We start from the raw sequence: 71,838 nt of genomic DNA, 5'->3' as shown, positions 1-71,838 counted from the left end.
GCCATTTGGTCATAAATGCCGGGAGTTACCTGTGAAGGATAGTGGTTAATTAGAACCCTGCTTTATCAGACAGAAATCAGAAGAGCGCTCGAGAGTTACATGGAAACACAGAATGTTGCCAAAAGCAAGAGAAAATCAGCCATAGATGCACTGTAGCTTGGTCTTTGAAAGGGAGTTAAAGTCAAGAAAGGGACCTTTGTGCTTCTATGGATTCCAGCTGTTGGGTGTGGGAGTTATGGAGATGTTCTAGCTAAACTCAAAATGCTGGGAAACATGGGGGTGTCACATTGGAACATACTCGTAGACAACAAGAGGGAAGATCTGCCCCCTCCCTTCATGACTGTTATACTGGATCAGGAAAAGCAGGCCAAGGTGTGTGCAGAGGTTTGTTGGGATGGGCTCTCTGGGTGACGTGGGCAACGGAGCAAACAGCGTCAACACAAAACCATGGCTCTCACCTCAGCAGGAATAAGGGATCACTTACTCGGGCGCCAAATATGCATGGCCACAGTCTTGAGAACACAGATTCAGATGAGTCAGATTCCATGGCGTGGTGTGGGTTTTTGTCATAAAGGAGCAATCGAAGTCATGAATCAAGCGTTTGATAGATACATGGGTGGAGGCGTTGGGTAAACAAAGAGGGAGCGAAGTCTCTGTTACAGCCTCAGCTACCACCCGCTCACAGTCTGAGCCTGTAGACTGGTGAAGGCAAGTGGCTTGCTAAGAAAACGTTGTAAAGTTTTGGGTTGTTTTTTTTTTTTCTAAATATTCGTAGTTTGTTGGGTCAGACAGAGACAACGCAGGCTGGAGAATAAATGGCTTGCCCTGGAGGCGGGGGATGGGGGAAATAACCCATGATAATTTGGCTTCTGGTCTGCAGAGGTTTAACTCTCCACAGTCATGAAGTACATCATTGGGCTTTGTAAAATCTCTAGTACAGGCATGATCTCATTTCACCCCCAGTGGGGACTTCAGTTCATGGAAAAATGCAGTGAGACTGAGGGAGGGCTGAGCTTGGCTCTTCAGCTGGTCAGAGTTAAGGCCAATGGTTTGGACCTTTCTGCCACCATATGACCCAGCCATTGGATATGACAGTTTGGGAGCCCTTTTGATTTGAATATAAAATATTCCCCGAGGGGACTTCTGTGACCCTTCGTAGGCAGCAGAGAGAGGAACCGTGGAAGACAGGGGTGCAGTTCAGTGCAGTGTGACTCAGTAGCTGGTATTGGTTCAAACTTCAGGAGTCTGATACCCGAGTTGTTTTAGGCATACTTAAACACAGCCCAGTCTGGTGACAGCTATTCTTTTGATGATTAACTCAATCCCATGTGCAGAACAAAGCTTACCTAAATCTCTTTGAGGAAGAAAGTAATTCAATTGCAGATCAGATGTGTCTACATCAAAGCTCTGTAAAGTACGTGTGACATTTCCATAAGGGTGGGTTCTATAGATAGACAGAAGAACAAGCTAACAGAAGGGTACAGAATAGGGTCAGGTGCCAGAAAGTCTCCAGCCACTCAGATTAAGCAAAGCACACTGAGGCAGAAAGCATATCTAGTCCAGCCTTCTGGGTGGGAAGCTAGCAATGCATTCTTTCCCTTGAAGGAATAACCCCGTGTACTTATTTCCAGGCTCCCCTAGTGCACAAAAGTGAGTACAAAGATCTCCATACCCCCTACCATTCCTCTACAACCTCGAATGGCTAAGTGTTGGGGGCTGACTTGTAGCAGAAAGCGGCTATCAGCTTTGCAGCCATCTTGAGCCATATACCCTGACATGAGACTTGGATTACAATAGCCTACAACAGCTGAGCACACTCCGATAATCTTGGTTTAGATACCTTGGGTGTGTGAGATTAAAGGTGTGTGAGATTAAAGGTGTGTGAGATTAAAGGTGTGTAACTTAGAAGTGTAGAGATCAGAGTTAGAGACAAGACCTAAGGGCATGATTATAGGTGTGACTTAGAGGCATGGCTTAGAAGTGAGACATATAAAAGGCAGAGACAGAACAGATCAGAATCAGACAGAGGAGACAGAGAAGCAGACACTTCAGAGAGTACAACTTGGAACTAGGAATTAGGTTAGAGAGAACAACTTGGAGTTAGTTATTAGACATTAGGCACTTGGCACTTGGAAGAAGAAACTTGGAACTTGGAGGCACTAGGAACTAGGGACTAGGAACTTAGGACTTGGGACTTGGAGAGAGGAAGCGAGACCGAAGAATAAACGGGATTGAAACACACTTTGTCTGGTCTCCATTCTTCGAGTCTGCCCTCACCCTCTCTCTTGCTGAACCCCGACCCTCGGACCGGAGCTGCAGCTTGGACCAGGGATACAGTGGCCGCCAAACACGGGGCAGCCCGGGCCTCAACATTTTGCTCGGGCTGAGACATTTTTGGCTACCTAAACATGGGGCTAGTGCAGTTCCCAACATTTTTTGGCCACCCAAAGTGGGCCAGCTTAGGCCCCAACATTTTTTGGTGCCCAACGTGGGGCTAGTGCAGCTCTCAACAGCTAAACGCTGGGTTCCCAGCCAAGGTCACTCTTTGGAAGGTTGTAGAGCCTTTAGGAGATGGAGCCTTGCTGAAGTAAAAGGAAGACTTCCCCCAACCCCTGCTCTATCTCCATCTCTCTGCTTCTTGCTCCTCCCATGTGAGGTAAGGAGTCTCAGTTGCAGGCTAAACTACCATGGAACCACCTGATGCCATGTCTTCCCCTCAAACCATGAGCCAAAATAAGCCCTTCCTCCCTTAAGATGATTCTAGTCAGGTATTTGGTTTCAGTGACAAGAGAAGTAGATGATACTGGGGTGACTTTCTGTAGCTAATGAGAGTTTGCAGGGACAGACTCTGCTAAGAGCCATTAGCAGCCAGCACTCCTGGGATCTAGGGCAATGGGCACGTGTTCGTTTTCATGGGAATCTGATAGCACATTACGTCACCCAGCACACCAATGTCAGGCTGTCCCCATGCCATCCTATCCTTGAAAATACAATTGATGTTTTTAAGTCTTTACCAGTTCTGTGGGTGGAAGGTGGAAGATCATTTAAATTTGTGAAGCCATCTTTTATTCAAGGGTTCATTTTCCCTGCCCCATATTTTGCAATATATTCACTCAAATTTCTTGTTCACTTTCCTAGTAACTTTTATATACATGTATGAAAATGTCATTGAAATCTTTTTATATATTGTAGAGTGAAAAATTATAAAGACCATTTTGTGAAAAATATGCAGGCTTTTTCTTTGCCCTTAGACTTGAGCAGAAAGAGTGCAAGTTCCAGAATGTGGAACTGAAAATAAGTCAGGCCTTCACTGCCCCGGGACACATTCCGGGTGGAGGACATTATCCCTGAATCAGAGGACACTTGCTGGATTACATTCCTCAAGCCTCAGGGAGTAGACCCACCTGTGGGTGGGAAAAGCCCAAAAGCAGGAAGACACATTTCTGACCACAAAAAAAGATACAAGTCATCTAGGTGGGGCTGTGACTGGAGAAAGTGAGAAATATTTAACCTGAAATAGTTGGTAATGACAGGGTAGGGCACAGTGACATGGTAAAACTACATTTTTGAGAAGAATGAGTGTGCAGAGTGATTTTCACATGACTCTAAATCATTTAGGGTGAGTTCCTCTGAAATGTTCCATTATTTTTATGCTATGTATCCTTGACAACCCCTCACCCCCCCCTTCCCACTCCCCTGGTTTGTGGTTTACTCCTTTAAAAACCCTCCTCAGACTGGCTGGCTCCGTCAAACTCTACTCCTGCGCGAGTGTGCAGTTTGGCCGCTGGCTGCGAGCTCTCTTCCCTAATAAACCTCTGCTGATTGCATCCAGGTATGGTGTCTTGGAGTTTGTGGGTGGTCGCAACTTCCCGAGACTTGAGTAAGGGTCTCCCGAGTTTGGGGGTCTTCAATATAATTAAACATATGCTAATAAAATATTTTAAAAGCATGACTTTGAATAATAACCTGCTATGATTTGAATGTTTGGTGAGTCTCCCAAATATATGCTGAAATTAAACTCCCTCTGTGAGCTACTCAAGGAGGAGACACTGACCTGACTGTAGCATTTAGACAAGGTGCTATTCCTGGGAAGACAGGAACAAACATATGCTGAAGACCCCCAAACTCAGGAGACGCTCACTCAAGTCTCGGGAAGTCACAGCCACTCAAAAACTCGCAAGACACCGTACCTAGATGCAATCAGCAGAGGCTTTATTAGGGAGAGTTGGCCGGCTAACGGTCAATCCGTTTGCCCACGCAGGAGCTGAATTGACAAAGACTGGCTGGACGAGGGGCTTTTTAAAGGGGAAAACCACAAACCAGGGGAGTGAGGAGGGGGTGAGAGGTTGCTAAGGAAATATAACATAAAAATAGCGGAGAATTCCAGAGGAACCCAACCTAAGTGAATCAGGGTCATGTGGAAAACACTCTGTATACTCATTCTTCTCAAAAAATGTGGTCTTGCCCTGTCACTTGCTCAACTATTTCTCAGTTGTTGCCCTGTCATCGTGGTTACTAGTTTCTCAGCCCCACCTAGATGACCTGCATTTTTCTTTGTGGTCAGGAATTTGTCTTCCTGCTTTGGGCCTTTCCCACCCACAGGTGGGTTCTCTTCCCTGAGGTCTAAGGAATGTTAATCTAGCAAGTGTCTTCTGACTCAGGGATAATGTACCCCTCCCAGAATGTGGAATGTATCCAGGGGCAGTGAAGGCCTGAAATCTTACATTTAGTTCCATTTTCTTGGAACTAGTGAACCTGCATTCTTTTGCTCAGGTCTAGGGGTCATAAAATTTTTCTATATTTTTTATGCCCTTTAAAGAAAAGCCTAAAGAAAAGCCTGTATATATTTTATTAAATGATCTTTATAATTTTTCACTCTACAATGCTTACCTCAGAAAACGAGAAACAATAACAGACCAAGGTATATATATGCCACCAAAGTCCAACTTGGTGAACTGACGGATGTATTGGGGTTACTTACAGAAGCATGGACCATTGAAGGTGATTGCATCACCAAGGCTCACCCCAGTACTGGCAAGAACTCATGAAAGCTGGAACCCAGGAGGTCTCCACATGACTTGCAGGCAGGCAGTCTGACAGGTCTGAGAATGTTCCCCTACCCCTCAGCCATCCTTACTGTTGAGGAAAGAAGAGCTATGTGCATCTGTTAAGTTTTAGGGACTTTTTGAGACTTTTGAGTTGTTTACTTCCAGAGTCTTAATGAGCTCCCTTTGAATTTCCTGGGTCTTTACTCTGATGGAATGCTTCCACTCAGAGAAAACTGTTACACAACAGCAGCATGGGGGTGGGGATGGATGTTCTGATTAGGGGAGGGTATCAGGACAGAGCCCGGTGATGAATAACTGATGATCTAAGAAGACAGAGAGACCATGGGAGATGTCCAGATACAAGTGCACTCCTGGTCTCTTGGATGTGCTGCCCAGAGTGACCTCAGGATGCTGCCAGCAACAAAGAAGCTACCATTAACTGTGACTCTTTGACTCTGGCTCAAAACTGTAAGGCAGAAGAAACCTTTCTTATTTTTAGTGCACCCAGACTGTGGTGCTGTGTTATCAGCCATAGACTTTGGACAAATGCATAATATACCTGAAAATACTTTCAGGTATATTATGAGCTGAAGGCTTGCCCTTCTCCCACACTTATAAACTTTTAAATGTGCCCTTAGAAACACGACAGTTTCCCATCTAAATTCATTCTTACCCTTCATCCTGACAAGTTTCATTTCACCGGAAACCTTTTGCATATCCAGGCCTATGAACGAAGTCACATCTTAGGATGGACGCCAGAGAACTAACTAGTCATCACGTTATTGATGTGTGGGACTCTTCTTGATGGTGGCATATACATCATATGCCAGTGTCGTGGAAGTGTTTGGAGGACAGCTATTGTTATGTATGGCAAGTCTGGAATCTTGAGTGTCGCCTCTCTGTACGTAGATAGTCAAGACAAGAGCAACAAAGCTTCTGGTTCTTGCCTCTGTCTAATTCCAACTTACAATGACTGTTAAGACATTCTCTGGCTGGGTGGCCTGTGCCCATATCTTCCTCAGCACACTCAAGAGTCTTCACGTTCTTACTCAGCCTGTGATTCTGGGCTCTTTACCAACCCCATGCACCATGTCCTTATGCAGTACACAGGAGCCTGGAACAGTCTAGATTATGACATCTGCCTTCCCCCCACTGTGTCAGCTTATGGGAGTGTGTCTGTCTTGCCCTCCTGAGCTATAGCTGTCACTCAAACCCCTTTCTTAATAGATTTCTCACTTGCTCCTCATAGCATATCCTACACCAACTAAACTTCCTGTAGTTGTGTGTGTGTGTGTGTGTATATGTATGTACAAGTGCACGAGTGGGTCAGAGGTCAATATTGAGGGGGTCTTCTTCACTCTATACCTTACTTTTTGAGACAGGGTCTATGGTGGCTTGAATATGCTTGGCCCAGGGCGTGGCGCTATTAGGAGGTGTGGCCTTGTTGGAGTAGGTGTGTCACTGTGGGTGTGAGCTTTAAGACCCTCATCCTAGCTGCCTGGAAGCCAGTATTCTGCTAGCAGCCTTCAGATGAAGATGTAGAACTCTCAGCTCCTCCTGCACCATGCCTGCCTAGATGCTGCCATGTTCCCGCCTTGATGATAATGGATTGAACCTCTGAATTTGTAAGCCAGCCCTAATTCAATGTTGTCCTTATAAGAGCTGCCTTGGTCATGGTGTCTGTTCACAGCAGTAAAACCCTAAGACAGGCTCTCTCTCACTGATTCCAACGTTCAGATATTGGGATAGATGGACCAGCCGGTGAGCATCAGGGATCCTCTGGTCTCCACCCACCCCTGACCCTCAAGGTTGGGGTTTCAAATACCTGCCACCACGTCCAGAGTTTACATGGGAACTGGGGATCTGAATCCAAGTCCTCATGTTCATGTGGCAAGGATTTTACCAACTGGGCTCTCTCTCACCATCCACCAGGCCACAGGGAATGACCTGTCATTCATATTAGGTGACATATCATAGATAGCATAAAAAGAGTCTATGAGTGCAGGAGACACTTTGTAGTCTACAAAATGTCTTCACAAAATAGGGTCCTGCACACAAAGTGTCTCCCCAGCTTCTGAGGGAAACAGAGATAGATCCAAACACCTGAACTAAATGCCTACGAAACTTAAATAAGTCGGGTTTGGGGCCAGAAGTAAAAGGTGTTCTACAACTTAAGGGTGAAATGAATGACAATCATTTGGCTTTCTGTGTGTTAGAAGTCCTGCAATAACTAAACATGCCACACAGGGGCAAGAGAGGCTCACTCTTACAAGGACTTAATATCCTGCATCTGGTAGAGATAAGGAAATAGCACCCTCACATTTGTTAAGTGCCTACTGTGTGCTAAGAAACGTATAGGGCAAGCATACAGTTTGTATGTTTTGAGTATGAAGTAACCCAACAGAGACACAGACACACACACACACACACAGAGCTCACAGTCATGTGTTTGAACCCTTGATCCTCAGGTGGTGGTAGTGTTTGGGGAAGTTACAGAAACTTTAGGAGATGGGACATATGTGGAGAAAGGTGACACAGAGGGTAAAATGTGTCACTGTGGGTAGAGAGGGTAGGCCTCATGGGCTGGAGCTTGGAGTGGCCCCAGCCTGCATGCTCTGCTTCCTGCTGCCAGTGCTAAGTGGCCAGCTACTCCCCGGCTGCTCCAGTCACAAGCTGCTCCTTTCACCAACTCTTCTCTACCATGCTGGGACTGTTTCCTCTCAGTCTGTGAACCAAACTAAATGCCCCTTCCTTAACCTGTTTCTGTCAGATATTTCATTGCAGAGATGAGACCGGTGAGTGACCGTGGGGGGAGGGGTGGGGAGCAGGGGGAGAGCCTGTCAGTCCTCTGCTGCAGCTGATCCCAGAACAGATTCTCGTCTTCTCCTTGAACCCAGGGTCTGATGCTTCCAAGGTCAGTTCTCAGGCACAGACGACGATGGAGCTGGGATTCACTAAAAACACCGAGGACATTTGTATGTTCTTGATTTCTCTTGCATTCCTTCCTTTTCCCACTTTTGAAACGACACAAATGAACCACCCATAGTCACCCCGGGCCCTACTAATCTCCCTTTTATGCAAATGATCATCTCTGTTTGTTGTGTCCCTTCCCTGGCTTGCTCATGCATTAGCAAGTGCTCAGACACTAATTTGAAGGCTGACTTCCCATTGGGTGATTGCTTCATTGCTTGGATCTCTCTATTGACTTAACACACGCCACTAAGTGACATATGACATTTGACACTGGCTGGAGCATAGGACGTGCTGAAAGAATGTATTCCTGTGTATAAGAAGAGATGAAACAAAGGAGACTTTGGATTCACCATTGAAACTAGATGAGGAATTTGCTACTCTACATTTGTCATGATGAAAATTTAGATTTTTAATAGGCTCCCAAGCCCCATTAGGAGGAGAATTTTTTGATAGAGTGTCAGTTCTCCTTTTACAACAACAACTAAACTTTGTAAGCGCTTTGAGTCCATCGGAAAGAGTTCACGTCATGAACTGCCAACCAACCTAAAATGTAAGGAAAGTCAGACACCTCCGAGAAGTGAGCACATAGCACCAGGTTCCAGTAGGACTAACTCAGCAGAGATGTGTAACAAATTGCAAATGGGACTATCCAGAGGATAGAACCATGGGGGTGTGAACCTGCTCAAACACTCTCCGATGGGTGGGTGCCTTTGACAGGGAACCAGGAGAGAGACATGGTGGCCACCAAGAGACCCCACCCAGATCCTTCCCTCTATGCAACTTGCAGAACACATGCCTGGAAACACTAGATAGGGGATTTGCCGTTCAGACACACTGGAAACCCATGCTAGCGGGGGAAGGGCTCAAAACAAAACAAAACACCCCTGTTGACACAGAAGGTGCAGAAGATCATTGTCCCTTAACCAGACAGGCTTACAGCTGTAGATGGCAGTGTCACCGAGAATCAGCCATCTCTGAGGGCAGGGATGTAGGCTAGCCCCACGTCAGACCTGGACACAGGGGGATGAGTCCATGAGAATGACCTGTGCCTTGCTCAGGTCTTGCGATTGCAAGCACCCTCGGCTTGGCTTGATATTCTGCTATAGCTACTTTGAAGTTTTTGAAAAATGTTTAAGTGAGGAGCCTTTTATTTCCACTTATGGTGTGAAAATTGAGTAGTGTGTCTTGACAATAGGAACAACCATGTTGTGTACAGAGGACAGTAGGTCTAGGTGGAAGAGAAACAAGATGAGCAATTTAATGGAAAAATTATAGTCTTTTCAAATAAACCAAATAACTGGATAGATAACACTAAACAAATAAACCAGCATTGAACCACACATCACATCACACACTATGAAAATAACTCAGATAGATCACAGGTTTGCTATGTTATATGTTTTTATAATATAAACCAATGATAGATATAAATATATTTATGTGATAAACTTACAATTTAAATTTTATAAATACATTTATATTTTAATATAAATATTAAGCTTATGATATATTTATATAATATAAACCAAAAATTCGTGGTAATATCAAAAAACAGACAGGATGAACTCCTTATGAGGTGCAGAAAGGGTGTGTGTATGTGTGTGTGTGTGTGTGTATGTGTGTGTATGTATGCATGTGTGTGTATGTTTGTGTGTATATGTATGTGTGTGTATGTGTGTGTATGTGTGTATGCATGTGTATGTGTGTGTATGTATGCGTGTGTGTGTTTGTGTGTATATGTATGTGTGTATGTATGTGTGTGTATGTGCATATGTGTGTATGTGTGTATGTATGCGTGTGTGTGTGTTTGTGTGTATATGTATGTGTGTATGTATGTGTGTGTATGTGCATATGTGTGTATGTGTGTGTATGTATGCGTGTGTGTGTGTTTGTGTGTATATGTATGTGTGTATGTATGTGTGTGTATGTGCATATGTGTGTATGTGTGTATGTATGCGTGTGTGTGTGTTTGTGTGTATATGTATGTGTGTATGTATGTGTGTGTATGTGCATATGTGTGTATGTGTGTGTATGTATGCGTGTGTGTGTTTGTGTGTATATGTATGTGTGTATGTATGTGTGTGTATGTGCATATGTGTGTATGTGTGTATGTATGCGTGTGTGTGTGTTTGTGTGTATATGTATGTGTGTATGTATGTGTGTGTATGTGCATATGTGTGTATGTGTGTGTATGTATGCGTGTGTGTGTGTTTGTGTGTATATGTATGTGTGTATGTATGTGTGTGTATGTGCATATGTGTGTATGTGTGTATGTATGCGTGTGTGTGTGTTTGTGTGTATATGTATGTGTGTATGTATGTGTGTGTATGTGCATATGTGTGTATGTGTGTGTATGTATGCGTGTGTGTGTGTATATGCGTGTGTGTGTATGTGCATATGTGTGTATGTGTGTGTGTGTGTGTGTGTGTGCACATGTGAAGGCCAGAGGACAACCTTGAGTGTCAGCTGTCATGCGGCAGGCACCATCCACCTTTCTTAGTTGAGACATGGTCTCTCACTGGCCTGAATCACACCAACAAGGCTAAGCTGGCTGGTCAGAAATTTCAAGCATCCATTTATTCCCACCATGTCCAGAATTTTTATGTGGGTACTAGGGATTGAACTTGGGTCCTCATGCTTGCAAGACAAGAACTTTACCATCTCCCTATTCTGGGCAAAGTCTTCTTAGATACAGTAGCAAAAAAAAAAAAAAACAAACACACACACATACACACACACAAACAAAAACAAAAAAAACCTAGCTTGTGGGGAAAAATATAAATCAGACCTTATTGCAGTAGGAACACAGGCTCTTTTAAAGACTAGGGGAAGTGTATTTGTGTCTCAAATGTCAGATAAAGAACTAATTTACAACATACAAAGAACCTTTAAAAAAAACATGAAAATAGGCCAAAGACTTCAGTTGACACTGTGTCAGTGAGGAGACATATATGTCAACTAGGCATTTCAAAAGGTAGTTGATGTCTTCCAGAATTAGGGAAAGGAAAATCTCAACCAAATTGAGAGTAAATGGCATAGCTGTTGAGCAACTTTTTTTAAGAAGCAAGCCCAACAACAGGAAGTTCAAGTGAGGATAAAAAGCCATGTGGTTCTCTTGCTGCTAGGAATACAGAACAACAAAGTCACACTACAGTTTGGTATTAATCATGTGCTTTCCATTAACGCAACGGAGATGATTCATCTCAACTTTCACCTTGAGGGGGTCTAGAACCACCTAAGCATGACTGTAGGGCGCTATCTTGGTTGTTGGAAATCTCCCACTGTGGGTGGCACCATTCCCTAGGCAAGGGTCTGAAGGACGGCACAAAACAGAGTAGTGGAGCACCAGCATTCATCTCTCTGCTTCTTGAAATGGACATAGTGTGACCAGCACCCTCCATCTCTTGGTGCTGCTATATTGTGACCTTGAACTATGATTGGATATAATCTTTTTCTCCCTTTAACTTGCATGCATCGGAGAATTTGTCACAGCAACAGGGAAAGAACTAAGACAATAATCATGCTCTATGATTTTAATCCAATACAATAAAACTCTATTCACATGAAAGCTGTGCATAGGTAATAGCATCAGGACATACGAAGTGAAGTCCTGTTTGTAAGTTCCCTCCCCATTTGTAGTAGACACATTGGAGATAAATAAATAAGGAAATGGAAATTGTGCCTAACTCGTGTGTGTCCCAGGATGGCTGTGAATGGGACTAATGTATTGTGTCAAATCACAGCATCAGAATGTTGAACCTTTCTCCAGCAAGGTGATTGTCACTGAAGAGGCCTCTGAGGAACACCCACCAGCCCAATGCAATGTGCACAGAGAGTTCTTCCGAGTAGACCACTATGTTAAAAGAGAAAACACCCCACCAGCCTAAAAGGACCTGCTCTCCAAAATATTTCCTCTGATCATAATGGGATAAAACTAAAAGTCAACAACAGACAGACTTTTATAAATATGTGGAAAGTAAATGATAATATTCCTAAATAATTGATGAATTGGTAAGAAATCACCAGAAAAGAGAACATGAAAACATAACAGTAAAATTCATTAAGTATATGGAAAGCTACATGGAGTAGGAATGGCAGCTCAAGAGTTTATATTCAAAAAAAGAGAGACAAGGGAGCCCTTGGCTCAGTGGGTAAAGAGCTTGCCCTGGAAGAATGAGGACATGAGTTCAAATCTTACACCAGAACCCACATTAAGATGAGTGTGACCACCTCCTTCCTCCTATGGTGAAGTGGAAGATGGAGACAGGGGAATCTCCAGAAGCTCACAGGCCAGTTGGCTTGGACTCTAGTTTCATATCATTTCTGTGATAAAATTCCCTGGCAAAAAAGAAATTTAGGAGGTAAAAGAACTTACTTCAGCTTACACTTCCAGGTTAAACAGCCTGTCCTTGTGGGAACGGTAAGAACGGTAAACAGCTAGCCACATCACATCCACAGTCAAGAGCAGAGAGAACTGAAGAACGCATGCTTATTTGTGTGAGTATATAAGTGTGTGAGTGTATGATAGTGTGTGACTGTGTGAGTGTGCGAGAAAGAGTATGTGTGTATTCTGTGTGAGAGAGAGTTGTGAGAGAGGAAATGTGTGTAATGTGTGTATGAGAAAGTTTGTATGTGTGTGTGAGAAAGAGTATGTATGTGTGTGAGATAGTGTGTGTATGTGTGTGATGGAGTGTGTGGTGTATGTGAGAGAGTGTATGTATGTATGTGTGTAAGAAAATATATGTGTGAGAGAGGAAGTGTGTGTATGTGGGGTGTGTGTGTGTGTGTGTGTGTGTGTGTGTGTGTGTGCACATGTGTGTCTAGAAATCAGAAAGGGCTGAAAGTCATGGTCTCCTACAGTTATTCCTCTTATTCCTACAGAATAAATGCCATATATTCTTGTTTGCTGGATGTCACACAGTCTTGACTCTGGGGAGGATTTACTATATCCACAGGGAATGAGGTCGAGAGAGCATGCTCACTGTGGATCTCTCAGTGGCCAGGTGCTTTGGTCATGGACCACGTGTCGTGTGGTGGATGTTGAACAAAGAGTGCCTCTGGTCATGCAGTGTAAGACTGGTCCGTCTGGGTGTTCTGGAACCAGACAACAGCTGTGGCCTGAGAACGCCCACATCTCTGTTCAAGCCAGGACTCCCTCTGAGCTCTAGAACTGCCCAAGTCTGCCTGCCAGACATCTCTGCTGGAATAGCCCACCTACACTTTAACTGCCACGGATTCAACTATTAACAACAACAACAGCAAGCCCAATAACTTGTTTACCAGATATGTTCTCTGTCTGTTCTTAGGCAGGAATGCTACATGAATCATCTCATGTGGTGTGTGTGTGTGTTTGTGTGTGTGTGTGCATGCGTGTGTGGGTGTTTTGAGGGTTGAACCCAGGCCTTAAGCATGTTAGCAAAGCATTCTACCACTGAGCTGCCTTCCCTGCCCCCTTTTCACTTTATTTTGTGATGGGATCTTGCTAAATTGCCTGGTCTGGCCTGGAATTTGCATCCTTCCTCAGTGCCCCAGGAAGCTGGGATTACAGATCCATACCACTGTGCTCAGCTGCCTCATTTAACTTTCACAATCACCCTGAGGTACAGCATCCTCATGACCTGCTTCATGAATGAGAAAAGCTGGGCTTGAACTCAGATCCTCACGCTTGCATGACAAGCGCTTTACTGGCTGAACTCTCCCTAGCTCTAAACAGCTTCTTGGTGAAAGATAAAAATTAACTCATCATAAATACAAGTGACTAAACCCTGCAACTTGCAACTAAAGGCCTGGCTAGGCAGTTGCTGGAGCTGAAAGGTGGGGCACATCCCTGCTCAGTCTTTCTGAACAATTCTCAGCAGCCAACGGAGCCACAAACCAATTAATTTCTCAGACACCTCCTCTGTCATGTCTGTTTTATCCACCAGACTTCTATGAGCAGATTGCAGCAAAGCTAAAAATAAAATGTCACAAAGACTGGCTGGAAAGACATAGTTTTCATCTCACAGATGAGATACCAAAAGATCCCCCAAATCCCTGGGCTGCCAGAGAAGCCTGTCGGTTTCAGTCGCCCAGAGCTGGGGGTGTAGCTCAGAAGCAGAGAGCTTGCCTAGTAGCATGAAGACCCACATTCCATAGATACCCAGCCCTATGAGAAAGAAGGGCCAGGTCAAAGGCTGCCTGGCCCCAGGCTCACTGCCAACGATGGCTAGAGCTTGTTTTATAAACATCAATTCCAAACAAACAAACAAAAAACCAAACAACCCCCCCCCCAAAAAAAAAAAAACAAAAACAAAAACCAAACAAAACCGTAAGATTTCCCCAGGTCAGAGAAAATATAGTTTAGACTTATGACATCTAATGTCTCTGAAGTCCTAAGCAAACCAAAAAGATGATGGATCTCTGATGGTCAACTTCCTTGGATCTGGCATCAACTAAGAGATGCCTCCCTGTCTTGCTCTGTGATGGCATTTCCAAGAAGAATTAACTGAGGGAAGTCTCCCCAGTGTGAGCTTTGTCTTCCCACAAGTGGCTCAGATACAGCAAATCCTGAGGAAAGAGCATTGGTGTTTGCCTGCTTGCCTCTGCTTCTTGCTGGTAAATGCATCTATCGGTACAGTTGCTACCACTCCCACCCTTCATAGAAATCAAACTCCAGCTTCTCTGGCCTTCCAATGTGGACTGAGGATCAGAAACTCTCCAAGGATCTTCAGAAGCCTTCAATACTGATTGAAATAGCTGGGACTTCCAGCTTCACACACTGAGGAAACACAAGTTTCTCAGTCCCTCTAGTGCAATGATTTGGTCCATCACCAAATTGTAAATGTACTTAAAATACAAAAAGTTTTTTTTTTTGGCATCTCAGTTGTGTGTTCTAGAGTATGAATTTTGTAGAAGTAGATGTCATGTCACAATTTCAAGAAGGTGGACACCTCTGGTAAGCTGTTTAGTGAATGTGCTTTTGTGATAGACACAGTCTATTGGTTCTGTTCCTCTGCCTAATATGACAATATAGAAAACAATGTTAGCACCAATTCAGTAAACAAGGCTTCCAAAACCAAAGCCAATCAGAATAATACAGCAGTTATTAACTGGAGCATACAGTCCTCTGATGCCCGTGGGTAAGTCCAATCCCCAGTGTGCGGGTGTTGGGAAATGGAGTCTTTCTATGTGAGTATGTTTCAGTGAGGTCACGGGGGCAGAGCTGAAAGATGGGATTCATGTCTCCCTGTAAGAGAAGACACCAGAAAATGGACTGTCTCTTTCAGCCATGTGGGAACACAGTGAGAAGATGGCCATCTGTAACCCACAGACTGAGCCCACAGCAGACCTCAGCCATACCTGGATCTTGAATTATGAGAAATTTCTAGTGTTTAAGTTCTCCATTCTGAGATGTTTGGTTATAGTAGAAACAGCAGCTTTGCCATGCAGAAACCTGGGAGACAGCTCCCGTGTAACCTAGTGATCAGCCCATCATTGATAATAGAATGGTCCAGCCCACAGGACCCTCATGTGACCGACTGGCTGAAGGGTGCCAGTAGCTCTGTGGACTCTGCTGTGGGAAGTGAATTCTCTGGCCCTGACGGCATGGAGCATCAGAGAAACTCTCTAAGAGACACGCTGGGAAGCAAAACTCCAGTGGAGAGGCAGGGGAGATAAGCCTAAGCCAGAGAACCATCGCAAACCTCAGAGCAATCAGAAATAAAGGTGATACTGAATCCCAAAAGGAGATTCTGAGCTACTGTGCAAATTACTTCCAGGACCTGGAGAGATGGCTTGGGAGTTAAGGGCTCTTGTGCACAGCCATGGATTTAAGATCCCAGCATCCGAGTGTTGAGCCTAGAATCCCATGAATGTCTGTGACCCTAGCCCCAAAGGGAGTGGAGGCAGCAGGCTTCCGGTCTAGTGGAGAAAGCGTGAGCTCCAGGCTCAGGGAGAAACCCAGCCTCAGAGGAATGGGCGGGAAGAGAAGGGGGTGGACGCCTGATGCCCTCTTCTGCCTCTGCGTGTACACACATACATGTACACCACACAGACACGTTCACACACACAAACAACTAAGTAAACAAATAACTCCCTTTAAAAGAAGTGAGGGACTGGGAGTGTAGATCCCAGTGGCAGATCTCTTGCTTAGCAGGAATGAGGTCCTAAGATTCAATTCTAAGCACTGAAAGAAAATGAAAGATGTTATAGAACCACTGGTGAAATTTGGATGATCCCTCTAGAACAGATAACAGTATTATATTAGCGTGAAGTTGGCTAACTCTGATAACTATACTCTAAGAAGGATAGTCTTATTCTTAAAAATATATGGTAAATTCAGTCCAGTGATGAAGTGATAAAGATTTCCATAGTTTGATACCTAACTGTTCTATATTTCTGTTGATGAACTACTTCAAGTATCTAGAGGAACAGAAGTTACAGAACAAATTCATTTACTAGAGTGACTTACAGGCTGTGGTCCAACTAATGCAACAATGGTTGTCCACCAATGGAAGGTCCAGAATCTCCCGGGAGCCTCCCGGCCCGGAGAGGGTAGTGGCAGGGGCGCAGAGTAGGACTCCGGTGATGGCTTTAAAGTCTGAGGGTCTCAGGGCTTTCTGGCTCTCTGACCTGTACTGAAATGCTAATGATAACCTCTAAAAAGTCCTAAAAACTTCTTCTGAGGATAAAAGACTGCAGGCTTAGGTGATTAACACCTGTAGCCTAACAGCAGAGGATTAGACAATGTGGCCTTTGTTCTGTCTCAACAGGAACCACTGGGCTCTAACTTATGCCTGCTGGTCTGAGGTCACAGGAAGAAGAAACACTAAGAGAAGTTATAGAGTTTATTACTAACTGTAAAAAGTCTCCTATGAAAGCTATCTAAGGGGAAAAGTGGAAAGGTCCTAAGTGGGGGAAAGGAAAAAAATTCTAATAAGGGAAAAAAATTCTAAGGGAAAAAATTCTAGGCAGGGGAAAAGGAAAGAAGGGGACAAACGACGACTCTCTCTGTGTCTTTGTCTTCGGTACTTATACATCTTTCAGAATACATGGTCACATGTTACAAAGTTCCTCACAAGTTCACACCAAAATTCAAATCATAAATTGAAATAGAAGTTTACAACAGAGAATGTTTACATGCATATCCATTAGGAGTAATTATCTGGCTAAACATCCATCACCTGTCTAGCTCCACAGGTTCACTGAAGGTTTAAAACTATAACTAAGTTATTAGTGAAGTTTTGTATAGATAAGCCCAGGCAATATTTTATCTTCTGTCCTAGCATCTATAATAAATCATTAGTTCCCTTTTATATCCTTTGGTTATTTGTTTTATAACCTCTTGGAATGTGTTCTGAGTAGAAGAAGGACTGGTTACTATCTAAGAGCAATTAACTGATGACACTTGGGAGACTGGCAGAGTTCTCATTGCAGTTTTGACTATCAGAAAAGGACCTAATAGCAGTCACACTATAAAACAGCTTAATAATCATTGATATAATTTTAGGAATTCTTATAGAATCATCATTAAGACTTAAGAAGTCATCTATTTGTCTATATAGCATCACCACAAGACAGTACATCTTCGTGGATCTGCAGAGATCTGCTCCAAAGGGGTGTGCTATTGCTTAGTGATTGTTACATATGTTTAATAATAATAATAGAAAAAGCATATTAAAAGCAGGAATCTTTCCTAAAATAAGTCCCTTGCAGCCTTGCTGAATAAAAGGACTCACTTGTCGCAGATTATATAATAATCCAAGGCAAGCCATTTCAGGATAATCACCTGCTAATTATTAGCTTGTCCCATTATGGCTCAGTGGTGGCACACACCTTTAATCCCAGCACTTGGGAGGCAGAGGCAGGTGGATTTCTGAGTTCGAGGCCAGCGTGGTCTACAGAGTGAGTTCCAAGACAGCCAGGGATACACAGAGAAACTGGACTCTTTTTTTCCATTTGTGTGTGTGTAGTACATATGTTTGTGGGCATGGAGTGTGTGTGTGTGTGTGTGTGTGTGTGTAGTTCATATGTGTGTGTGCATGGAGTGCATATGTGTGTGTTTATGTGTGTGTGTAGTACATGTGTATGTGGAATGCATATGTATGTGTATATAGTACATATGTGTATGTATGCATGGAGTGCATGTATGTGTGTGTGTTACATATGTGTGTGTGCATGGAGTGCATGTGTGTGTTTGTATATATGTGTAGTATATATGTGTGTGCATGCAGTGCATATGTGTGTGTGTTTGTGTGCCTATTTTCTCATGTGTGTGTGTAGTACATATGTGTGTGTGTTTGTGTGTAGTATATAAGTATGTGTTTGTGTGTGTGTGATACATATGTGTGTACGCATGGAAAGCATGTGTGTGTGTTTAGTATATGTGTGTGTAGTGTAGTACGTATGTGTGTGTGTAGTACATATGTGTGTGTGTGTGTGTGTGTGTGTGCCTGTTTTCTCATGTGCGGGGGCAGCTGTGGGAATGTGAATGCAGAGGCTCACATTGATGTCCAGGTTCATCTTTGATTTCTCCTTCGTGTTGTTCAGTGAGGCAGGACCTCTCAGTCAAACACTGGCTCACAAAGGATCTCACGTCTCTACCATCTGAGGAAGGAGTTATAGGCAGCCAGCCCCTGCCTACCCAGCACTTACATGGTATCTTAGGGTTTCTATTGCTGTGGTCCAAAGAAAGTTGGAGAGGAAAGGGTTTATTTGGCTTACACTTCCACAACTCATTTCATCACCAAAGGAAGTCAGGACAGGAACTCAAGACAGGAACCTGGAGGCAGGAGCTGATGCTGAGGCCACAGAAGAATGCTGCTTACTGGCTTGCTCTTCATAGCTTGCTTAGCCGGCTTACTTATAGAACCCAGGACCGCCACCCACAAGGGGCTGGGCCTTCTCCCATCAGTAACTAATTAAGAAAATACCCTACAAGTCTGCCTGCAGCCTGATCTCATGAAGGCATTTTCTTAATTGGGATCCTTCCTCTCAGACTTTCTTTAGTTTGTGTTGAATTGACATAAAACTACCCAATACTCAGGGGCTCTGGGAATATAAATTCCAGTCTTCACATTTGAATGATAGATGTTTTAAGTGCTAAGCCCCCTCTCTAGCCCCCCCCCCAACTTGACTTTTTTTTAAGATACACTTTTGTTTTATATGCATTGGTGTTTTGCCTGCCTGTATGACTGTGAAGCCAGATCCCCTGGAATTGGGGTTGCAGATAGTTGTGAATTGCCATGTGGGTGCTGGGAATTGAACCCTGGTCACTGGAATAGCAGCCAGTGCTCTTAACTGCTGAGCCATCTCTCCAGCTCTGTCAACTTGACTGTAAGTCAACACTCTTGTAGCTACAAATGGTGATTAAATGTGGTGTATTGGCTGACTCCACAGCTGGAAGCTTCAGGGCTCCAGAGTCCCAGGAGCTCAGGCTATCCACCTCATTGTCCTTGATTCTGAATTCTTCCTGCTTTTAGGCCCTTTCCTCCCATAGAAGCTAGATAAGCCCAACCATCCCAGATTTTATACCTATCAGGTCTGTGGTCTCAGGAGAAAGAGAGCCCCTCATTTTTCCTTGGCTTTGCAAAGACATTATCAGCTGACTCTCTCCTGGGAACGGTATGCATACCTTGGGATATAATCACTAGCAGCCCAGTTTGGGGTGATTACAGTTACAGTAACTCCTCAGCTGAGAAGTCGGGAGGTGGGGGGGTCTGTCTCTGGGGAAAACAGTTCTTAGAGCAGAAAAGATCAAGAAGGCGGTAGACTGGCATGTCAATCATACTGACCCTCTGATATTCCAACTTCCACATACCATGGTCTTCCCAGGTCCTCAAAAGTGTCTCTAGCCAACACAATGTACCTGCATGACACAGCCAGTGTCACCATCCTCTCGCCCACAAAACAGAGTCCACCGGAAATCAGACTCAAATCCAGATTCTATGCCAAGATAGATGGGCGGGTTTCACTCATCTCCGTTGAACCTGGAAGTTCTCTCCAGAGGACTAGTAACAAAGGCCCCAAATGTATAACAGCTGAGAGAGGCAGGGAGGGGACAGGGGCACTCCCCATGAGAAGAGGCAAGCAGCAGAACCTGTCTAGTCATAGCATCTAGTCTAGCTGTACATAGCAGCCGGGACCCCTGTGGAGCGGGTGAATGGTCTGGTTAGCACAGATGGTGGTTCCTCACTCTGCTGTCTACAAGCTCTCTCTGGCCCTATCTGTTGATGTCACTTCCAGGTCATAAAGCACCAGCCGTGGGTTCATTAGCTTCCAGTCACTTTCATAAATACCCGAGGGAGCTCAATTGACAAAAAGATATCTCCCAGGGCTCAGCATGTTGGAGTTTTTGGTTCAAGTCCAAGAGGCCTTGTTGCTTAGTGGTCTGTGGCAAGATGATAATACAACCAGAGGGGGGGTAGGAAAGAGGGAGCAGAAGAGGGAGAAATAGAAGAAAAGACAGAGAAATCCTAGAATCCCCTTTAAGGGCATATCTCCAAAGACCTAAACTTCCCAGTGCTGCAGTGCCAAGCTGGGGACCCAACCTTCAGTATGTTGACCCTGAGAACATTCTAGAACACACTATAACCATTCTTCAAAAACATGTGTCCTGAGCAATCTAATGCCATTGCATGACTGCCTTTGGCTCTGAGCTACTCACCTATCAGTTTCTAGGACTGGCTTTTCTCTAGCGATTAATAATACCTCAGGCTAGGGAGACAGCTTAGAAGGTAAAAGGCCTGCCATGCGAGTATGAGTTTGGATGGCCAGCCCATGTAAAAGCTAGGCACGTGGATCTGTCTGAGGCAGAGGGGAGTCAAGGGGAGACAGGCAGATCCTCAGAGTTTTCTGGGCAGCCAGGCTAGCCAAACAGAGAGCTCTAGGTTCAGTGAGAGACCCTGCCTCCAAAGAAAAGGCAGAAAGTAATAGTGCAAGACACTTCCATGTGCATGCACACGTGTGCAAGCAGTATGCAGAATCTGGTCCCAGCTACCACCTGGGAGACCCAGGGACCTTACTCTGTGACATGGTGGCCTGCAATTGCTAGACCAGTACCCACTCTAGGGAGATGTCTGCTCCTCTCTGAATGGTAACCGCCCTGCAGGGCTATTCTGGGGACTGAATAGGAGCCAATGAGGGGACCTGGGCCATGACACACTGGAAAACATCTTGGTCGCTGTCATTACCGTCATCATTTTTCCTGTGAGACAACAGGTCAGGGCCGCCCTGGGCTGGAGGAGAAGTATCTCCCTGAGTCACCATTGGCACCGCCCACCCACCCCAGCAGAACTCCAAGTTCCCCAGCATTTCCTCCGGGTGTAATTGGCACTTTAATTAAAATGACTTCATCAGACTGTTCAGAGGAGCAGCCAACAGAGAAAGGAGAAGAGACTCAGACTGGAGACTCAGGCATCTTCTGTGAAGATACGCAGGTGTAGGTGGCATGGCCAATCTAGCTGGGGAACTGGGGGAGGGGGAAGCACTTTCTGTGGGTGGAGATGATGACAGAAAGCAGCATGGGGTTTGGGGAGAGCAGACATTTCTCAGGATAACTGAGGATAAAGACCTTTGCCACAGCAGCAACCGAGGTTCCCAGTCAGCCTGAGATGGCTTCATTCCCCCCAGAGAGTGTGAACTGAGTGTTGCTGGGTTGGAATAGTTGAAGTTCTCAAAGGGGTTCTCTTGCCCAGACCCCTGCAGTCTTTCTGTATCCGCACCTGCATCTGGGACTGTTTGCTTTGAGCTGTTTGAGCCAAACATCTTCATTAGAAATGGAATTCCAAGGGACTGGGGAGACAGCTTTGTGGGCAAATTTCACCAGCACAAAGAGGTGAGTCTGACCCCCAGAACCCTGGAGAGCTACCCATGGTGGAACAAATTGTGATCCCAGCCCCAGGGAGTGGGGACAGGTGGATCCCTGGGGTTTGCAGACTGGACAGTATAGTCTTCTTGGCAAGTTCCAGTCCAGTGAGACATCTCTCTTGTAGGCAGATCTGAGTTCAAGGCCAGCCTGGTCTACAGAATGAGTTTCCGGACAGCCAAGGCTACAAAGAGAGATCCTGTCTTAGGGAAAAATAGACACTTCTCTCCAAAAGAAGGTTGGTAGCCCCTAAGGAATTGTGCCTGAGGTTGTCCTCTGACCTCCACATAAACCGTTCCCCACCACAAAGAAGTGACTTACAAAACACATAGATGGTTTAGAATGCTCCAGTGGCAACATTTAAAAAGTCAAAAGCAGCAGGTGAAATATTAACTGATTGATTGGTTTAAACTTTGTTGGGCCTTGGACGAGGTAACTCCATTTAACCTGTAACAAGTCTCTACCTCCAGAGATTTAAATATTAATGAATTATCAAAAGGCCAGGGGCGTAGCTAATTAAGTTATTCCCTCCCCTTTCTCCCTTCCCTATAAGACTGGTCTCCCCTGGCTTTTGGGGGGGGGAGCGTACCAGTTGCGCCCATTCACCATGCCATGAACAATAAAAGCTTTGGAAAACCGGCCTCCACGTGTCCATGGTCTCTCCACCTGATTCCCAGCTTTTGGAACCCTGGAACCTTGCGGATGAAGCCGTCGGCCCGCCCACCGACAGCTGCGTGAATGTGGGATCCTCCGCTGGCGGCGCGGGAAGCTCTGGTGCCAGACCGCCCTGAGACTCTGTCGCCGGACTCCCTCCCTTCCCCCCCGCCCGCGAGATTTCTGCCCCACAAAACTTAGCATACCTAAAGTATTGTCATCTCTACGTGCAGTGATTAAGAACATTAAATCATTGGACTTCATCTTTGGATTCCTGTCTGCACTTCCCACTTCCCATTTTGACTCAGGGCCATGGACAGCTGCCGTGAACTGTGAGCTCACGGTGGGCAGTGCCGTGCTTCCATGCATCACAGCACAGTCAGACTGTGGTCCTGGAGAGGGTCTTCCCTGACCAGGAGGACAGTGCCTGGTTCTAGCGAGGAGGTTCGTACTTATGTAGGGGTGAATGAATGAACCAATGAATGATGCAATGAGGGTCCCTCTGCTCCAGACTTACATAGTGGTGAATGAATGAATGTTGGGAGTGAGTGAGGGGTGAATGAATGAATGATGGGAGTGAGTGAGAGTCCCTCTATTCCATACTGAGGAGAGCTGTGTAATGTTTCTGATTCTCCAGGGACAGCAACGCCCAGGACCCCTGCTCCTTACTCACTCTGCTCTCCTGTATAAGTTTCTTCTCCGTTACTGTGATAAAACACTCTGACTTAAAGCATCTCAGGGAAGAAATGGTTTCTTTTTTTTTCTTACAGTTCAGAGAAACAGAGTCTGTTGTGGCAGGGAAGATGTGGTGAGGGCAGCCTGGTGCTCGGGAAGCAGAAGGAGGAGCAAGAAGTGTGGCTCAGCTATGAAACCTCAAAGCCCGCCCCTAATATCACACTTCCTCCAGCAAGGCCCCACCACCTAAAGCTTCCATAACCTCCCCAAACAGCGCCACTGACAGGGACCAAGTGTTCAAACGCACAGACCTGTGAGGGACATTTTACATTCAAACCATTGGATTCCCTGTGCTATGGGACCCTCTGCCTATAGAGTATAAAATAACTCACAGGTGAGCTGCACCTGATCATTCAGTCACCATTTATAAAAATCTGTCCTACTGTGTGTGCAGAAGCAAAGGACATAGGTAAGGCCATCCAGAGGGTTAGAGGGCGAGATTTCCCTTCCTGAAGTCTCCTAATTCTTTCATCCGTTCATTTATTCACTCATGAAACAAGCCAGAATCCTCTGTTTAAGCCAACTACCTACCAGCTAGGTCCTGGTGTGTTCTGTGGACTCAAGTTCTCAAATGGAGAAAAGCCATCCCTGTGTTGACAGATCTGCAGCAACAATGGGCAGAGGGGAACTTCATGACTATGGAGGGCTTAGAATGTGGGTCAGGGGCTGTATTACCTTGGGTTACTTTCAGTCCCCATAATAGACCATCATAGCCTACCTCTGTGTGTGACCTAACATCCTGTGACTATTAGGTACATCTTTTTTTGCAATGTAGAAACAGACCTCTTGCTTTGGGGGAGGGGAGGAAGAAAGGAAAGGTAACTATGCTGTCAGATAGCATCTGAAGCCAGAACACAGCTTGCCACCCTTATTGTAGCCCATCTTACCCAATGTGCGCTGATATATTCAGGAGATGTAGTGATTCATCGCTTGCTTGTGTTCTGTGACCATAAATCCATTATTATACGGCAGCTTCCATGCGGGAACAGGTCATTTAGGACAGCATGTGACCTTGTGTTCTCAGGGACACAGTCACTCGTTTGACCCAGCATAAAGGGCCCCTTACTACCTTTGAGGGGAGAGCTGTGTCTTGTGTCCTCAGTTTTGTGATTGGATTGAAGTACCCTGCCCTCAGCCTACAGCCTTTGCTGCCTTCCATCCAGCAGAGCATTGGTGAAAACCGGGAGAAAAACAGGTGAGTGACAAGAGTGACACACTCACTCTCCTCCAGTGCACCAGAGCAGCACTGGGGCAGCCAGCCCAGTCCTTTCACACTCAAGTATAAAATGCCATGGCCTGGAAAGGTTAAGTTGCTTCATGGTTCCCTCACTGGCAAGTGACAGAGCTCAGACACAATCCAGGTCAGCCCTTGCACTCCCTGGGTTGTTTGAATGAGAATGGCACCCATAGACTTACATATTGGAGTGCTTGGTCCCCAGTTGGTGGGACCTTTCGGAAGGATTGGGTCCTGTGGCCTTGGTGGAGGAGGTGTGTCATTGCGGGATAGGTTTTAAGGTTTCAAAAGCTCAACCTATTCCTAGTTAGTGTTCTTCTGTCTGTCTGTCTGTCTGTCTGTCTGTCTGTCTGTCTATCTGTCTGTCTCTCCCTCCCTTCTTTCCTCCCTCTCTTCTTCCCTCTCTTTCTCTCTCCCTCCCTCCCTTCCTCCCTCCCTCCCTTTCTCTCTCTCTCTCCTTCTCTCTTCCCCCTCTCCCTCTCTGTCCCCTACTCTCTCCTTCTCCCTCCCCCCCATCACGTATCTGTGGATCAGGTGTAAGCTCTCAGCTACTGCTCCAGTCTGCCACATTCCCTGCCGTGATCATCACGGACTCACTCTCTGGAACTGTAAGCACCAATAAACGCTTTTGTCTATACATTGCCTTGGCCATGGTTTCTCTTCACAGCAATAGAAATTCTCTAAGACACAGTCCCCAAGCTGGAAGCTTTAACCACATCTGAGACACTGTGAAGCTCGGGCCCCTCATGTTTTTGGGGGGGACGTAGTACTTGGAACATAGTAGTCAGAGAATCTGAACTGAGTGAATTTTGTTTTTTACTTTCTTCTCATCCCTCTCCTTCTCCTCTTCACACTGTGTGCACACTCACGTGTGTGTGTGTGCACATGTGTATGTACACATGTGTGTGTGTATGTATGTGTGTGTTCCCATGTGTGTGTGTACATATGCCATGGCATGCACGTAGAGGTCGGAGGGCAACTTTCACCCATCAGCTCTGTCCACCCACCAAGTGGATCCCAGGGATCAGACTCAAGTCATCAGCCTTGGCTGCAAGCACCCTTACCCGCTGAGCCGTCTCACTGCCCTGGTTCTTGCTGAACTAAGGAAACAGTGGCAGAGTGGGTCCCTTCCTCCACACCCGAGCATCATTGCAGTTTCCCCACTGTTTTGAATGAAATGTACCATTCTTTACAGGCAGGAGCCACTGAGGGAAGGCAAGGACTTTGGAGTCGTCTGCTGTGGGTTCCGGTTCCACCATTGCCCATGTGTGCTGAAACCTCAGCAAGGCTGACTGCTCAGTCTATTTCCCGTGTTTTCTATGCACTGATATACAATCTGTGCTTGGTAATTCCTGCCAAAGGAACCCAGACTGGGTCGCAGTTTTCCCCTGGGTGAAGTAGCCTTGAGAATCACCTGGGCAGGGCACCAGGCATTTTAACAAGGTCCCCTGCTGGCCCCATACTGGCAACCTAAATCTCTTTTTAAAAAGCACTGACAGTGTTTTAAACAAAGGTGTCTATCTGAGGGAAGGGAAGAAGGAGTGCTGGCACCGGACCTCCAAGCCAGCAAGGTTTTCTCCTTTTTGCCTCTACAATTACATGCTTTATTCTTGTCTGTTCTAAGGATAGGTCCTGGGTCATGACTCCCATGCCACCCTGTGTGCTTCCTGAATAATTTATCAAGTCACTTAGTGAGGCAATCATGATTTCTTAAAGTCTTTCAGTAGGGGGGGCTTTCAAAAGGACCAGGCAGCCCCTTGCCTCTGTCATCTGGATCCCACATGAGTGCCAGTGGTCAGGTCAGGACCCTACTTCTGGCTGGAGCCTCTTAAGGGACACACTGTTCCCTTTCTCTGCATCCCAAGTTCTTGGCACACATGAATTATGCGTGCAGGGCTTGGCTTGGCAGGAGCACACAATCTGAGCATCTCTCAGGAACTAGAGGCGTATCCCTTGCTCCGCCCCGAGCCAAGTGGCCAGAACCTGGAGCTTGTGGTGGCCTTTGGCCTCTTGTCCTTCTCAGCTCTGAGTGGAAAGGTGGAACACTGAACCATTGCTGGTCTAAGATAACAGGGACCAGTCCTCACCTGACCCTCAGAATCAAGCCAGAAGAAAAACCACCACCAGGCTGCCAGTAATGCCTTACACCATTCACAGGTTCCCAAGACACCAGCTAGTGCTGTCTTTTCTGAGTTCCTCATCATCTTCATGTCTCAAGTCTCAGAGGCAGAGGTGACACCAGGTCCATGACACAGGGTGGTGGACACAGTGGGCTGTGTTATAGAAGGGCAAGGCTGAGTCCCGAGGATTTACTTACCCTTCAGAAACAAAACAGGCCATCTCGTGTCCAGAAAGAAAGATGGCCTCACTCTGTCTAGACTCTACACTGAATCTCAACTCTGGGAAACAACCCAGGAAGGATCCTACCTGGGCCTTGTGTTATTGCCAGCTCAAGGGAGCACTCAGGATCACTCAAGGCGAGTGGTGTGCCACCTCTTCCAGCAGGTAAGCCTGTCTCAAAGTCAGAAATGCTATGGGACAAATAAAATGTAACAAAAATGTAATGCTACTGTGACAGACACAAGCCAGCGTGGTCCTGGGGGATCTCCAATTAGAGATAATTTTTAAGATTTTATTTTCAAGGTTTTAATTATGTATATGTGTGTGTCAGTGTGTGTGGGTACGGGGCTTGCACATAATCACAGGTGCCTACAGAGGCTAAAAGAGGACACTGAATTTCCTGGAGCTGGGGTCTCAAATGGTTGTGAGCCACCCACATGCAGGTATTGGGAATGGAACCTGGGTTCTCTGTGAGAACAGTGTGCACTCTTAACTGGGCCATCTTTTCTGCCATGAAGAAGTGGCTTTTGAAAGGAAACCTGAACTGCTCAGAGAAAGGTTCACAGCAAAAGGAACTGCAAAAAAAAAAAAAAAAAAATTGTCCCTGGTATTCTCCTGGGAGAGAAAGAAGGTCCCCGGGTGGCCCTCACCAAGATGTGGGCTGAGAATCTGGGTGAGGGAGAGAGGGTCTGGAGGCTGATGTCTGGTTCCCACACTAAATCTCCCCAAAATTATTTCTAGAGACTCAGCAAAAGACACTGCCAGGAGGGACAAAGGTCTCTGTGCTCACAGATAAATACTCACGGGACCAGGAATGCTAAACACACAGGGTTGTCCCGTCAATGGGAGGGATGCATAACCTGTTATCTTCCCAGAAGGCTGGGAGCAGATGTGATTAATAAATAGTCTAGTGACCTTGACGTTATCTATGTGGCTGAGACCACACAGGATCCTCCCCCAGGCCCTTACTGTGAGCTTGTCAACCTGAAGAACCCATCTTTATGGAAGATGTCACATGTACTTTACAAAGAGTTCCAATGTAGTCACGTCTTAAGCTTTGTGGTGTATATAAGACTGAGTTAATTCTCACCAGGGCAGTTTACATTAAATTGTGCGGTACTTAAATATATCTAAACTAAATTACTTGGGGTCAGACTCCCAAAGTTTGAACCAACACCAGCTATTTAGTCATGGTGGACTGAACTATTTTTTTTATCTCCCACAGATTGTTGATCTGCTGGTCATGGTGGTCACAGAGACCCCCTCTTCCTCTGGGCAGACACAACCCCTTACCCAGCCACAGAAGGGAAGGGTGGCTAAACCCTAAGTCCCTCTACCCTTGTGCAGTCTACATACACAGAGGACCTGGATAGCACCCTCTTCTGATTCGGACAGACCCAGATAGAAGTCAGAGCCCAGTGCTGGCCAGATCCGTGACTCAGGAGACACCACTAAGTGGACAGACAACAGAACTCAAGGTGACCTCCAAGGTTCATTTGACACGCCTGGTGAGCATCCCTTGCAGATCGGTTAGAGAGGAGAGTGAGTCTGTAATACTCCATCAAGAGATGGTTAAGGTGGGATCCAGAAGAGAGAGTTTAAGGAGAAATGTTGGCGGAGCTCCAGAGTGGGTGCCACCTTAAAGACTCCTTAGCACAACCTCTTGCTCTGGGTAATTTAATGGCAGCAGAGCGGTCTTTATAAGAAATGGCTCTGGGACAGCTGGATGTGGTTTTAGAAAAGAAAAACCCCAGCCTTTATTTCATATATCCTATAAAAATAAAAAGAGGTGACAGTTCGAAGCATAAAGAAGAGGAAAGGTGAGGTGTGCTTTTAGATGGGATTTTAAAAATTCATTAGATTTTATTAAAGCTAAAAATGCCCCAGGCTGAGAAAACATTTGCACATGTCTGATATAATACCTGTTTCGAGAATATATAAAGAACGTCAGCAACTCAATATCAAAATGGCAAATTACATTGGTATGTCAAGACTTCCTAACTTGATTATGTAAAATGAAGTCCATCCGAGTGACCAGAAATGCACCAAAGATTCACTTTCTGGGGACAACCATGGAGTTCTCAGGCATCATGGGAAATCACGTTTTCCTTCTACACTGTGTGATGAACCAGTGTTTACCACTGAGAGGTGACGAAGCACAGGAAGTGAACTCCATACTGACTGGCTACCCTCATCTTCTTTCAAAGGTGAAAGGCCCACAGCCCAGGGACAAGGAGGACAGATGAGCCTTGTCCAAAGACACAGGGCTAGAGTTAGGTACAGACCACAGGGTCCTCAAGGGGCTTGCAAAGTAGAACTAAAAGAGAGGGATTGCCTCCAGCCAGTCCCTCTCTTCCTCCAGAGCACAGTTGGGAGAAGTCTGAGTTTCTAGTGACCAAGGCCAGGCCTGCAGGATGAGGAACCATACAAGTCCCTAATCTACTGGACATATTATAGAAATGACACTGCTCCAGGACCACAGCCATGGAATGGGTGACAGACGTGTTGTGTATAGCAGCCATGAATGTGTATAGCAGGTGTTTTCATAAGCACCAAAGAACGGAAACGTCACAGACATCCTTTGACAGAGATGTGGTTAGATTAACTGTGGTACGTCACTAAAATAAAATACTGCTCAGCAGTAAAAAGTAACAAACTGTAGTGTCCATAACAACCTGGGTGAACCTCTAGGTAGCCGGGTGGATTGACACGGACTCCAGAGGGTTATTTGTCATGATTCCATTTATAGAGCTTTCTTGAAATGATAAAAGCAGAGATGGAGAGCAGACCAGTGGGGAACCGGGAACACTTAGATTGTGGGAGGCTGGGGCAGTGGGGCAAGCAATAAAGAGCTTTGAAGAGATGGCCTCAGGGTTTGAAGACCATTGCTTAGTCTTGTAGTTGTGAGCCTCTCATGGCCAGGCCATTTCTCCAGCTCCGTTTATTCTTTTTGTTAGACTGCAGGGGGGAGGCATTATTGTTTAAGTTGTACATCACGTGGGCTCTCTCTCTTTCTCTCTCTCTCTCTCACACACACACACACACACACATGCACACACATGCATACACACACATGCGTACACACAAATACACATGCACATACACTGGTGCTCGCATACACACACAAACTAATGCATGTGCACACGCATACACACATACACACATGAGAGAATACACACACACACACACACAAGCGCGCGCCCGCGCGCGCGTGCTCACGCGTGTGAACGTGCACACCTACAAACCCCTGCAGGTATGACTTCATGGTGAAAGTGCAGAGAAGCGGGGGGTGTGAAGATTCTGTGTAGGCTGACAAACTGCCAGGCCAGAGAGCAGTTGTTCTCAACCTCGGGGTCACGACCCCTTTGGGGTCAAATGACCCTTTCACAAGAATCGCATATCAGATATCCTGTATATCAGATGTTTACATTACGAATCATAACTAGTAAAATTATAGTCGTGAAGTAGCAACGAGAATAATTTTATGGTCAGAGGTTGCCACAGCATGAAGAACTGTATTGAAGGGTTGCAGCACTGGGAAGGTGGAGACCCGCTGCCGTCGAGGGGTGGGAACCAGTAGGGTTCTGGGCACTGAGACTGGAGGCCAGTGCTTGGCCCGGAAGGGTGCAGACGTGATGGATGCCAGATGTGGGGGAGTGAGGAAGAGCTGAGCCTGGATGGGTTAGAGACCCATGAGGCAAGGAGGACACAAACCGGAAGTGGAGGGCGGGAAGTGGGAAGGAGAAAAGGAAAGGCGGAGGGGAGAAAGAGGTTGGAGTGATGGACACCCCCACCCCTCCAGAGAGCAGCAGGCCCCTCTGGTACCTCTGTGGCTCCCTTCATTGCAGCGATGACCATGGCTTGGGCTACTTTTCTGGTAAGAGAACCATAAGCACTGTCTGCAGGCTGTGTATGCGATCCTGGAAGGCTATTCACGGTCTCTACTAAGGGACACTGGCCATGCTACAGATCACCCTGTGGTGTGACACATGCCACGTCTTACTTAATTCCTAAGTTCTGTTACTCCCGTTCTACAAACAAGCATACTCAGGTTTTAAACAAACATTGTTTTACCCAAACCACGCAATACAAAAACTGCTAGACTTTCTGCTTTGCTCTGCCCAGCTCAAGAGACAAGCACTCAGAAGCCTAGGAGCAGGGTTGCCACCGAAAGCCAGGCATATCTACTCAACTAACTCCCAGAAAGCACTGTTGGAGGATCCAGTAGGGCTGGAGTCAAGTGCCCGGGGAGGGCACCCATCTCCCTGGATTTGGGTTGGAGGCTGGCTCACCAACCCAGCTGGCCAGCCTTAGACCTCAGTTTACCCTTTTGGCCAGGGCAGAGAGAGGACTGCTAGAAATCAAGGGTCTGGCTTGGCCCGCCCTCGGGGGAGTGGCTGGGAATGGTCACGTGGAGGGGCGCCTCGCCCGGGGTCTCCCGCCCACTTGGAGGAGTCTGGAGCCTGAGCCTGGAGCCAACCAGGACGCTGTGAGGGCTTGGAGACTCGCCACCACGCCGGGGCTGCTGAGGTCACGGTCGCCGGGGCCCGAGGGCACCTGCTCGCGGTTCCGCCCGCTCTCTGATAATTGTGCGGGAGGCTGGACCCGCAGCGGCGACGGCGACGACAGCAGCAGCAGCAGCAGCAGCAGCAACAGCAGCGAGGACTGGAGCGCGGGCAGCAGCAGCAGCCACACCAGCCGCGACACCATGGATCTGTCTTTTATGGCCGCGCAGGTAACCTAAAGTCTTCCCCACGCGCCCTGGGAGCGCCAAGTTTGCAGGACCCCAGCCTCGCTGTCCTCCCGGATGCAGCGCTAGCATCCGTGGCCAGGTCCTTTGTCCCGAGCCAGGGAGCCCCACCTTGTGCGCGTACTCCGGAGCTTGAATGTCCTGGGTGGAGTGGCCCATGCCCTTTGCACTCCAAAGGATGTAGTAGGGCTATCTCCGTTGAGCACCCCCAGTGCTGAGCAAGACAGTACGGAGGAGCCTGGGCAGCTGAAGTCGCCCCTCCCAGCCCAACCCCCACCCGCCGTTTGCTCCGGAGCCCCTGGGCTGGCAGAAGAGAAGCTGCTCACCCTATTCTGGTTTTGCTTGGCGCTGGTACTCTGTCACTTGTTGGTGTCCGCGGGGCACCCCACCCCTCTTTCTCTCCACTGTGGGTGGGACTTAAGCTCCTAACGCTCAGGAAGGCAGTGTGACAAGGCTTTGTGAGAGAGATGGATGGTTAAAAGCATTTTTGCTTTGTGCCGGGTTTGAGCAGGGAAACACCATCCATCCCTCCACACAAAACAGGTTCCTCGTGGCAGGCAGACAAATGACCTCTTGGCGCTCTGCCTGGTCTCCGCTACAGGAGAATCCTCTGGAGTTGTCATCTTCGGTGTTCCCTTGAGCCAGAACAAAGACACACACCCTTTTCTGGGATTGTGTGTGGCCCCTGGGAAGACCCAGAGCTGACCACAGTGTAGCCACAGGGAAAGGCTACATTTGACTAGACACAAGTTCCAAACCAGACATTTCACCTTCTGCGGTTGTGTTGGTCCTGTTGTCTGCTGGGTGCTTGCCAAGGGCCCCAAACACTGCTGCTTGGTTTTGGGAGTGATGTTCGAAGGGACGCTTTCCTTTCTCCAAACTTTAACCGTGTGGTGGGAGTCTGTTTAAAATGTAACTTCAAAAGCCAGACTCGATATGGAGGGTTTGTTCTCAAATGGAAGCATCAAAAGAGCCAACGTCCCCAGGTTGGCTCTGGGGAATCAGGACCCCGCTTTGGGCTAGCTCTGAAGCAAGCAAGCTGTGAGCTCTACCAGCTTCTGTACCATGCTGTTCATTGCCGATGGCCTCGCTCATCATATTCTGCCTGTGTGTAAATACCACCATGTGGAAACCAGTCACTCATTACCACTCTAGATGGAGGTGGGGTTAGCTGAGCTCAAACTGAAGAGAAGAGAAAAGCTCACAGGATGTCTGTGGCTGCCGTCCTCTCTGCATCCCACAGAAGCTGGCGTTCCCATGGTTACAGGATAAATTGATCATTACTAACTAACCTTGGGGCTGCCTGGCTAGAGCATCCTCAGTTGCTATGGTGACTTGACAAAATAAACAGGGCTTTTTCAGCACCTGTGGGCAGAGCCTGCAGGAGTCTGGATTTTGTAGTGGTGGCTGCGTTTGTTTTTGTTTTTGTTTTTGTTTTTGTTTTTATAATTCCCATTTCAATTGGTCAGTTTGTTCCTGCCGACAGATGGCATTGATTATGTGCTTAGCACCATGCTAGCTGAAAAGGAGAAAAATGTGAATGGGCACACCAGCGGAAGACACACTAAGATTTGTTGAGGACCTACTATGTGTGAACTCTTGCAAGTTCTGTTAGCCTGGAGTTGTACAGATCAGGGTGCCTAATGTCAGGGAGAGTGAGTAGATTGCCCCAGGACATGTGGTTGGTGAGGAAGAGAGCTGGCTGTGAACCTAGATAAACCCTAGGATCTGCAGAGATTGGCCATTTCCCCCTTCTGGCTTCACCCTAGGGACACATTCCAAGATGGCTCATCTCTTCTCTTCTCCTGGAGGTGTTGGCGCCGTGGTGCCTCGTGTACCACCTTGTGCGTGGTTGTGCTCGGCATTGCTTCCTGCTGTAGACCTGTCTCACTGTTCCTATCAGAGGAAAGTCACTGTTTTGTAATCTGTAGGACCTAGCAGTGTGTAAGAGTGAGCACTCAGCCTGTGTACGCCTGGTGTGTGTGTGTGTGTGTGTGTGTGTGTGTGTGTGTGTGTGTGTGTGAGAGAGAGAGGGGGGGGTGGGGGGAACCTTGTTTCCTCTTCCCCGTCTTGTCTGGTGTTGAGCACCTGCATAGGAATATTGTCACACAGTTCACTTCTTTAGCACCTGGTGTCACATACCCTGTCAAGCACTAGGATGGGAGTGCTGAGGAACAGAGGTGGATTCGACCTAGGTCCTCCTTCTGGGTGGTTATTAGGTGTTGGTTAGACCAGGACCCACCAAGAGAAACCGATCAAGTGCTGGCCTCAGCTCTGAGCCGGCACATAGTAGGTCTTCAAAAAGTCGCTCTTAGGTGCTTGGATGAGGGCGAGATGAGACTCGTGCTCACGAAAAGACACTCATGTGGACAGAGAGTCAGTGCAAGGTGTCAGGTGTGAATACCATCCGTGGGACTCTGAGAAGGAGGCAGTGGACACAATAGAGCGACAGGCAGATGGTCCGGAGTAAGCTTGAGAAGGAGCCTCCTCCGAGAAAGAAGCATGGAGGAAGAGGTGATAAAACAGTGGCTGGGGAAACCCTCTTCGGGCCCTCCCTCACCCCACCCCGCCTGGTCATGTAGAATGGATTGGCAACTATAGGAATGGGCAGTGCCAGGAGTATGTTCACTGATAAGAGAATGAAACCGAACCCACCCGACTCCAGACCTGGACTTCCTGCCTTCAAGTACAGCTAAAGCTAAATAGGATTCCTGTCTGCAGCATAACACGATTCAGAGCATGCCAGCCTTTGGAAGGAGTTGGAGCTGCAAAGATAAATGTTGAGATGACACCCCGTCAACTGTGGGGCATGGCTATGTTACCCCGACACAGAGACGTGTCAGTCATGCTCTGGAGGAGGCTGAGAGAGGCCATAGGAGAGGCTAGGCTTCAAAGTTTTAAGACAGCCCCTGGACAGCATCCTGGCACTCGGCCACCTTTCCCACAACAGTCCCCCCACAGTCCCTGGAACCTGTAGTTTTGGAGATTGTTGACATGGAGGCCATTCATTTTTCTGCAGCCAGAGGTGACCAAATGAGCAGGGCCACCAAGACTCCAGTGCTAGAGGGAGAGAGGGTTCCAGATCTCTAGGATCGAGCCCAGATTCTCACACTCAAAGATGGCCAGCATCCATTCCCCTCCCCCTCCAGGAACTGGAATCTGCTTTCCCGTTCCTTCAAACCTGGGCTGTCCATAGTGACTTCTAGACCCCGAGCGTGTTGTATTGATAACACATGGGAACGTCTGAGACTGGGTCGTGAGAAGTCACCTGGGACCGGTGAACATCTACTCTAAGGAAAGCCATTTCATGCAGGAAATGTGATATTACTGGGATCCCACACTCATTCACTTAGGATTTGTGACAGGAGCCACACCTTCCTGTGCGGTGTGGATCAAGCATGTAAGAGATCTCAGCCCTGCTTCTTTCTTGGACTGTGTCTAAAGTGACCCGTGTCTGTCCAATAATAATCAGTGCTCCTGGCTTTAGAGTTCCCTGTGGCTGTTATAAGTTGCCCAGCCCTCGTCCCCAGCCCCACTCAGGGATCCACAGCAGTAACTTCCAGTGGCAGTGACACACTCAGCCAACACGGTCCCCTCCCTGCCCTTGGTTGAAGCAGGTCCCTGGCTCTCTGGCCAGTCTTAGGTCCTAAAAAGACATGTGACCCTGGAAAGTTCCAAATGTAACACTGATGTCACAACTTAAAATATTTAAAGCAAGAACTGGCTCCAAACGTGAGCGTCTCCCTCCTGTAGGTTGTGCCTGTCACCTGCAGTCCAGCAGGTGACTCTTATCTTCCCATTGTTCAGACTGTGAGGAAAGAGCAGAGCCTAGAAGCCCAACCACTTCCTCTGTAAGCAGGAGAGTGGAGGCCCCTCTGCTGGTCTAAGGCTATGTTATAGACTCACTCCTCCTCCAGAGCGTATCAAGAAGTTGGGGTGCAATGAACCCTTCTAGACTTAGCCTTAGGGAATCCCCCATTTTCTCAGATACATAAAACATTGTGCTTCTGCCCATGTTTAAGCCAGTTCTTAAAGGTACAAATGAGCAGGGAAAGGCAGCTGAAACACTGGGATCTCCTTCAGCTCTTAGGCCAGAGGGCCACACACAGGTGTCCACACTGTCCTGGTCTGGAAAGAGCTCTGCTCCCAATCCATTGAGCATCAGGATGTCCCCTGCCATTGCTGGTGTCCCTTGTCCTTTACAAACCTCACTCTCATGTCTGCTTCTGTAGTTACATGGCATCTTCCCTGTCTGTGCCCTGTTCCCATGGTCCCCAGTCTGGTGAACTGAGGGTCACCCTAGAACCATGTCACCATCCCATCTGCACATACACAGAGATTCTGTCTAACAGTAAAGGTGCTGGGTTAGGACTTAAGTATACGTTTTGAGGGGGACACAGTTCAACTGACATAGGATCTGGAGACCACACCCCACACACACACATTAGAGACTCAAGTTCTTCACCTTTGAAATGGGGAGAAAACACTGTTCATTTTGTTCATTGGGGCAGAATTTACTGCATGCCAAGTCCTCAGGGGGTTGTGAAACAAGATAAGGTGTGGCCTGGGACCCCTGGGGGCCCACCAGGGCCACCTTTGATTGAGCTTAGCTTGAAGGTTATGTAGTTGTCATTCACACAGGAGAAAGGACAGTGGGCTGAGGAGCCAGCATGTGCAGGTCTGCATTGCCTTGACACAGTGTGCCCTTACCAGTAGGGATTACTGCAAGCCATTCCTTGGGTTGGAGCAGAGGGTCAGGTGATGAAGGATTAGAGGTTAGGGCCGGGGAGCCTGGGGCCAGCTGGGTGGCTTCATGGAGAGGAGCAGGGTGGTGAGAGGTGCTCTGGAGAGTAGGGCCTGATCTGGAGGTGTGGTAGATGCTATTCCCCATGTTACAGCTCTCATTTGTGCCAGGCATGCCCACGGGCTGGGGCAGTGGTTCTTCTGCATTCTAGAGAAAGTAGAAACGGCGATGTTTGTGTGCTGTGTGTGTGCGTGCACACATATGTGCCTGTGTGTACATGTTTGTGTGTATGTGTGTGTGCGTGCATGTATGCGTGTGCACATGTGTCTATGTATGTGTGTGCATGTGTGTGTGTTTGTGTGTATGTGTGTATGTGTACACGTGTGCACACGTGTTTATGAATGTGTGAGCCTGTGTGTTTGTATGTGCATGTGTATGTGTGTGTGCATGCATGCATTTATGTATGTGTGTGCATGCTTGTGTGTATGTGTGTATATGTGTTTGTGTGCAGTTGTGTGTATGTGTGTTTGTGTGTGTTAGTGTGTGTATGTGTTTTTGTGTGCATGTGTGCGCACGTGTGTGTTTGCGTGTGTATATTATGAATGTAGAGGGCAGAGGTCATTGGTGGGTGTTCTCCCCGACTGATTTCCTTAGCTCTTAGTACAAGGCCTTTCCCTGACGCCAGGGTTCTGCAATTCACTAGGAGGACTGTGTGGCCAGTGAACTTTGGGATGCTTCTGTCTCTGCCTCCTCAGCACTGGGCTTGCTAGCAGGTGTCACTGTGCCCGGCTCTTTATGTGGGTTCTGGGTCTCCAACTCAGGTCGTCAAGCTTGATGTGCAAGCACCTTACCTACTGAGCCAACTCTCCAGCCTCCAGATTGGATTTTTAAATGCTAACCGTCAATTAGAAATCGGTAGCAACCTGACCAGCTTCAGCATGGGCTGCTTGGTTCCTGCTGATTATTGAGGTCGCTAAGAGATCTGGAGGAGACATCTAAATTGCTCACAGTTTTGTGGGACAAGATTTGAGAAGGGCTCCTCCAGGATCTTGCTGCAGTAGCCTCGGTGGCCTGACGTCTAGACATCCATGGCTTCTTCACGGGTATTTCTGTCAACACCACCACCACCACCACCACCACCACATGACCACTCCCTCTACATGCTGTTCCAGTCTGCAGAATTTGGTTTTAGCGTTTGGACCTCCTCCAACATAGCATTCTCAGAGTCTGCCTACTCCCTCTGCCTTACTGGCTCCCCTAAAGTGGGAATCCAAGGGTCCCAGGTAGAGGCTTCAGGCTGCATCCTCCTGATAGGAAAACCCTGTGGGCAATGTAGATGTGGGAGGAGAGGACCAGCCCCAGTGTTCCATGTGGGTCTGCCTGCATGTCTAGGAAGATGGGAAGGCCTGACCATGGCATCCTTGGAGATTGGGGACTACATTGAGCTATATAGAACAGGAATATGAACTGGCTTTATCCTGGAACTCCAGCAGATTTTCACCACCCCAAGCAGAGCCTGGCAACGCCTTCTGTCTTGCCAAGCCTAGGGCGGAAAATAATTACTCTAAGCTAGGTGATGACTATGTTAGGTGTGTGTACCTGAAAATATTTCAGACCTGACAATTCAATTCAATGACTGAATATCATGGCAGAGGAATCTGAGAAGGCTTTCTGTTTCCAGGGAGCTGAGACACTACCCCCTCACCTTCCCTCAGCCCATCCCTTAGAATGTTGGCTTTGTCAGATGGATAGGCACCTGAACAGGGCACTAATCCTGAGACTGTCTAGGATCTAATCACTGTTGGGATATTTCCTGTCTGTCCCCTTTGCCTTTTCTCACCTCTGGGGCCTTAGGAGGCTCAAGGTAAATTTGCTTTTTATTTTTCACACAGAGGGAGAAGGACAAGAGTCATACTGAACACGTGACTGTTGTTTCTGGAATGGGTCTCCTTTGTATAGTACAAAGAGACTATGAGAGCATTCCAACAGATCTGTGAGAAATTAGCAGACATTTCCTATCTATAAAAACACCACTCTCCGAAAAATAGAATCCTGGGGAGCCAGGCGATTTGCGAGTTAGCCTACTGAGGGAGGGGGGGGTCCTGGCAGGCATCAGACAGGGAAACTGACTCAAAGAGGTGAGAATGAAAACTCAGTTCAGATTGACTCGTCAAGTCAACCCGGATCAGACCTCAGGGAGTCCGATGCCAGGTGACTTTCAGCATATTTAAAACAGTTCAATCTGGAGAAGTTTCTAGGCAGCGACCATTCCCACTCCAGGAGCACAATAAAGCTTCAGGTGTGATCACATAGAGACTCCTTGGCAACGTACATGTGACCCTTAGTTGGGTTCTAGCCAAAAAGCCTAGAATCTAGTGTGATCTCTGACCAAGATAGAATAGAGGCCAGCAGGCTATAACATGCAGGTGACATCTCCCCTAAAGATGGCTTCTATTAACTGGGAGCTAAAGATGAAAGTCTAGGCTGGGAGACTCTGGAATAAACATCCTGGGAGATTTGGGTGAGGTCTGCCTCAATAGCAAAAGGTTACCAGGTTGTTAACAAAATACACTCCCATCCCTCTGGGCAGAAAATAGGTAATTCCTTTTTTGAGGAGAGGCGTCTGAGTGTTTAACATCCCTGGTTCCCTAGTACTCTGTGGGTGCAAGGAACTTTATGCCCCCCAAAGCCTATGTTTTCTTAAAACAAGAATTATCATTAAAGTATAAATTGTCTATTATCTCAGATGCTTCTAATCAGAGAGCCATCTCCTTCAAATCTCACTGAAAAGACCTAGCAGGTATTGGGTGTTCTCATTGCTTTAGAGGGAGCTATGACGCCATTTCTTGAGTTGTATAATAAACAGTTAACAAAGGCATCTAAATCACAGACACTTTTCTGGGTCAGATTTCTAAGTAGTATTTTAAAACCTAGAACTTCGTGGGCCCTATGGTAGAGATATGGAGGTGTGCATCTCCAAGCAAGTACTGCTTACATAACAATTTCTGTGTGCTCTGCCTTGCTGTTGAGCCAGACCCTAGCTTCTTCTGCCCCATAATTGCACCTTCTCTGCCCAATCTGTCTCCCTGAGATGTCCTGTCCCTTCCCATCATGGCCGCTATTTATCTCAGTACCCAACCATACAGGGAATCCCACCAGATCTTTACAAGGTATGGGTTCTGTGGAAAGGCAATGTAAAATCAGGAAACAGAGGTAAAGCCAAAGCTAGGATGCAAGTATGGGTATCTGTACTTCTGTTACCTATTTTTTAAAAGTTTTGATGGTGGTGGTCGTGGTGGTCATGGTGGTCGTGGTGGTCATGGTTGGTGGTGGTGGTTGTGGTTGGTGGTGGTGGTTGGTGATGGTCATGGTTGTTGGTTGATGGTTGGTGTAGTTTTTGGTGGTGGTGGTGGTGGTAATCGTGATTGGTGGTCATGGTTGGTGGTTGTTGGTGGTGGTTGGTGGTTGGTTCTGAGAAGTTAAAGGTTCACAGAGAAGTTGAGAGGGGAATGTAATGATTTCCTATAAGTCTTCTTTCTGGCATTTAGAGTCCTTCCCATCATCAGCATCCGTCACTCCAGGGGCCTAGGAACACAGTGGAGAATTTGTGTTGACATTTCATCTTGAGCCAAAGTATATAGTTCACAATACTCTTGGTGTTGGACATTCCATGTGTTTGGACACATGTATGATGATGTGCATTCTTCATGATAACATCATGCAGACTATTTGTACTGCCCTAAAATATCCTCAGTGTTCTCTCTTCTCTCCCACTCTCAGCTCCTGCCAAAGGGTCCCATTCATCTGTTTGCTGTCTCCATAGTTTGCTTAAATCTGTGTGTCACTACCCCAAACCTGCCCTGACTTTGTAGCTCATTCTTTTGTAGCACTGACTAACAGTCATCTTGGATGAACCATTTGCTTATCCATCTTGGTTTACAGCAGGTTATATTGTTGATGAATGAAGCTGCTATAAGCTAATGTTTGGGGGGGGGCTGGTGGCTAAGTTCTCTGCCCTTTAATTGAAATATTTAAACCATTTACATTTAATGTATTTGTTGATATGGCGAGGCTTAGGTGTACTATCTATTACACTGCTTTCTATTTTTTCCAACTGTTTGTTGTTCCTTCTTTCTGCCTTCTTTCAAGGTGAGAAATTCTTGTTTTCCTATGTCATCTCCTTAGACATAAATCTTTGGTTTTTATATTTTAATAGTTACATGGGATTTTCATTAAACATCTTTGTCTGTATAGTAAATGTCTACAGTAGCATGCTCCTATTTCTTCTCTTGCAGTTTTTGCACTGTGGTGGTTACTAGTATATAAGTTATAAACCATAATTATTATATTACATTAATACCATAATTATTATATAACATTATAGACCAACATTATTACTATCTTTGTTAAAAGTCAGTTTTCTTCAATTTGTTTAAATATTAAGGGGAAATCTTATATATTTTTCCCATGTGGTAATTACTACTGATGTCTTTTCTTTCTTTTGTGTAGAGCCTCATTTCTTTGAGACACCATTGTCTTTCTGCCTGGAAGGGCTCTGTATATTTAGTGCTTCTGAACTGTTGGATTAATTCTTTCAGCTTTTGTATGTCTGGGCATTCTAAGTTGGTGGTTTAGTTAAAAAATATGGCTTCACCTTCTAGTTTCTGTTGTTTCCGGAGAAAATCTTCTGATGTCTATGTTCTGTTCCTCTGAGTATAGTGTGTCTTTCCCCCTCTGGCTGCTTTTAAGATTTTTGTCCTTTTCTCTGAGTTTGAGTGATTTGGTGAAGAAGTACCTCTGTGCAGTTCTCCTCATGTTTCTGGCTCTTGGGAGTTTGAAAATGTGTCTCCAGCGGGGAGCTGGAGAGGCCGCTCAGCAATTGGGAGTGCGTGTTGCTTGCTCTTCAGAGGATCCCAGCTTGGTTCCCAGCACACACATCTGGCCAGCCCTAACTCCAGGTCAGATGCTGTCTTCTGGCCTCTGTGGGTACTACAGTCATATGTACACATACCAGCCCCACATAAATGTACGCATCGTCAAAAATAAAATGAATCCTTAAAAAAGGCATGTGTGGATTATAGGTTCATCACATTTGGAAACTTTTCTGACACCAATTCTTTGTGTAATTTTTCTGCTCCCTCCTCTGGCCTTCCTGCTTTAGGAACTCTTTATGCCTATGTTAGGCTGCCTCAGATTTCCCACAGTCCACCAGTGCTGTTCTTTCTCTCTTGTTTCCTTCGAGTAGCTGTTATTGATATCTCTTCAGGACCACCAGCATTTTATTCAGCGATCTCTAAACTGATGGCAAGCCCAGTCAGAGTATTGCTGTCTCAGAGATTGTGGGTATTGTCCCCAGACACATAATTTGTGTCCTTTAAGGAATATCTTGCTTTTTCCTAACATGTTTGGTGCTTGCTTGAGTCTTTTAAAGCAGGCGAGACACAGATGTGACACCTATTAAAATGTCCTCTCACACTAATTCTTAGGTTTTGTTGGGCCGAGTTGTGTTTGTGTGACCGACCCCTCACCTCCTAGTTTGGATTGCATCTCCTTGTTGGTCTAGTCATTCTTGGTTAAATGCCAAGCAGTGTGTATTATCATTCTTCCTCCTCTTCCTCTTCTTCTTCCTCCTCTCCCTCCTCTTCCTCCTCCTCCTTCTCCTTTTCTTCCTCTTCTTCCTCCTCCTCTTCTTCCTCCTCTTCCTTTTCTTCCTCTTCTTCCTCCTCCTCTTCCTCCTCTTCTTTCTTTTCTTCCTCCTCCTCTTCCTCCTCCTCCTCTTCCTTTTCTTCCTCTTCCTCCTCTTCTACCTCCTCCTCTTGCTCCTCTTCTACCTCCTTTTTCTCCTCCTTCTCTCTCTCTCTCAGACTCTCTCTCAGACTCTCTCTCTCTCTCTCTCTCTCTCTCTCTCTCTCTCTCTGTGTGTGTGTGTGTGTGTGTGTGTGTGTGTGTGTGTGTGTGTTCCTAGATGTCTTGGAACTCCCTCAACAGACCAGGCTGGCCTTGATCTCTGAGAGTCACCTGCCTTTGCCTCCTCTGGTGCTAGGATTAAAGGTGTGCACCACCACACCTGGATAAGCATTGTGAATTTCATCTCAGTCACATGATAAGAATCACTACATTCTCTAAATATTCTTTATCTTGATTGTGGATAAAGACCATTCATTTAGGAACAGCTTGGACTCTCCCAGGATTGCTTTAAGGTTTTCTGGGCATTACCAGAGCCATGTTTAGTCTGATGGTAACTTTTGAAGCTACCCATGAGTTATGAGATACACCATGGGGCTGATGGGAGGAAGTGGGAGTGATGATTTCGTGTGACCACCAGGCACTGTCCGCTGCTCTCCGTTTGGCTGCCTCTGTCTCAACGATGTGTGCACACACACGACTCACCAGCCACAGTCTGTGGGGACCATGAGCACCTTCTGCAGGCCTCCAGAGCCACTGTCTCTCTGTACTCAAACCTTACTCGCTTGACAGCCAAGTCCTCAAAACTGTTTTCATAATACTGACCTTGTTTTTTTCCAGTTGAGTAAATGGATTTGGTCCCAGGGACTCCATCTGGGCTGGGTGCAGGATTTCTTAACCCTGTGGCTTTCAGCATCTGTATTTCCACCCCTGTTTTCTCCCATTGTGGTAAAGAAATGTACACTGGATCCACCCTGGAACCCTGGACATGAGCTTCTCTTTCTGGAGGCCATACAGCTCAAAAAGCTCAGATAATTACATTGGACGCAAGGGTCTGACACTCGAATTGGAGAAGTGAAGCCATGTGCACACTGCCTACCTTGGCCACGTAGGTTCTTCTGTATGTATGTCCTGTGACAAGACATTCCAGAAGAAGCCGTCTGATCCAGTTGTTGAGGCTATACCAGGAAGCCAGCATGGATACATCTCAGTGATGGGGCTGGAGCTGGAACTGGTTTTGGAGAGATGTTTTCAGTTTAGAGGTGGGGGGGGGGGAGGCAAGCTGTCCTGAAACTTGAAATCCTCCTGCCTCTACCTTCCAAATGCTCGGATTATAAGTAATCACCACCCCACCAGGCTAAACCTGGGTTTCTTTAGGCTTCTGTCCCGACATCAGGATCGTGGGAAGCCCCTTGGAAAGAAGCCAAGGGAAGGGAGTAGATGCTGCAGACTGAGCCTAGCTCAGCACGGCTACCTCCCACTCAGCCAGCCCCTGCAGTTCCCACAAGGAGACCCCATCTGTAACCTCAACATGCAGCTCTGGAAGCCCATTAGAAATGCATTAAGACAGGGCTTCTGGGCCAAGGGAGGCCTGAGGGGTGACTAATGGGCTCTACCATTCCCATATCCTACTATTCGCCCTGCCACAGACACAGCATTAACTGCTGCTGCCTCCTTCTCTGACTTCCTGCCCTTCCTTCTCCCTCCTGTGAAGTTCATCTGGTCCTGCTGTGTCAGTCAGTCAGTCAGTCAGCCTGGAGAGCCCTGGGCCATGCAGATGGGCAGTCGTTGAGTGTCGCAGAGTCTGGAGCGGCATCTCCAGGCATCATCCCCTTTGCTGTTGCTCTCACATCTTGGAGCACAAGAGACATGAAGAACATTATCAGGGAGGCAGGAACCCGGCCCTCAGATAGAAGAAGCAGGAACAGATACACAGATGGCTCAGGGTCAGGCCACCCGACAAAGGGCAATCCAGTGAGCATCCCCAAAGTCATGCAGGCAGGCAGGAAAAGAGCTAAGCTATTGCCAAAGACAGGGACCAGCAGTTCAGCTAACCGATGGCACAGTGCTGGAAGGGGATCCGAGGTTCAAATACAAGTGTCACATGTATTTGTCAAATACATTTCTGTCACAGTTCTCTTCAGCTCTGTGTGGGTGAGCAGAGAGGACCATGGTTGAGGGAGTTCTCGAGGCTCAGATGGACCGGTGGCAACCCAGGAAAGGAGGGAGGCCATGCCCTTCCACACAGGCTTCCTCTCTCCTCCACAGCTCTGTTCAGCTTCAGTCTGGAAGCTCTCTCTGATGCTCCCTGACAGCAAAGACCTTCATTTCACATACAGCAAACTTGCTGTGCCCCAGCCCAGGGCCAGCCCTGGTAAATATTTAATGAATGATATAAGATTAGGTCAATGAACGCAGAGTGCTAGGAAGCAGGCCACGTCCTGGTGGGCCTGGAAGGCCAGTACTTCCTGCTGGCACAAGTGTCCCCTCTGTCCCTCAAACTCCACCCTCCTCCTGCCCTTCAGGCCCTGCTTGCCATGTGCTGGGTTCTGGCACATTTGGCTTTCCACTTGGCATTTTGTTACAACCTCTGACGTGTTCGTGGTATGTGCCTTGGGTGCTCTTAGTTTCCTGGGGAGAAAAGAGGCAGAAGTATGGAGACACCTGCCCTGGTGTCATGTGGCACACAGGCTCTGGGGTGTATGGGGAGAAAGAGCTGACCCTCGGAAAGAACCGCCACACTTCTGTCAGGATGCTCACTCGAGGCCACCATGATCATCTGTCACAACTCACTCAGGACTGGGGGCTTGCAGTTCTGAAACCAGGGTGGTACCAGGGAAAGGAGGAGGCTCTGCCACCTGCAGAGACCATGGGGCTTTGGAGGGCCTCTGGGAAGACAACTCTGCTGCCCCAGAGTTCCATGCCCCTGAGTGAATTCCCCTGTGTGTTCGCTCTTCACTGGAGAGAGGGAAAGGCGGAAACTGAGTTGAACATGCCCACCTACCTCGTTAATTCTGCAAATGTCTGGCATTTGTCCAGTATGAGCTCCAAAGTCTTCTGGGCACTTGGACAAACGCTCTGAAGGACACTCTGGTGGTTTCATGTCCTGAGACGTGGTTACTATCTATGAGATGTGGCCAAGGATGAACTTTATTCACTCAGCCCTGTAGTCCCACAGAAAAGCAGGAAGGGTAGCAGGATGCAGACTTGTCACTGGTCCCAGGAAACTGATGCCTCAGGGTTGTCTGCACAGCGGGATGCAGGCTCCTCTTCCCCTGCAGCCCTCCATGTCACCTACCCTCAGAGTCCTAGGACACCAAAATCCCAGGCAAGCTTCAACAGCCATAGGAGGCTTCACAGGAAAAGCAGAATGTCACTGACCCTGGCAGGCCACTTGCCACCCAACGTTAGGGAGCACAGCTGCGGGAGCACCCCACCCAGACCACACAGCTCAGTTGTGGGAACACCCCAGCCAGACCACACAGCTCACCCCACTGGTCCCCAGCAGTTATGATGGAAGTGTGAGAAAACAGAGTGTCTGATGAGACTCAGAGAGCGTACCAGGCAACCTGAGTTACACCCCCACAGAACAAAGGCCTCTCTCTCTATGAGACCCTCAGGTCAGTGAGCAAACACCAGAACTGGGTGGAGGTACCACAAACACAGAGTTAGAAACCTGGGTGTAAATTCTTTTTTTAAGATTTATTTATTTTTATTTATATGAGTACACTGTAGTGTGAGCACTTCAGACACACACCAGAAGAGTGCATCAGACCCCATCACAGATAGTTGTGAGCCACCATGTGGTTGCTGGGAACTGAATTCAGGACCCCTGGAAGAGCAGTCAGTGCTCTTAACCACTGAGCCATCTTCCCAGCCCTCTGGGTGTGACTCCTAACAAGCCATTTCATCATCAGAGAGTGCTGGCCAAATCTCCCAAACACAATGAGGTTTTATGTTATCAAGGGTGAGTAGCCCACTATGTCTGCATATCCTGTAACAGAGGGTCACTACCTTGCAAAGCTGTGACTGCCGATGGAGGCAGGTAGCCATGCTCTTCCTTCTGCTATGCCGACAGGAAGCCACCGAGTCTCTCCAAGCCCTGGTGTGCTGGGCCTCACAGTGCGAGGACCGGATCTGTGGTCAGTTACCAGAAGTCTCGGGATTCTGCAGCCTAAACATGGCAGTATGACACCCGTAAGTGTCGGGAACTTGGCTGATTCACTGTGACCTTCCTGTCTTCAGCCAGTGATCTTCTTCCCTTCCCCACTGCCTGTCACACAAAGCAGCAAATCTTATCATCTCACTCGTTCCGGCCGGTCTCCCAGAGCCTGGAAAAGAGCCTGAGACAGGAAACAGGTTTGAGTCTCAGGCCTCCGCCTAGGTCACTCCTCAGTTTCCCTGTTCGGAAGGGACATTAACAACCAGCATACGGCTGGACAGGAGAAGCAAGTGATAGATGGTATGTAAAAAAAAAACACACAGCCTTGTCCAGCATGCTCCGGGGCTCCCGTCTCCAGCTGTAGCCCAGCTCGCTGGGGGCTCCTGTCTCCAGCTCTGGCACACACACACACACACACACACACACACACACACACTGAAAAGTAACCAGCTACACAGGGCTGTATGATGCTTGAGTAGTCATCTTGTATCCTCTGTGTCACCTCCTTTTAAGGCTTTATGGATTAACATTGGGATTGACCCCAGGGCCCGCCATGCCTGTGGGACCTGTATTCCATCACTGAGCTGATTCCCCAGTGTTTGTATAAAGCCGTTTTCTTAGAGCATGACTGTCTCAGAAAACCCCTCACCTCTTTGGATCTTGCCCCCATACCCTCCTTAATGTGGGCTGTGGAGTTAAATTTGGCCTCACGGAGTGCCTAGCCTCTGGCTCACCCTGCCACGCTGTTCCTTCCTGTGTGCCTCTGTTCAGGCAGGTCTTCCCTGCAGCGTTTGGGCAGTAGATATTTTTGAACCTTAGCACAAATATGTCAAGAACTGAGATGAGCCTGTGTAACTTCACAGATGCTGAGGAAAGATGCCAGACCTCTGGCTTGGAGTCAAAGCCCTGTCTTAGCCATGGGAGCCTGTAGCTGGGCCTCATGTTCACACCCATAAGACCTCTGGGAATGTGCGGAGTGGTCCAAGGAGTCTGCATAGCAACTCAAACTTAAGGACTCGGCCCATGGCTGCAAACGTACCCTTGACCTCTCGTCCACCATATTCACTGAGGAAGGGCTCTCAATCAGATCCAGACAGAGCTCACCAGTGTGGCTAGTCTCACTCACTAGCTTGGCCTGAGGATTCCCTGTCTCCGCCTTCTGAGGTGATATTACAAGAGTGCTCTCATTCCCACTTGGCATTTATGAGGGTTCAGGGGATTTGGACTCAATGCTCACATGTGCAGGGCAAGTGGTTTAACCACTGGGGAATGGCTAAAGTGCTTGCCCTACCTGAGTGAGCATTAGAGAAGTTGTCTAGATCAGGTTGGCCTGGGAATAGGTCTGTGTCCATTGTGGGCAGGTCCGTTACCTAGGCAAGGGGTCCTGAACAGTAAGAGATAGAACACTAGCTGAGAGCAGGCGAGAATCCTTGCCTGTTCTCTCTCTGCTCCTGAGTGTGGATATGAAGTTTTAAGCTCACGTCTTGACTTTCCCACAGTCATTCACCGTAACCTGGAATTGTGAGCCGAATAAACTTTTTGCTTTCCAAGTTGCTTCAAGCCAAGCTACTTTATCACATTGATAGAAATGAAGCAGGCGTATGGGAGAGATTTCTCACTAGCCTGTTACTAAGTGGGCCAGCCTGGCTGGCCTGAGATTCCCAGGCATCAGCCTGTCTCAGCCTCCTAGGAGCTGGGATTCCGGGCACTCACACACACGACTCTTTACACACAGCTTCTGGAATTGAACTCCAATTTTTCATGCTTGCAAGGCAGGCACGTTGGCACCTGCACCTTCTCACATGTGTGTCCTTTTGTTTGTCGATAGATCTGTCTACCTGTCTGGAAAATCCTGCTAAACTTTGCACAAAGACAGAAGTTACAAGGTTTCTCCAATTTCCTCTGACACTGATGTGAACACACACACACACACACACACACACACACACACACACACACACACACTGATGACATTTATGGTGTTTGTCTTTTAAAAAAATGCTTTACCCCCTGAGTTTCAGCACCAAGAGGCAAAGTTTGGGAGGTGTTAATCTCCTCTTGGTCTGGCCATTGTTGATAGATAGATAGATAGATAGATAGATAGATAGATAGATAGATAGATAGATAAATTTTTAAAAAGACCTCCTGCACCCTTAATTGGCTTAATGAGTGTGGTTGCTAACTGTGTCTCATGGGTCATTTCACAAAGGCTCAGACATCACAGCCGCCCACAGGCATCTCCACCCAAACACCCTCACCAGCTTTACAAGCTGAAGACAAAGCATGTTCCATCTGAGCCTGGGAAAATAGCCTGGATCCCTGAAAGTTGTTTCCATTGTGCACAAACCCACCATTCCAAGGCAGTGGCCACAGCAGGCCCTCTGGGCCAAGGCAGCTGGAACCAGATCTCAGCTTCTCACCTGAGGGTCAGTGTGTGTCTTCACTCCTGAACTGCCAAGACCATCCTTTCTTGGCGTGCTCTGGGCCCCAATAATCCTTGATGTTCTAAATACAGTCTGGCATAATGCAGTTTGGCTTCTAAGATGATTTTGTCTCCAGCGTGGAGAAGAGTCAGTGTCACAGGATGATACAGGCTTGCTGTTGCCTATACAATACAGTGAGCTTTTATTGAGTACCTGAGGTTTGCCAGAACAGTCACGGTCTAAGACAGTCATCTCTCCTATCTGGATTGCCCTAGGAGTTCCTGTCAGTGTACAAAAGCAGGACTTCTAGCACAAGAGAGACAAATTATTTAACCCAAGGCTTGCCAGACATCTGGGAGCTGGGCAAGATGGGACCAACCCATCTATTTGACTGGAGAACAGAAATCCTATTGTAGCATCAGTTTGCAACTGTGGGACAAAGTCCCAGCTCCCTTGTTCCTGTCTGTGTGTTCTTTCCCAGGCAAGCTCACTGCCTAGACTTCCCTTGAAGCAGACAGCATGGGCTTAGGAAGTTATTTCTTACAAAGTCCTCTCTGCTAGGGGACAGGCTGGTGGCATTGTGTGGAGCAGCCACTGGCCGACAGGGATTTGACCCACACACACACCCACACACCCTCATTTTCAGGACACCACGACTTGTTCCCTGTGCTCAGTCAGATGGCACTTCCTAAATGCCACCAGAGACAGGTGACTCTCTGGCTTCTGACCCAGTTGGACATACAAAAATAACCACAAGTGAGCCAAGTGGGGGATCAGCAAGGCATGGCTGCCTCCGTGTGTCTCCTGCTCATCCAGGTGTTCCTGTGACAGCGGTCACCCAGAAGCCTCAATTGCTGCATGGAGGAGACTGGAATTTTGGAGATGTTTTCCTTTGACTCACCAGACCCCGGAGCATAGAATCTGAAGTGTGTTAGCGGTTCAAGCTGAACAAAGCTTTCCCAGGCAGAGCAAGAATGAAAATCCCAAAGGATTGGATCAGCAAGGCGACCCCTGGCTACATCATTATCTCTGCCCACTACCAGCACACTCCAGGATGGACCCACTCTCTGGTGTAGGCTGGTCTCTGTCTTGTTTCATGTCTTCCCTTCCTACATTGCCTCCTCCTGTCCTTCAAGACAGAGGACCGTGTTTCTCTCTTTATACATCTGGCTTCTGACCTGTTCTTTTCATATAATAGATGCTCAGCAAAACGTCTGTTTAGTTTATGAATGAATGAACAGTTGGTCAGATTTCCTACCCGTTGCCTTGTGGTCCCGAGACCCTGTTCTGTTCAGGGAAAGGGATTCATATTTGGTTCCATCAGTGCTACTGAGGCAGTGCAGAGGAGCTCTGGAGCTCCTGAGGTAGAATAGGTTCTGTTTGCAGCAGTCTGCACTACTAGCTGTTCCCCCAAAGAGAAAGCCTTAAAACCCTCATCGTCTTACTTTTGCTTTGAGAGACTGTCCAGAAACTGGCTCACCTTCCAAAGAACTAACTGTAGCCACTCATGGGAGGCCAGGAGTGAAGCCATCCCAGCCAGGCTTGGCCCTTGTTCCTTGATGTTCTCAACCAGTATCTTCTAAGACAAGCTGCCGCTCGGGCTCCTCCATGGCACCCTGAGTTCTCACTGTGGCCACGGGCTACACCACAGAGGATGGATCCCAGGTGGTGGCCAGCCACATCCAGCATCCCTGTCCCCAGGGCTAGTGTTCCTTTCACTATTAGTAATCAAAGATGACGGCTCCGTGGAGACAGCAGGGTTTTTTGTTTTTTTTGTTTTTTTTTCTGCTGTGTGAGGAGTAACTATGGCAACGGCCTTGGAAAGAGTCTATTTGCTTTTTACTCTTAATTCTGCAATGTTCTCAGGTTTTCCAAAAATACTCTTCTTTCCCCGGGCCCCTGGGTGGGGCTGGGCGGTAGAACAGTCTGTACGCTGTGCTGGAGTGCTGCTCACGGCTGTCGGTTGGACATCATTTTTTTTTATTGCGGTATGCTCTTAGCATCTACTTCGTGTGAGCTGCTGTTCCTCACATGCACTGGGTTTCAAGGAGAAATCTAACTCCAGGCTTTCTGTCTTTAAAGAGCTCCCAGCGCAGGGAAGGATAGACACGCCTCTAATGTAAGTACATGGCTAATTATAGTAGCAGGCTGTTAACATAGTAAGAATGGGCATGTGTGATGTCATTGGTACTTTGTCCACGGTGGCGCTTCATCAGTGTCAGGCTCTGGCAGAGAGAGATGTGAACTCAAGGTGGGTGGTGAAGGTTAGAAATGGGCGGATGTGGCAGTACCATTTCTGATCAACTATTCATAAGCTGTGTGTTCTCAGGAAAGTGACCGTGCCTCTCTGAGTCCCAGAGTGGCAGCTTCTGCTGGGCTGTTGTGAAACCACAGTACAGGATCCGGGTGCAGGGTACCTCTTCTCAGGAGACCCTGCTCACTCCGTCTGAGCGCCTGACAAGTCAGGGGAGGCTCTGGAGGGTTGTGAGTATGGAGACAGTCATGGGCAGGGGTGGCACAGATGAGCGAGTACCAAGTACATGGAGAGCCCTGGCATAGCGGGTTCAGGGGAGGTAAGACAGCAGAGTCTGTCTAGGACCCAGGCCCATGATCTTCAGGCTCTGATGGGACCCCATGAAAGTCACTAATGGCTCAGGTGCTGCTCAGAGAGTGAAGAGAGCGGGCACAGATTATCACTGAGTTTTCCCAGTGCAGCAGATAATTAGGTCTCTATGCTGCTACGCCTGGCCACATTGGGTACTGCAGCCTCACTTCTAAATTTCTCACCAACTGAGATTTCCTTTGAGGGAGGAAGCATCTCCTTCACTGTGATGGTAGGACACAGAGGTGACTGTGGAGGCCCAGGTGGCCGACGCTTAAAGAGGCCCCGGGGATGATGGTGCTGTTTGTGGGCTGTAACACCTAGAGTTTAGTTCCTGGTCAGTTACTTATGAGTTATGCAAGCTCGGGGAAGTCATTGTACCTCCCTGATCCTCCCCTCTCAGTAACTTTCCATCCGTGCCTCAGTTTCCCCACCTGGAAAACAAGGATGTCAGCTCTATCTCGTGGGCGGTCAGTAACCAAATACCCTCAAGTTATAAAGGCCCCGGTTATCAACGCCTGACCTGGAGCAAACTCTGAGTAGATTTTCCTTGTGTTTTTATTGGACTGCTTTGTTTGACATGCAGTCTGCAGCGTGGGTGCCAGGCAACGAGAATGGCAGCTTTTGCTGCTGCTGGTAGGCGGCGAATGTTTCCACAGACTTCTGTGGAAGAACAATGGGAGGGGTCAGCCGCCATCTCTGGAGGAGTCTCCAGATCTGCAACCATTATTAGCATGTCTCCAGGACCTTCCAGAGTTCTGCGGGGAGGTAGTTAACAGAGCAGAACACCACCCCACTGCTCCTTGATGCTGAGCTAGGCGGCTTCCCTCTCCCGTTCCCCACCCCTATGGCTCCAGCCACCGCTTGAGACACCACCCTGCTGCAACTGGAGCCAGGAGCCTGCAGGTTTGTTTTCTACCAGACTTGCTTTCTGTTGACTTTTCTGGGAGACCCTGTTCCTCCACCATCAACCCTGGATGGGTTGAATCTACACACTGTACCCAGTTATTTATGTTGTACACAGGAATTGCCCGCCCACCTGGGCACTGAGCAAGTCTAGCCTGGTCTTTCTAGACCCTGTTCTTGTCACTACCCAACTCTCCCTCTGAGCCACTAGACACCTGGAAGCCTGTAGCACACAGATCCCAGACCACACTTATAGAATGCAAGACCTCAGGGACAGAGGACAGGAGACACTTAGATCAGGCCGTAGACCCCACATGAATTGTGTGTGTATTTTTGCAAAGCTTTCTTCTCGTGCTCATATTTCAAATATATGAATGAGGCCCAGGGACGGAAAGAGCTATTCAGGCATTTCTAACCTATGACCCTATGCAGGATGTGTGTGCATACATGTGTATGCATGTGTGTGTTCTTGTGTGTGTGTGTCTGTGTGCATGTATGTCTGGGTGTCGCAGTTATAAATATTATATGTAACACTGACCAGAATCAGCCACTTGGGGAAAGGGGGAGGAATCAATTAGAATACTTCTATGTTGTAAATAGAGATTTGCATATAGTGCCCTGCTGGCCCCGCCCTCGTTACTGCTGTCAGTCTCCCTTACCATCCCCCTACCTTACTCAGAAGCAGCCAGGGTATGTGGCTGGCCATGGGTAACAATCCATATTGAAACAGTCATTTACATGCGTGTGGATCCATGCACATGGCCTTGTGACATGTGTGTGACCTTCCATGTAGAACACATGTGCAGCCTTCCCTGTAGAAGGGCATCTGAGTTTCCTATGCAGGCCTTACCTCTCACCACACAGCAGAATGCAGGGTATAACTTGGACTAGGATGTAGTTGTCAGTAAAGTGCTTGCTATGGAGACCTGAGTTTGCATGGAGACCTGAGTTTGACCCCCAGGACCCACATCAAAACTCTGGGTATAGTTGTCTGCAATTGTAATCCCAGTCCTTGGGGAAGCAGAGACAAAGAGATCTCAGGGCTCGCTGACTAGCCCAGCCTACAGGCTCCAGGCCAGTGAAAGACCCTGTGTCAACAAACAAGATGCAAGATACCTGAGCAGCAATACCCAAGGTGACCTCTGGCCTCCACATGGACACACTCACACACTCACGAATCTCTGCAATAACAGAGAGAGTCCTTCAAGTGATGGAGCTGGGTCTTGAGGTAGATCAATTCCCAGCTTCCTGAGGAACCTCCAGCACTGACTTCCTCAGTGGCTGCCAAGTGCAAACGCCCACCAGCAACGAATAGGTGTCCCCATTCCCACATCCTCGCCGACATGTGCCGCTATTTGTTCTATTGATCTAGAAGACTCTGACTGGGTAACATGAAATCTCAAAGTAGTTTTAATTTTAAATTTCCCTCATAGGTAAGGATGTTGAACATTTCTTTAAATGTCTCTCAGTTGTTTGAGTTTCATCTTTTGAGAAGTTTCCGCTTAGTTCTGTACCTCACTTTTAACTGGATTGCTGGATTGTTTGTTTTCTTGATGTCCAGTTTATGTATGTGTGTGTGTATATATATATATGTATATATATATATATATATACACACACATATATATACACACACATATATATATATTGTGTGTGTGTATATACCACAGTGTATATATGTGTAATGCATACACATACATACACACACACACACACACACACACACACATATATATATATATAGTGTATTTTATATATATTGCATATATAAACACACTAGATACCATCCCTCTCTCTGGTGTGTAATGGGTAAAACCCTGTAGCTTCTATTGCTACTATCTGTATAGAAGATCCACAGTATATAATGGTTCATCTTAAGAATTCGTTCTTAACGTTACTGTCGTGTGAAAGTGATGCACACTGGCTGGGACCACTCCTATGAATGTTGTGCTTGTCTCTCCCTAAAAGGCATGGGTTGCTCAGGACTCTGGAGGCTGGGCAGCCACAGCAGGCTGCGCACAGCTGCCGTGCCCTGGAGGAAACAGCCCTGGAGTCACCTGGGCTGAGGAGCTCTGATACTCGGTAGGACAGACATAGCAAGGCATTTGACTTACAGCAGGTCTGTCAGGTAACTCTAGATCCTAAGTGATTCTCATCCTGTGGGTCACGACCCCTCTGGGGGTGGAAGGACCCTTTCACAGGGGTCACCTAAGACCATCATTGGAAAACACAGACACTTCCATTATGATTCCTGACAGTAGCAAAATTACAGCTATGAAGTAGCAACGAATATTTTCTGACTGGGGGTGGGGGTCACCTCAACATGAGGAACCGTATTAAAGGGTCACAGCCTTAGGAGGGTTGAGCTGCTCCAGGTGATGTTGACGAATGCCTGCCTATAGGCTGCTGTTATCTCCTTGTGTCGATATGCTGGCGGCGTTATCTTTATTAAGTATATCGATGTGAGATGACAGATATATCAGAAGCACAGGGGTTAAAACGGATTGCTGAGGGACTTTCATAAAGCCTGCTCTCCTTGTAACCGGCAACCTCCGATATCAAGAAACACAGCCTGCACCGAGCTCCCCCTAGTGTTCTCTTTCCATTATTACACCCCAGGGTCGTTGCTTTGTGTTGCACATGATGATGGCCCAGCTCTGGTATCCCAGTTAGTAGAGGAAGGAGGACCATGAATTCACGACCTAGTTGGAGTAACATAGTAGAATCATTAAAAAAAAAAAAACCAACCCCTCCCACTCACAAGGGTGCTTGCTTAGTATGTGCCCATCTCCAATACAACAGAAGATAAAAAACCCACAGGACAGACATCCACTGAGGGCTCTCTGTGGTCTTTATGATGACTGCTCTTTATGAAGTAGCCCTGAGATCCAGTGTAGGCACAGCATGAAACAACCGAGTTCCTTTTATGTATTAAAATCAAGCTGCCCCCACCCTGCGTCAGGGAGTAGTCCTGCCATAGCCTCCGGTCATGGCAGGGCTGCGTGCTGAATGTCTTAGCCAGAAGTGAAGGAGACTTTTCTCCCTAGTTTCTCATTTAGGTTCCACTCACAAGAACTGTGAACTATAGGCCATCCAGGCAGCAGAGTCATCTCTGAGGATTAATGTTCACTCTGCCTCTGGGGAGGATCCTTCCAGGCCTGGGGCTGTATAGATCAAGGAGAGGCCTTTGTTCTTATGTGCCCAGGCTTATCCTTCTCTCTGTGAATAACCTGCCTACGCCACCCAGAAGCTGGAGGCTGATCAAGGAACAAGGAACCTTTAAATCAAGTTAGGGAGTTCTGGTCTCCGGGAGAAAGCATGCCAGCATTCTTATGGGTTGTGCTGGCAACGCAAGCTTTAGGAATTCACATCAGTCTCCTGAAGGGGAGGCAAGGGCAATACGTCTGTAAGCACCAGAAACGGATGCTTCAGAGTTATTAAAGAGAAAAATTGTGCACGTGGAGCTGGAGAGATGGCACAGGGGTTAAAAGCACTGGCTGCTCTTGCAGAGACCCAGGTTTGATTCCCAGGACTGAACGGGCAGCTCACACTACTGCTGTCTCTTGTTCCAGGGGACCCAGGGATCTCTTCTGCCCTGTTGCGCAAAGATACCTACAAGCAAAACACACACACACCATAAAATGAGGGAAAAAGACATTGTGCACATAGCAAGACCATCGTCACAAGTAAAAAGGTGTGTGCAAGAGCAGAGGCCCACAAATGTGTGCACAACTGTGTTTAGCACCACAAATGAAAGAGAAAAGGAAGGAAGGAAGGAAGGAGGGAGGGAGGGAGGGAGGGAGGGAGGGAGGGAGGAAGGAAGGAAGGAAGGAAGGAAGGAAGGAAGGAAGGAAGGAAGGAAGATTGGGGCTGGAAGATGGCTCGGTGGTTAGAAGCACTCATTCTCCCAGAGGACCTGGGTTCAGTTCCCAGCCCCCACATGGTGGCTCACAACCATTCTGCAACTCCATTTCCAAGGGACCCAACTCCCTCTTCTGACCTCTGCAGGCACATGCACATTGTACACACATACATGTGAGCAAAGTACATAAGATTTAAATAAAAAGAAGAAAATTGTGCAGTATAGGAGGACTCCAGCAATGCCTCCATGTTTTCTTTTCACGATAAGAAAACCAACCTTCAAGGCAATGAACGTGTATTTTAAAGAAGGCTCAAACTGAAGTCATGCACGTATAAACAGGTCGGCTTCCCCGTACGACCTGATTTCAACTGAATCTCAGCTAGCTTCAAAGCCATCTTTCTGTGAAGGGTGCCATTCATGTTTGGTTCATGTCTGACACTTCCTTCCCTTAGAATAGCTCTGCTGTGTAGACGGACCTTGGTTTTGTTTTTTGTTTTTCTCCTCTCTGGAAAGGCAGATGCATTGCTATTCCTTTCCTGGCTAGCTTCACACGTGTCTTTGTCTTATTCTGTCCCCAACTTTTAACCTTATCTGAGGCAGACGTAGAGAGGCATCTCAGGATTATTATCTAAGCTACTTCTCAGTGCCGTGACAAAACACTGTGACTGATGTAATTTACAAAAGAAAGCATCTAACTTGGGGTTTCCCATCTCAGAGGGCTAGAGTCCATGACCATAATAGAAGGGGCATGGCGTCGGGCAGAGAGGCATGGTGCTGGAGCAGAGGCTGAGAGAGTACATCCTTGTCTGCAAGTACGAGACAGAGAGAGTTAATTAAGAATGGCATGAGTCTTTTGAAACCTCTCAAGGCTGCCCACAGTGACACACCTCTTCCAATAAAGCCACAGACAGCACAAGCAACGTTGGATCCAGAGGTCACAACGGGGAGCCATGCTCCCTGGCTCCTGAATCCAGAACTAGCAGTGTGAGAGGATCTTTAAATGGAAGCTGCATCTCTTGCAGGAGCCCCATTGGGCAGTGAAATAATCTGTTTCTTCAGAGCCTGGGCCAGCATGGATATGCTTAGCTGGTTGGCAGTTATCTCTGTGGCAAGTCACCACAGTGTCTGCTAACGTGTCTGTCACCCCCTTGCTGGGGAGCCTGCTCCAGCATCTAGGGGAATGGTACTAGGCAGGACACAGCTTCTGACGAAGGCTAAAGATGGATGGTCTTTGGCCTTACGATCTTATTGTCTGTCCTTTAACAAGGGCTGGTTTCCTGCTCTGGAACTCCCTCTTACTATTTGTGCTTTAATAAGCACTGGTTCCTTTCTCCCTGGCTCAAGGATCTCTCACTGGCCAGGCCAGATGCTTAGAACTCATTAACTCTTCATGAACCAGAGAGAAAAGACAGGAAAAGAATTAAAATCTTTTACATGCAATATGCACACACACACACACACACACACACACACACAGAGGCATGCACACACACACTGCTCAGGCCTGACCACCTGTCTCAACACCACAAGAGTCCATATATACTTACATACATACACATATACATATATGTGTATGTATAGACAAACAGATATATATATATATATATATATATATATATATATATATATATATATATATTTGATGGATCTGGCAGAGCCCCCCAAGCCACACATACACATTTGGTGGGCAGAGCCCCAGATGCCGCATTTTAATCCATTTCTCTGGCCTTCTTATACCTTCTTAGACAAAGGTTCTTAGAAAATCACCTCAATAAAATGTTACACAAAAGGGGAGTTACAGAAGGATGTTGATAGTCAGTTCAAAGCAGTGTTTTATCCTATAAACTCATTATAAGTTCATAGCAACAGTTTTACATGACCTTGCTTTATCATAGTGCACATCCATGACTTCACCCTTGGACCTGACCTAGAATGAATGGGTTTCTCTGACAAATTTGATACAAGCCGATTTCTCTTTTTAGTGTACTTATGAAAGCTCACTGTACTTCTTACTATGACAGCCTTTACTTACTATTCTGTGAGGAGGGGGCACATTCTAGTCTATCTATCTGAACACATAGTCATTCTTCTGTCCCGTGTATGGAGATGCACAGGAGGTTCATTCTGGTTCTGAAGCCTGGTCCATAGGACACAACACATGGATATTAAGCTGTAGCTTTCCTTGTCTGTGCTGAAGAAGGGGAAGACTTGGAAGGGAGAGCCAGCAAACTCCAGTGTCTTCCCGCACAGCTCAGACCTTGAATCCGAATCTTCCCCCTCCCACACCGGAACACGGGGGTCTCTCTGTTTTAACTCAAGACCTGCCCCATGTCTGTCCTGAGACACACTGTAGGTTGGGCCTATTTTTTGAATCAACAGATTCCTCTGGATGCTTACAGACCTCCTTTTAAGTATCCACCAGAACATTCTGGAAGCTCCTAGGGTACACACTACACATTGGGTAACCCTATCCTGGAAGGGGTAAGGCATGCAGTGGGGAGATCTAATATGGAAGTTTGGTGGACTTTTTCATTCATGACTAGAAACTCTCATGCTTAAACCTGTCTCCTAGCTGATTCTCCCTCTTCTGTCTCACACACATAAAAAAAAAAAAAAAAAAAAAAAAAAAAAAAAAAAAAAAAAAAAAAACGTTAACTGACTAAATAAGCTGTGGATTGCAGTTTCCCGTGACACAGGCTGTGGATTGCAGTTTCCCGTGACACGTGCTATTAGTACTGCTTGTTTATTTTGTGTTTTGAGACATCCGTGCTGCTCATGCTTCTTTTCCTTTGGCCACGGAAGGGCTGGCATTGGAGGTGTGCGTCACTACTAGCTTAACACTATTCCCTTCTAAAATTAGGATGACAGCTGGGCAGTGGTGGCATACACCTTTAATCCCAGCACTTGGGAGGCAGAAACAGGCATTTCTCTGTGAGTCTGAGGCCAACCTATTTTATAAAGCAAATTCCAGGACAGCCGGCGCTACAGAGAAACCCCATCTCTAAGTAAAAACAAACAAACAAGCAAACAAATTAGAATAGGAATAAAGGTGTCTTGCAGCCCATGTGGGTGTGAAAGAGTCTGTCACGGGTGTGGGGGTGTGGGAGCCTGTGGCATGAGATCCGTCAAGCCTTGTGTGTGAAGTGGCCTCACAAGCGTCTGCCATAAAGCCAGATGCATGTGTTCAGGGGCTACTGTTCATTTGGTTTGATTTGGGTTGGTTCGGGGCTAGCTTACTTACTATTCACCACGTAGCCCAAACTGGCGTTACACTTGTAATTTGTCTGTTTCTTGGCTTCCCGAGTATCAAGATTATAGGCACATACCAAAGCCAGCTTGAAACACTCATTTCGGTGATTTAAAATGTGCATTAGTGTCCTGTGAGTTGCATTTCCTTGCAGGCCTGTTGGGCTGGTCCCCTCTAGGAGGGCGTCTTCTCTGCTGGGCAGTCCTGGTTCATTCTCTCTTCTTTTTTCAGCTGCCCATGATGGGAGGAGCATTCATGGACTCACCCAACGAGGACTTCAGTACCGAATACTCCCTGTTTAACTCCCCTGCCAACGGCCACTCGACGTCCAACGGCCACGGCCAGCCCGAGGAGTCTCCTCGCTCCTCCAACGATGCTGTTCTGTTATGGATAGCCATCATAGCAACACTGGGGAACATAGTGGTGGTGGGCGTGGTGTACGCCTTCACCTTCTGAGGCACAGGGATGTGAAGTCGTGGGGAAGCCCCTCCCACTCTGGACTCACCTAGTAAGGTTTTTCCTGTGGCTCCATCTTTCTCCCAGCCGCTGGAGACACCTGAGTTCTTGAACGGTCCCTGGAGGAGCAAGCACCATACATCTGTAATTTCCTCCAGGCAGCTCCAGTGTAGAATATTCCGTGTTGCGGTTGAGCTAATTCAGGACGCCTTGAAGTTCGTGCTTTGAGCTCCTAAAAGACTGATGCCTCGAGTCCTTCAAACAGCAGACTGAAAAATTCTTGAAGTTTCGGTCAGTCCCAGAATGCAAAGCCGGTTTGAGCATCCCGTTGGGTTAAAAAAAAAAAAATGCAGATCTGTTTGGTGATCTGTGTTTCCTAGCAGTAGATTGTCACTGTGAGTCATATCTTTTCTGCAGACCTGTTGAACCCAGTGTGTGGGTGCTGGGACAAGAAGAACTTTCACAAGTTAGAATTCTCACCTTTTAATTGTATGTCCCACACCTTGGAACACTGACGGCGATGTTGGAGGGTTACAGAATGTTGAGAAATTGACTTATAAATGATACGTTGTCACCAGACACTTGGTCCCTTGCAGAACCCAAGTGCATCAGAAAACCTAGAGACTGGAGTGAACTTTCTGATCTTTGGAAGAAAAGCAGAGGATGTCTTCAGTATTTAGATCGTCCAGGCAGTTAGTAGTCTCTCCTCTGAGGATGAGTTAGTCATGTCCCCTCATCACCGGACAGATGTCAGGGAGAGGGGCCTGGTGACGGTGTGGTAAGATAACGAAGGAGTCAGATCTGAGTCTGACCTCCATCCTAGCCAAGTTCTCTAGTGAGCATGCCCCCATGCCACCCCAGCAGCTGAGGCACAGAGAGAATCAGGAGGTGTCCAGTTCGGGCATTCATGGGTCATCCATCTATTGTCTGTGCTGTAAATTGGTTTCGATGCTGCGCCCTCCGTCACAGGTCTAACTCCCCACGCCCCTCAATGTATCCAACATACTTGCAAATGCTTTGGCCCCTGGGGGAAGCTGTTAGTACAGAGAACTGGCCCAATCTTTGCTACCAAGAAGTAGGGGCACAGAGTATCTCCTGGGACTCCTAGAGTCCTCTGCAGGGCAGGATGCTGGGCTGGCACTTAGCTGTTGTGTGCTGGACATGGAAGTTGTGGGATGTTGGCTCTGGCTTCCTGCCGCCTCATCACACCCCTGAGTCTTTCCCTGTGCCAAGGGTGGGACATTCTCATGAGAGAACCCAGGCCAGCAATGGGAGTAGGAGTGTGTTGTGACCTGTGTCCCAGTGCTGTCTGGATGCCTGCCTCGGGGGAGCTGCAACTGGTGGTCCATCCCCTACCTATCTCCATGGAGACAGCAGGTTGGGGTAGGATCTGCGCCTGCTGTACTGAGAGAAGGGACAGGAAAGCTAAGGACAGCTTCTAGCCTTGTAAGGTACTGGCATGTTAGTGCTAACACACACACAGAGTGAGAGAGAAAGAGAGAGGGAGAGGGAGAGGGAGAGGGAGAGGGAGAGGGAGAGGGAGAGGGAGAGGGAGAGGGAGAGGGAGAGGGAGAGGGAGAGGGAGAGGGAGTGTGTGTGTTTCCTGGTCTCCTGGATCAGACAGAGCGTCAGATGGTCCACAAGCATGGGAAAGCCCTTGTCCACGTTAGCTGGTCCCGTTCTGTCTTTCTGTCTCCTGCAGTTTCCTATCTGAACTTCCTCACCACAGATAACAATGAGGAGCAAATGACAGGTCCCAGCCAGAGTAGCCAGGGTGAACCCCACTGTCCTTCCTGCCTCTGCTTGGCTCTGTCTTGGTCATCAGCTAAGGAACAGGCAAGGCCTGGGCTCAGTGTTTTCGTGCTGTGGGCAGGCATGGTGCTGCACTTTCACGCACGGCCTTCACCCTTCCGTCACCTCACAGCAGTGAGGTCTGTGCACAGAAAGGAGCCAGAGGCCCAGAGAAATGGAGTAACTTTCCTGGGGCCACACAGCATAGAAGTGGGGATCTAGCACTGGAACCTGGGGAGCTAGAGCTAGGCTCTGCCTGTCTCTCTCTCTCTCTCTCTCTCTCTCTCTCTCTCTCTCTCTCTCTCTCTCTCCCTCCCTCCCTCCCTCTCTCCCTCCCTCCCTCCCTCTCTCCCTCCCTCCCTCCCTCTCTCCCTCCCTCCCTCCCTTCCTCCCTCCCTCCCTCCCTTCCTCCTTCCCTCCCTCCCCCCCTTTCTCCTTTTGAGGCCAATGGCAACACTGAGGTTCATTTGAACAGGACTTGAATCACCAGAAGGTGTTTCCCAAGGTGTCCCAGCTTGGAATGGCCTGGAGCACCCACAGGTCTCAGACCATCAGAATGGGGCAGCCTCAGTTTTGTCTACACCCCAGGGATAATGAACCTTTTCCCATCATTTAAGATTAACCTTGAGTCTCCATATAAGTCTCCAAGGATGGTCCCTGAAGTAGGGTTCCTTGGGTACATGTATAAGGGGCCCCCAGAAAGGTACGTAAGCCCCAGGGAGCTGCACATTAGAAAAGTTTCAGTGACCAGCACTGAGATCAGATTGGGTGCCTCGCCTGTGTGGCAAGTTGACCCAAGCTGGGGTACAGTATTTCTGTAAGCCCCAAAGCTCTCCAGAGGACAGTAGCATCTTCCTGGTGATCCCAGCCAGAACCCCATTGGCTTCTCCCTGGGTAGAAGAGGCTCCCAGAGCCTCCTTAATTTGACAGGATGGTCCTTGCTTTTTGTGTGTCTGGCCCTTGAAAAAAATAATACCTTGGCTGAAATGTTCCGTGGTCTGTTAGATCCGATTAGAGAAACTAGTGAGTCCCCTTTTCTACCTTGCCCAGAGAGACCACTGTCCCTCCTTGCATGTGTTCCTAGGATCCCAAGAATCAGGAAATGGGGCAGGCCAATGCCACACAGCCAGAGAGGCAGCATGCCAGCTTCTAGTCCTGGCTAGGACCCCTGTCCACTGATCAGGATCTGTGTGGGAGTTAGAGCCACACACGCAGCTGAATGTGTACTCTTGACACTCTGCCTGTGTCCTGCAGTAGCATGGCCACCCTTTGTCATCAACGGGTAGTAAAATGGCCCATCTCTCCTGCTGCAGCCAGACCTACTTACAAGGTCATTTATTTCCCAAGTCAGGGCCAGGGAGGAGCAGCAGGGAGGAGCAGATTGACTGGCCACATGTGCACCTGTCCCAAGCCCTATTGGCCTCTGTCCTCTGTGGCCACACAGTGCAGGGACTGGAGGAGAGGGTGCTGAGCTTCGACTGAGAGCCCTGAGGTGCAGAGCATGGGCTCCAGGCGAGGCTCCTCGAAGAAGCCAAAGGAGTGAAATTATGAGCTCTTAGTCATTCCCTGTGCGACCTCCTAAGATCAGAGCTTGAGCAAGACGTGTCCTGGGGAAGCAAGGGAGGGAGGAAAGCACACAAACCACAGGACACACACATTACTACCAGCGTGACAAAGCCCTGCAGTCAGTCAGGACAGATGGGGCTACACATGGAAGGCAAGTCTACATCCTTTGGTCTGGCTCACTGTCGCTGTCCTCCGTGTTTTACTGATGGGAAATAGAACCCAAGGGCCAAGAGGTTGCTCGGTGGGTAAAGCATGAGGACCCGAGTTCAAATCCTCAGAGTCCACATTAAAATAAAACCAGCTCTGGGGAATGAAGATAGGTAGGTTCAGGGGGTTCGCTGGCCAGCTACTCTAACTGAAAAGGAGAGCTCAGGTTCAGTGAGAGATGCTGGTTTTTCTTTTGTTTTTTGTTTTGTTTTGTTTTGTTTTGTTTAATGGTGGGTAGATAAATGATTAAGAAGGATGCCTAATGTCAACCTCTGGTCTCTACACGCAACCACACAGACAAGTATACACACTTGTACATGTGTGCACACATGCACACATAAACAAGATAGAGAAGGGGACTCAGGTCTTTCCCAGGACAAGCCTGAGCACAGCAGTGTCCTCATGCCTGCCTAAGCCATATCATTGGGAAGACATGGTCTCAACCTCTCCTTCTGTCTGCCAATTTCTGCCTCAAAAGCCTTCAGATCTGCTTTTATATGGGGCTAAATCCCAGCCAACGTGTTTTCACCATGCAGGGAATGTATGTGCTTTGGTCACAGGTTACTTCAAAACCCTGGTTCTGCTTAGAGCCCTCAGTCTGGAGGAGTAGCCTGAGTCTGTGTCTGCCTCCTGCATTCTGTCTTGATTTTTTTTTTTTTTTAGACTTGCAGCCTGTATGCAACCACATGTGGCTGAGGATAGCTATGCATCCCACCCAAAACAAAATCATACACTTACAAATATTATGCCTTTGTTTTTTCTTTTACCTTTTGTAACTCAGTTGCTCAGTTTGGGGGTGAGAACTTTGCAGATGGTGTCCCTGTGTTGAAATGTCAAAGCATTGGACCTGAGAATCACTGCATTGGCAGTTCAATGTACTGTTCTGATGTCACTAACGGTTCTGCGTGCAGGACATGGACGCCCAACCTCAGGTGGGTTTGGGGGCATGGCCAGGTGCGACTGATCTGCAGAAGAGCAGAGTCTTGTCCCCAGATCTCCCAGCCAGGGAATTCCCATGATTCTTTACTTCAGGCATCATTGTTCCCCAGGGGACATTTGGCAGTGTCTGGAGATCATTCTTGTCTGGAGTTTACAGAGGAGTGTGGACGTATTGCATCTAGAGAGTGGGGGCCAGAGGTGCTGCTCATCACACACAGGACAGACCCTGTGGCCGAGTGCTATCCAGCCCCCAAATGCCAGCGGCACCGAAGATGGGAGATTCCATTAGATCTCAGAGTCTAAATTGATGGAGCGTTTTCCAACACTACACCCGTCATGTGTGAGTCAGATCACGCGTGGATCAGAGCAAATCAGAGCAGCGAGCATAGTGGCTGCTCAAGGTGAGAGAATGCCAGCCATGTGACTGCTCCCTGGGTGGAGACGACCATACAGTATAGTCAGAACACTGAGGGTGAGCTTGCCTCCCACCAGTGACTCTGTCCAGGACATCTGAGGCCTGCCCCTCACCGTTGCACCTGACAAACTTGATTGGTGGAGAGATTCTGATGGGGACAGAAAGGCTGAGGATCAAGAACAGCATCAGAAAAATTCAGATCTCCTTTCTGACCCTTTCTGTGTCCCCCATCCCTGCTCCCCAAAACTGCAGACATACTAACTCTTTCTACCATCCAAATCTTTCCGGAATTCTTATCCATCACCCGCTGCTCATGGGTTCCAGTCCTTCCTGAGGAGAGCATCAGCCAGGCTTCTGTGTTTGTAACGATTTCCCAGACGGCTTGTAAATGGGACATGAAGGTATTTTACCTTTTGTTCTGGGTCCTCGCTGCCCAGGCACCCAGTTCTCTGTGTATTACTGGCTTCTACTTACAGCGAAAAGTTTCTTGCTGATGTAAGATTTCCACGTGCTCTCTTGAAGGTGTGGTGGTGACACCTCTCTGTGTTAGCTTTCTTGTTATGGTTGTCATTTTTCTATTACAATTAAACAGAAGGAAGATTTAAACTCTGTGTCTGGCTCCATGTGCTTGTCTTTGAGAGCCACAGCTCCAGGGTCCACTGAGGCAGGATAAATCCCTTCCAGCCCTGCTCCCCTCTGAACTCGCTGCATTATCACACCTGAGGTAAAAGGCAGAGGCTGCAGACTGCCAACCCATCACTTCTCCTGAGCCCTGCACCCACCATCTGAGAGCAAGGTTTGTTTCCCTCACCTTCCACCTTCAGCGCCTGCACTGTCTCTGATGCACAGGAAATACCCAGCAGAAATTCAAGAAATGAATAAGTGAATGAGTGAATGAATGAATGACCAGCTCAGTCTGTTGCCAAGGAACACCAAGTATGCAGTCATAGTGGCATTCATTTATTCACTACTAACAGAAACACTTCCTGCGTTGCCTTCTGGGAGAAAAGAGATGACCAGTTGAAAATCATGGAGCAGAGAGTAAACCATTGAGAAAGCTGGGGTTGGTGAAGGGAATCCAGAAAAGACTTTGCAGCAGGCTGGCACCCTGGGCCAGACAATCAAGACCCTGGCATTCAAGAAGAAATAAACAAGTTTGTTACCTGCTAGACAGCAGCCAAGGGTTGGAGGAGCCAGACTCCTCCCTAGGTAGTGAACAGAACAAAGCCTCGACCTTCAGATGGAGAAGGCAGAGGAACAAATGAAAGAGATGGTTTGAGAATGGGAGAGCTGGGGGTGGGTGGCTCAGTTGGTAACATGCATGACTTGCAAGCACAAGGTCCTGAGTTCAAGCCTCAGGACCCATATTTAAAAAAAAAAAAAAGCCAAGTATAACAGTATACACTTGTAATCCCAGAGCTTTAGAGTCACCAAAAGGGGATCCCTGGGGCTCCCTGGCTGTCCAGATTAGCCTGCGTGGTGAGCTCCAGGCCAGAGTGAGCCTGTCTCAAAAAAGTAGATGGTACTTAGGGCTACTATTGCTGTGATGAAACCATGACCAAAACAACCTGGGGAGGAACGGACTCCTTTGGCTTTCGCTTCCACATCACAGTTCATCACTGAAGGAAGTCAGGACAGGAACTCAAACAAGGCAGGAACCTGGAGGCAGGAGCTGATATAGAGGGATGCTGCTTACTGGTTTGCTCCTCATGGCTTGCTCAGCCTTCTTTCTTGTAGAATTCAAGATCACCAGCCCAGGGATGAAACCACCCAGAATAGTCTGGGTCCTCTGCAATCTATCACTAGTGAAGAAACTACCTTACATCCTTCCCTGCAGCCTGATCTTACAGAGGCATTTTCTTAATTGAGGTCCCCTCCTCTCAGATGACTTTAGCTTGTGTCAAGTTGACATAAAACTATCTAGCACAATGCTTTAGAAACAAAACCCAACATTATCATCCAAATTTCACATGTATGCACACACATGTGCACACACAAAGAATGGAGCGGCATGTAGGAGCTGAGTTGTGGGGAAATAAAGGGAGCACAGGGCTTGAGGGCAAGCACCTGTGGCTTTCGGGATCTGTGGTCAGGGCACTTGTGACCAGGGGGAAGGTGTAGCTCAGGCTAGAGGCAGTTTTGGAAAGGGACCTGAGTTGCTCCCACGTGCTGGCATCATGGTCTCAGTCTCCCAGACTCCAGCGCTGCAAGAAATAAAATTTGTTTATAAGCCATCCATCGTCTGGGGCTGCTACAGGAACCAGAATTAAAGCACTGCTAAGCACACAAATATGTCATGGTCTGCACAGTGCTCTGGCCGAGGCCAGGGAGGATACACTGGTCAGGTCTCATTACTTCCATGAAATACCCGATGCAGTTAATTTATAAAGAGAATACATAGGGTTGGGTTGGTGAGATGGCTCAGAGCGTAAAGTCACGCAATACAAAAACCCAATGCTGAATTCAATCCTTGCAACCCACAGGAGTGGAAAGAGAGAACCAGTTCCACAGAGCTGTTCTCCGACCTCCCCATGGGTGCTATGGTACACACGCTTAACACGTATATATTACGCATTTATATAAAATAAACGTAGAGGGAAAGATCCCTCCCTTATGGCTCTGGAAGTCCCCGGGTCAAGATCAGGTGTCACTCATGCTTTAGTTTTTGGAAGACGTGACACCTCGAGGCAGGAACACCTGCTTAGAAGCCAGAGGCTTGAACAGCAGGCTCCCTTAGCTTGTGATCAGCCCCTGAGGGAGCACTCTGTGCCTGGATTAACCAGCTTCTCTAATGGAGCAGAACTGAGCAGGTTAGTAGATTGGTTTACAGCCCGTGGTCTCTGTCATCCAACAGTGGCTATCTCATATCGGAGAGACAGAGAAGCCAGTAGTTGTCCAGTCCATGAGGCTAGATGTCTCAGCTGGTTCCAACTGGTGCCAAAGGCACAGAACAACAGTCTCAACTTGTGGGTCTCAATCCACAAAAGGACATCACAGAATATGATACTTATATTACAATTCATAACAGTAGCAAAATTACACTTATGAAGGAACAGCGGAAATCATTTTATGGTTGGGGCCCATGAGAAACTGTATGAAAGGGGCGCAGCAGTAGGAAAGTTGAGAACCACTAACTTAGAGGACTCCCAGAGAGCTACTGGTCTTTAGTGTAAACTGGAATCCTGAGAAAGCTAGTTCTGATATAGGCAAAGGAATGCCACAGCTGCAGAGTAGATGAGCGTGCCAGGGTGAGTGGGGGCAAGCAGGCAAAACGCAGTTTCTTGCTTTTGTGCCCTTTCATCCCATCTGGGATTCATCCTTTCACACAGATTTAGGGTGCATCTCCCTGCTTCAAATAATCCGATGAAGAAACTCCTTCATAGGAGTGTCCAGCACCTTGGACTTTAGTGTACCCCATGTGCAGTCAAGCTGACAGCCAAGATCAGCTATCAGAGTGACACAGAGTCATGGCAGAAAACATCTGACAGCAGCCTCAGCCCGCTTCTCATCTGTTTCACTGAGATCTTTTTGATCCTTTCTTGCTTTGCAAACTGACTGTGTGGCACTTGGGATGGAGGTGGCCCTCACCATCCAGAAAAGCAAAAGATGAACCAGGCAATGCCAGCCCTGGGTGCTTGGGATCTGGCACTGTCGGGACTGCTCCCGGGAGGTCTGCTCTTTACAAAGCCCCTCAACAAGGTTCCCACGCATCTGCTCCTCCCCACACCCCGTGTGCTTAGAGTGAGCTTCAGTTTGAGAGGGCAGGCCGGCATCGGCAGGTGACAAGCACAGTGTCAACGCCATGTGATTGATGACAGATCTGTCACGATCCATCCCTCTGGTGGGTGTCAGGTGCTTCTGGGAGTCAGGTTGGAGAAGAGAACCTGGAGAGGCTGCCTGAAGCTGTGAACTTCTCCCCCATCCATGCCTGGAGAAGCCAAGTGTCCTGTGGAACTGGGCAGCTGTCAGGGGCCATGTGTGATGCCCCACCCTCTCCATCCTTCATTCCCTCCTGCTAGCAGGGAGTGTATGTGTTTGACCTGTGTTCCTGTTCTATCTTCCCCTCATACAGAATCCATAAGAGACCCTGACGGCAGAAAAATCCAGAAAGTTAATTCATTCCCCTAAGTGGCCCCCAGAGCACAAGGTTAAGGAGAACACCCCTTCCGCAGTGAGAGAACACTCTCTGTGGAAAGTCAGAGTGTGAGCCATCCCTGCAGGGGGCAGTGTGGTACTAGAAACAGTGGGAAAAGCCAGGAACTTCACCCCACTACACCACCACATCACGTGGATTTCAGCACAGGGGCTTTGTGAGGCCAGGGCCCACATCCAGCCTGTTCGAATGCAGAAGGCGGAAGCCATGAGGTGACTTTTATACCTTGCTGTAGTCTGCACGGCCTCACAAGGAGAAGCTGCTAAACTTTACAGAGGGTCCTCACAGAGCAACCTAACTGATGTCCCATGAGCAGACCTACAGAGCTGGGGTCCTGACTGGAGACCACGGGCTGAACCCAGTCCCCAGGCGTTTTCCCATTATGACCAGGGGAAAAGGTCTAAGTCCCTGTGTGCAGTTCCATGATTCCTCAAAGTTGTTACACCCACACAGCAAGACTCGGGACAAGAAGCCAAGTCCTCTCAGAAGCCCCGGAGCCCTTCAGTCTACACTGTCATGAAATCCAGTCTACCCAGCTGCCCACTAGGACAATGATGGGGAATTCCGGTTCTGGTTTAGCTTTAACTGAATAGAAAGGTCGGCTCAGAGGCTGCTGACCATGAATGTGGAAGGAAGGGGCCTGTGTCAGGCATGACTGTCAATCTACTCTGAAGGGCACCCACATTCAACGGATCATACCTGTCCCCTGGCCCTGACAAAGGGCTCTGCCAGGCCCCCTTCCCTGTCCTCTTGCCTACTTGTGTGATCCTTTCCCTTAAGGCAAAGAACCCTAAGGGCCAAGACAATATGGCCACCCTCCGTTGAGGTTTACCTGGCCATGCCCACCTGACGCAGCCTCCTTCTGTCAGCTGCTGGAGCACGGTGGTCCTCAGCCTTCCTTATGCTGCATGCAACCCTTTAGTACAGTTCCTCGTGTTGTGGTGACGCCACCCACCCACAAAATTATCTTCACTGCTATTTCATAACTGTAATTTTAGTACTGTTACGAATCATAATGGAAATATCTAATGTGCAGGATATCTGATATTCAACATCTGTGAAAAGATCCTTTGACACCCCCCCCCACCAAGGGGTCACAGCCCACAGGTTGAGAACTGCTTCTGGAAAGGGACCAGCAAGCCCCTCCCAGGAGCCTGTTTGTACACTGCAACACCCCCCCCCAACCCCTGCCCAGCGGACTCCCCAAGGGCTGGGATATGATAGCAGATGCCATGGTTCTCATTCCTCCAGGAAAGTCTACAGAGCCAGGCTACCAGACGTGAGAAGTCATTAGGCTGCTATAGCAACATATTGCCTGCCTGTATAATGTGTAATGGTTCACCTTAACTAAAAGTGCTCCTCCTCCATGACGCCTAGCCCACCCCCACCTCCACTCATTGCAGGATTGCCTCTCTTCACCCTGACCCCTGGGAACCAGGAACAGCATGTCTGCAGGCCTGTGCTGTGAACTGTGCGTCAATTACATGGTATGAAACCTCCCTTTTCCTCCAAAACCTATGAGAAGAAGGCAACTCTTCCAACACTCTCTGCCATGTAGGTGTGAATCCACCTCATGTAGGTGTGAAACCTCTTCATGTGGGTGTGAACCCTTCTCACGTGGGTGTGAACCTTCCTCATGTGAGTGTGAATCCACCTCATGTGGGTGTGAACCCTCCTCACTTGGGTGTGAACCCTCCTCACAATTCCAGCCATACTGTTATCCCCATGTTAATGAATCTCTTACCCGAGGATGATCCACCTCAGCCTCCCCCTTCATCCCTAAACCCAACACCTTTCCTTGCTCAGCCATCACCTGGCTGATCCACCCTGTGGTATTTGGGACCCCAGAATCCCGTAAGTCCCCTCTGTGCCTACACCCTGAGGCCCCAGGGCAGTACCAATGGACAGCTAAATGTCATAAGAGGACACTTGGTGAAGCTCATTGTGAGTGGTTGTCCTAGGGGCTCAGAGGAAGGCATGGGGAGGCATCTGTGCATTGTCCCACCCTCTCCTCCAAACATCCCACTGCCATCCTGAGATAGGAGGGGCCATGGATACAAGAGGCCTCTCTGGCCACTTAGGTTGTACAGGGTTCACCGCACGGAGGCATCCAGCCCACGGTCAGCCAGGGCTGACATCCAGCTGTCCCTGGCTCCAACCACATGCCTGCCATGACTACTCTGTGCAGAGGCAGGGGCATCCTCCTCTCCTTGTCCTCCAGCTCCTGGGCTATGTCTCCCACCCTAGCCCTGACCTTGGACAGCAGATATATAACCTCCCAGCCTTGTTCTTTAGCATGAAGATGGGAATGGAGCCATGACAGGATGTGAAAGCTTTTCAAGAAGGCCCGGGTCCTAATCCTTCAGGCCTGGCAATGCATCACCATCCACTCAAAGTGATGTATACAGATTGATTCAGTTAAGGACTTAGGAATGGGAGGTGACCCTGGACTCTCCAGGGTGACAGTGATCTCATGAGGTCAAGTAAATGACAAGAGACGTGCTCCAAAGCAGAGACAGAAGCAGCAAGGAGGCAGGAGGAAGGAGGCAGAGGAGGGTGGATTACTAGGGGCTACAGAAGACATGGAGTCTCCCCCATTAATGTCTGAAAGCCCAGGCTGGCCTTGCCCTTAGCCTGGAACTTTCTTGGCTCCTGCTCCCAGAACTGCAAGATAATAGGTGTTGATCTAAGCTCAAGTGGGTGCTGACGGGTTACAGCATCAGCGTGGACCCACTCTGGCTGTGCAGGGTCACTGGCTGCTACCTTGCAAGTGCCAGGCAGAGCTCAGTCACTCTCCCACAAAGTCCCTAAAGAGGATTTCCCCCCACCTCCAACTCTTCCCTTCCTCTCCCTCTGGCCTCAGGATGACTGCAGTACAGGAAGGCTGGGGAGAGAGTAAGGGTGACCTATGACTGTTCAGAAGGGACAGAGGCCAGAAGAAGCCATGTGGTAGAGATCAGAGTAATTACATCCTGGCTTCTTTCCGGACTTGCCCCACCTTGGAGGAACCAGCGTAGCAGTGAATACATTAACTACAGCTCTGGCTCCCAAACCTCGGCTCCAGAGCAGAAGCTGGTGTAAGTTCGAGGTAATCTCAGACAAC

At 47.9% G+C, this 71,838-nt stretch overlaps 1 protein-coding gene across 1 annotated transcript; it reads left to right on the top strand.

Annotated features, from left to right (window-relative positions):
* Positions 1-21,775: 21,775 nt before the first annotated feature.
* Positions 21,776-61,785, top strand: C23H14orf132 (chromosome 23 C14orf132 homolog). Its single transcript, XM_076920875.1, has 4 exons — positions 21,776-21,834; positions 24,356-24,448; positions 31,166-31,562; positions 59,440-61,785. The coding sequence occupies exons 1-4, from the start codon at positions 21,776-21,778 to the stop codon at positions 59,662-59,664; spliced, it is 774 nt and encodes a 257-aa protein (XP_076776990.1). The 3' UTR covers positions 59,665-61,785.
* Positions 61,786-71,838: the final 10,053 nt, after the last annotated feature.

This window comes from Arvicanthis niloticus, chromosome 23 (assembly GCF_011762505.2).
Source record: "Arvicanthis niloticus isolate mArvNil1 chromosome 23, mArvNil1.pat.X, whole genome shotgun sequence".
NCBI lineage: Eukaryota > Metazoa > Chordata > Mammalia > Rodentia > Muridae > Arvicanthis > Arvicanthis niloticus.
This window is presented reverse-complemented; position numbering and strand designations above follow the sequence as displayed.

Excerpts from the sequence above, each read along its gene's own strand:
- C23H14orf132 (XM_076920875.1), top strand. The coding sequence starts at position 21,776 with ATGGAATTCCAAGGGACTGGGGAGACAGCTTTGTGGGCAAATTTCACC. Across the intron at positions 24,449-31,165 it reads GAAAACCGGGAGAAAAACAG|GGCAGAGAGAGGACTGCTAG; the intron begins GTGAGTGACAAG and ends CCTTTTGGCCAG. Across the intron at positions 31,563-59,439 it reads TGTCTTTTATGGCCGCGCAG|CTGCCCATGATGGGAGGAGC; the intron begins GTAACCTAAAGT and ends TTCTTTTTTCAG.